Source organism: Cynocephalus volans, chromosome 15 (assembly GCF_027409185.1).
Source record: "Cynocephalus volans isolate mCynVol1 chromosome 15, mCynVol1.pri, whole genome shotgun sequence".
NCBI lineage: Eukaryota > Metazoa > Chordata > Mammalia > Dermoptera > Cynocephalidae > Cynocephalus > Cynocephalus volans.
In genome coordinates this window covers 96,929,949-97,001,350 of record NC_084474.1, presented here as the reverse complement: position 1 = coordinate 97,001,350, position 71,402 = coordinate 96,929,949, and the positions used below count along the sequence as shown (strand labels likewise).

Sequence of the window (71,402 nt, the reverse complement as noted above, 5' to 3'; positions counted from 1 at the left end):
ATGCTGTTTTTGTGATTCACCCACGCTTCTGCCTGTTAGCAGGAATTTGTTTCATTTTATAGCTGGGTGGATAGAACAGGCCAGTTTGTTTCTCGGCTCTTGCACAGATGGACACCTGACATGTTTCTGGGATTTGCCTTTGTAAGAAGAGCAGCCGTGAACTTTCAGGTGCAAGTCTCCTATGTGTATGTGTATGTGTTTCTCTTGGGTAGATGATAGGAATTAAATTTCTGGGTCAGAATAGGTACATGTTTAGTTTTATGAGAAAGTGCATGATTTTTTTTCCACAGTGGTTGTACCATTTTATATTCTCATCCGAAGAGTTGAACAGTTCCAGGTGCTCCTGTCCCTGCCGACATTTGGAGCTGGCCGACTTTTTCTGTTCTGGTGGTTGTGCGTGGTGGGTGTGTGGTGGCAGCTCACTGTGGTTTTGGGTTTCGTTTCCCTGATGACTAGTGATGAGATGCACTTTTTCTTGTGTTCATGGACACCTACGAATCTTCTCTGTAAAGGGATTCTTCAGATGTTTTTCCCAACTCATTGTGCAGTTTGGCATTTTATTACTGAATTGAGAGAATTTTTTGTATATCTCATACCCTAGACCTTTCTCAGGTAAGTGTTTGCAGGAACTTTTTCCAGTCTATGGCTAATCATTTTCTGAACTGTGTCTTTGGATGAGCATAAGTTTTAAGTGCGCCTTGTGTCCTTTCATCATGTTTATGGATTTTAAATAAAAGGTTTTTTCAATTCAAAAAAAGAAAAGTAATAAATGAGCCACAAATTGGGGGAAATATTCACAGCACATATCTGACAAAGAACTGATACCCAGAATATATTTAAAAAACGTCTGCAAACCAACAAATAAAAACACTTTGGTAGGTAAACAAATGGATAAAAGACTCGAATACACACCCCACAATAAAACATGCACAGATGGTCACTAAGCACGTGAAAGGGTGTTCAACATTCCTAGTAATCAAGGAAATGCAAATTAAAACCACAAGGAGGTGCCATTTTGCGTCCATTAGAACAGCTAAAATAAAAACAGGCTGACTACACCCTTGCTTGTGGGAGCATGAGTCAGTACAAGTACGTTATTTTATTCCTGGCTGCTAGTGGGTACAGGGGTCATACCCTGAACCCTGGTGTTGTCAGTACCACGCTCCAACCCACTGAGCTAACCAGCCAGCCCTGGTACAGCTCCTTCAGAGAAATGTTTGGCAGTTTCTTCTAAATGTAGAAATATAGCTGCCCTGTGGCCCAGAACTTCCAGTTCTGAGTATCTTCTACAAGAAATGAAAACAAAGATCTACAGAGACCCTGTGACAAGAATGCGTGGTGTCCTGAGCCGCTGTGACAGAGCACCACAAACTTGGTGATTTAAAACAACAGAAATTTATTCCCTCACAGTTCTGGAGGCCCAAAGTCTGAAACTAAAGTGTCAGCAGGGCCACACTCCCCGCACAGGCTCTAGGGGTCCTTCCTTGCCTCTTCTGGCACCTGGTGGTTGCCAGCAATCCGCGACCGTCCTGGGCTTGTGGCTGCGCCTCTCTGGCCTCTGCCTCCGCCTTCACAAAGCATTCTCTCCTGTGGATCAGAGTCAAAACTTCCCTCTTCTTATAAGGACATCAGTCTTTGCAACAGGGCTCATCCTGCTGTGGTATGACCCCATCTTAACTTGAGTACATCTGCAAGGGCCTTATTTCCAAATATGATCACATTCACTCACAGATTCTGGGGGGCGGCAGGACTTGGACATATCTTTTGGGGGACACACATCACCCCGTAACAAAGAATATTCACAGCAGCCTTATTTGTAATAGCCCCAAACTAGAACACACATGTCCATCGGCAGAAGGCTCCATCAACAGTTGTGCTATATCCACAGGGTGGACTGGGACCGACTAGTGGGATCCCCGACGACATGGCTGGGTCTCTAAAATGTAATTTGAGCAGAAGAAGCCAGACACAGTTTACGTGGCCCAGGAATCCAATGACGTGAAGTACAAGGATAAGCAAAACTGATGGATGTGGCCCAAGTCATAAAGTAGCTGCTTCTGGTGGGGAGTTGACTGAAAAAAGCGATGAAAAGAAGATGTCCCCTGTCTTGTTTGGGGTGATGTTTTCATGGGCATGTCTAATTTTTAAATTTTATTGAGCTGAATACCTAAAATCTGTGCATTTAATTGTATGTAAAACCTTTTAAAATGTAAAAGTAAACAGAAGTCATCGCCTTAAGGAAACCTGGAGCCCTGTATTAGTCCGTTTCTGTTGCTTATAACAAAATGCCTGGAACTCAGTAAGAACACAGAACTTACTGCTTACAGCTCTGGAGGCTGGGAGGTCTGAAGTCCAGGAAACACATCTGGTGAGGGTCTTTTTTGGTGGTGGAAACACATCTGGTGAGGGTCTTTTTTGGTGGTGACGGTGACGCAGGGTGTCACATGGCAGAGTGGCGGAGCAGAGAGAAAGCTAACCTGCTCGTTCCTTTTCCTTTTAAAGCCCCCAGAACCACGCCCTTGACCACCATTATTAGTCCATTCACTGTGGGCTGGTCCTCACATCACCTCTTCAGGCCCCACCTTTCAATCACTGTAGGGATTTCCCAGCCTCAGCAGTCCCAGTGGGGGTTAAGCTTCTAATTCAGGGACTTTGGGGACACAATTCAATCCATGGAAAGCTCTGAGGATTCTTCTGTGGCCACCAAGGTCAGGAAGGGAAAAGTATCACGTCATAGCTTCCTTGTCGAGTAGTTGAAGGTGGAGGCCAGAAGCCACCATGGAGGAGGAAGGTCCTTCAGTTTGGGGACAAGCAGTTGGACAGGATGTTGGTGAAAGAAAAGCAAGCTCTGGACTGGGAAGTTAAGAGATAAAACTGCTTTAAACACTAGCATAAAGTGGACTGCGGCAATTGGATGGAACGATCACTCCCACTCCGAGGGAGTCTGATTTCTTCTGGTCATTGGCCGTCCTGGAGGCGGGGGAGGGGAAGGCTGGGCTGACCAGCTCGGCAAAAGGCCAGCTGTGCTGAAGGAGGGAGGCGGTCAAGGAGGGGTTGCCCCTGGCCCTGGTGATGACCTGGCTCGCTGTTCAGAACCGCAGTCCCCCTAACTGGTAGTCAGCCCCAGGCTGGAGAGTCACCTGGTGTGGGTCCTGCCTCGGGAGGAGCAGTGGGACCGAGGGAGCTGCGCAGTGGGAGGCAGAGGGCACCGTGAGGGTGGGAGTGGACAGGCGGCTCTCGAGCCAGCTCTCACACCCAGAGAATGGTATCCAGAAACACTGCAGAGAGGATTTCCTGCAGGTCCTCGGGAGGAAGGGGGACTCTAGCCTACCTCCACGTGCAGTCAGCGCCAGGGCCTGGACCCTCCAGCAGCATCTGACGCAACTGGGAATATCTGAGACTGCAGCAGCAATCGTTAGCACCCAGGAGCTGCAATTCCCATCACCTCCACCTGCCCAAGCCAGGGGGACGGTCCCCACCCCCGACCCTGAGTCTGTACTCACTGCTCCTCCCACACGACGTCCCGCGTGAGGACACAGACCGCCCGCTTGTTCCCGGATCCCTGCTGCCAGGGTGCGGGCGGCTTGTCCCCCGCAGACACTCAGCATGGCTTTGCCAAGAGGGGAATGAGCGAAGGATGAGCTGGCGAGTCAGAGCCCCACACAGCTGCCCCGAGGGTGAAGGGTCAGGTGTACCCTGTGCTGCGTCAACAGACGGGAGGAACGGCCGGGGACGTCACAGCCGGCAGCTGCCAGTCCTCAGCCGTTCAGCTTGAGCCACCAGTGGTTTTCAACACTTAGATACGTGTCTCACACGAGGCACTTCAAAAAGTTCGTTGAAAAATAGAGTTAAAAGATAATACAAATCCTCACATTGTGTCAGGGCTGGTCCCTGGGCACCCAGTGACGGGCCGGGAGCCCCGCGGTGGACAGAGGTCCCGCCTCACAGACGGAGGACACTTGACTGATCTGATGGGGCTTCGGAAGGTTAAATCACTTGTATAAAGTCACGCAGCAAGTCATGGTGACGTTCAGAGGCCGAGTCCGTGTGACTCTGAGATTCTCTTTCCACGGGAGGCTGCGCAGCATGTGTCCAGGTGAAGAGATGGCGGGACGGTGCCCCAGGACATGCGGGAGAGGCAGGGACAGGGGCTGGGGAGAGCCTGATAGGAATGGGCCTGCATGTGGTGTCTTAGTCCATTTTCTGTCACTGTAGCAGAATTCCTAAAACAGGGTAATGTGTAAAGAAACAGAGTCTATTCCTTAGTTTGGCAGACTGGGAAGTCCACAGTCCAGGGGTCACATCTGGCAGGGTCTTCTTGGTGGGGCCTCTCTGCAGAGTCCCAGGGTGGCACAGGGTGTCACACGGTGAGGGCTGAGCATTCCAGTGTGCTCACTCGCTCTCCTTACAAAGCGCCCAGTCTACTCCTGTGACAACCGTTCATCCATTAGCCCATTAATCCATAAGTGGGTTAATCCATTTGGAAGGGTATAGTCCCCATGGTCCAATAACCTGTTGAGGGCCCTGCTTTTCAAATACAATATTGGGAATTAAGTTCCAACATGAGCTTTAGAGGTGACAAATATTCAAACCATAGCATGTGGCGAAGACTGAAAAGGTGCAACAGTTGCTGGTGGGAGAATAAAATTAGTACGATCACTGGGGTAAAGGGTAGGGGGACAATACGGCAGTACCCAGCACGGCTGAAGCCCAGCGCGTCCCGCAGCCCAGCCGCCCCTGCGAGACCCTCACACTTGCACACGGGACGTGCAGAAGGTGGCCCCTGCCGTGCTGGACAGAAGCCAGAACCTGGAAACAACCTCGAGCCCGTCAGCAGGGAAGAGGGGCCTCGGTCGTGGCGTGTCTGTGCCCTGGAGCGTCCTACCTCAGAGGTGGCCCGTGCCAGCAGCAGGGCTGTGTCCTTGCAGGAAGACACGTGCTTGGCACTCAGGGAGACGTTACAACACAGCAGCCATCAGGACATGATGCTTACGTCCGTAGGAGGGTCTTCCAAAGCTCGTGGACAGAGCCCTAGGGTCTCCTTTTATTACTAGTCTTTTGATTCTGGGTCACTTGACACAGCTCCGTTTTCTGGAGCTCGGCTCCCCGGCTCTGCTCCTGCCCACAGCCCCTCCACGGCCGTTCTGCTCCTCGGCAGGGCAAGTGCCCTTGGCCCTGTCGCGGACACGTGCGGCGCCCATGGAGCCAGCACCGGGCCTGCCCGGACACACGTCGCGACCTTCATCGGGGGCTGGGGACAGCTCGGCTCTGCTGGAGGATGTGCTGTGGGGAAGCCCGCGAGGCCGCGGCAGAGGCTGCACCAGAAACAAACAGAAAAAGAAGAAAGAAAAATGGAAACAAAACCTTCTGAGCGCCTCGCGGTGCCGCCCCGGGGAGGAGACCCGCCTTCTCCTTCGGTCCTGTTTCCCGTGAACGTCCTGCCTGGAAACACCGTGTATCGTGCAGGAGGCGGCGCGCAGGCCACAAGCCCAGCGCTGGGTCGGAGCCGCGGGGCTCGGACGAGTCTTCCCTGCTGTCCCTTCTCTCCCGCGGCCGCCCCTGTCGCCGCGGCCCGGCCTTTCCCGCCGGCTTCCAGGCCCTGGTCTCCTCCGACGGCGGCCCCGGAAGGGCCCGGTGGCGCTTGGGGTCCCGCTCACGAAGCCGCAACGGCAGGAGCCAAAGGAAAACGTCACCCTAAAGGCCCGTTAGCAAAAGTCACTGACGGGTCACACGAGAGGAAGGCACAGCGCATGGGGACCCGGGGCCTCGTCGCCTGCACGGACGCGGGCCTGGGAAGCCCGGAGACAGGCGGCGCCGCGAGGCCGTCCCTCCTTCTAGGATGCTGAGGCGACAAGGCAGAGTCGCCCTTCGTGAGGTCTGGGCGCGGGGCCGACGGGATGTCGCCGTCCGATCAGGAAAGGCCACAGCAGCAGACCCTCCCGTCCCCCGCCTGAGCGCCGAGTCCCCTGCTGGTGTCGGCTCCTGGGGGACGCGCACCGACACCAACGGGCCAGCAGCGCTCAGAGGGGCGAGTGACAGGACCCTGTCCTCAGTAGGAGGACGGGTGGACAGTCCCCGCGCAGCGGTGGCTCAACGGCTAAGGTTTCACTTGAGGCAGAGGAAGGCGACGCGCTGAGAGGCGGGCGCTGGAGAAATGCCAGGAGGGCGCGGGCCGGGGTGGGGACCCGCGGGGCTGACCGCAGCGCGCAGCGACGCACCATTTGAGAAACGGGGCTTGCGGTGTTCCTGGGCCTGGTGCGGGTGGAATGCGTGTCGGTGAGACCCCGCGCCACCCCGCGTCCACGTGCACGACCCTTACGAGCTGGTTCGTCAGGCCTGCGGGGCATAAGGCGGGGCCAGCCCAGCGGTGTCCCCCACGCCACGGAAACGGTGCAGCCAGGACATCCCGTGCAGGGCCAGAGAGCCTGGGAGGCCGAGTGGGCAGCCCAGCCCCCAGGGCAGCGCCCAGCCTCACCGGAACCCCTGTCCCTGCTCCCACCTGCGGCTGCACAGGGTTCCGGGGTGACCAGCTGAAGCAGGAAGACAGGTTCTGAGCTTGGCTCACAGATGGGCCAGCTCAGCACACGCGCGAGCCAAAAATGCGCAGCAGCAGCTGCAGCACAGCCGCAGTCAAGGCGGCCCCGGGAGACGGCGGGAAGGGGCATGTTCCCCGCGGGCACGGCACATACCGCAGCACAGACACCGGACAACCAAGTGGACAAAACCACTCGGCCGTGGACATCAGCCGACCTTCACAACCAGCCACTCCGAACCGGCTGGATGGGCACCTGGCAGAAGAGTCTGTGTGGGCCCAACAGCGCAGCCCTCCCCCGGCCACGGCTCACCCAGAAGCCACCTTGTCAGTGACAGAGTTGACCACATCAGCCCTTTCTATCCTGGGAGGGCCAGCAGTTCATCCTCATGGGGACAGACACCTATTCCAGGTATGATCTGGCCTTTCCTGCAGAGCCTCTGCCAGCGGCACTGTCTGGGCCTTAGGTTGCTTCTTCCACAGGCATGAAATGGGACCCACTGTACCAGGAAGGAGGCGTGAGACCCACTTGCACCTGTGCCTGCCAGGCAGAGGCAGCCACCTCACGGAACGCTGCACTGGCTTTCTACAGAGGATGCACTGAAGCCCCAGCTTGGAGAAAACACTCTGAAGACAGGCACCACCTTTCAGGACACGGCATTAGATCAGAGACTTCTTCACGGTGCTGTGTTCCCAGCAGGAAGAACACACGCTTCTGGGAACCTAAGAGCTGAGGCAGGAGTGCGTGGCCTGAATCATCAAACCCCAGAACCCACCAGGAGGTTTTGTGTCACCTCTCTCCACAGTTGTGGAGCTCGCAGGATGGAGGTCTTGGCCCCCAAGAGGGCACAGCAAGGGTCCCACTGACCAAGCTAGAGCTGCTGCCAGGGCATTGGAATTCTCTCTCTTTCTCTCTCTCCCTTTTCCACAAATGTTAGGCTGACTGATAAGTGCTGCTCTGGGCAGTTGCCCAGTTTGTGTACAATGAGGTGTTACCTAACTCTGAACTTAGTGTGTACCGTAACCAGAAGTCATCATGGCAAGAGCAAACCACAGCTGTCCTGCTGCAGCCAACACAAAACCAGAGAACAGGAGGGGGTAGGGGGGGAAAGGCGGGGCTTGTTTCTTATTATAAAAATAAATAAATAAAAATAAAAATAAAACTCCTCAGCAATCTTAGCAAAGGAAAGAAATATTCCAAACTGTAAGAAAAGACATCAGTATACAAAACTACAAGTGTGTTCAGTGCAGCCCTGTCCCCATCTCCTCCAAGAGCAGAGGTGAAAGGAGCAGTTGAAGCAAACAAGCAATTCCATAAAATCACTTAGAAACCTTACAAATTTGATTAACATCTAAACCTCTATTTTTGCCTTAAAAAAATTTTTTTAATATATCAAAAGACCTGCTTTAGTGACATGCTAGTCCCACTGGAAGAAAACCCAAGGCCCCTGTGTCGGTACCGTGCCCCAGTTGGCCAGCCAGCTCATAGTTCTAAACCCGCGTGTGGACAAATACGTGTGTGTCTTTTAAACCAAAGCCACAAGGCTCAGGTGGCTGCCAGCAGTGTGTGTCCACCCGCCTCTGCAAGAGTGGCAGGGCAGAGAAACCCCGAAGTGGTAACGAGGGAGCAACAGCCCCACACCGCCCACTTCTCAAGCACTGCCCCCTTCTCAAGCACTGCCCCCGTTCAGAAGGGGACCCTCATTTCTAAGCCAGATTGCTTGCCTCAGGTCTGGCTCCTGACGCCCAGGTTGGTTTCCTCCTTTAGAAAAACGCACACATCAGAGCCGGCTCGCGGCTCCCCGGGAGAGCGCGGTGCCTACGACAGCGAGTCAAGGTCAAGATCCCCTTACCCGTCAGCTTCAAAAATAATAATAGTAACATACATATCCGCACACCCACGTAGGCAATCTCTCTGTTTTTACATTTAAATATACACCTACGTCTCTGCTTTGTGTGATGAGTGCAGGACCAAGCAGCAAGACTTCTGCTTGCCTGGCGGCAGGGACGTCCCCCTGTCCGCACTCCGGCTTCATGTCGGGAGGGCGTTCAGCCCCACGCGGGGCCGGCGCTGCAGCAGGGACCGGGCTGCTTCCTTCCCTGCTTCCCAGCCCTCCTCTCCGAATTCCCACTTTTAATAGAAAGTTGGTCATAACCTCTTAAGAAACAGCCTTGTACCAAGAGGGGACGTCCCAGCCTAACCACAGAGTCCGGCCCTCCCTTGCAGCCACCTTCAGCAAAGGGTCGTCCCCTCTTCACGAACGCCTGCGCCGTCCGGTGGCCGCGGGCCTGTCCAGCACACGCGAGTCCACGTCTCCCGCCCCGTCGCCACCCACACACCAGAAAGCGCCAGAGATGGGGAGGAAGGGGGTGGGTGTGAGGAGGTTACGAACGGACTGCGAGCTTGCTGAGGAGGCCGTGGTGGGGGCGTTCTGGGCGGCAGCGGCCGGGTGGGCAGGTGGGCAGGTGGGCAGGTGGGCAGGCGGGCAGGCGGGCAGGTGCGCAGGTGCGCAGGTGGGCAGGCGGGCAGGCGGGCAGGTGCTCAGGTGAGCAGGTGGGCAGGTGCGCAGGTGGGCAGGCGGGCAGGCGGGCAGGTGCTCAGGTGAGCAGGTGGGCAGGTGCGCAGGTGGGCAGGCGGGCAGGTGGGCAGGTGCGCAGGCGGGCAGGTGCGCAGGTGCTCAGGTGAGCAGGTGGGCAGGTGCGCAGGTGCGCAGGTGGGCAGGTGCTCAGGTGAGCAGGTGGGCAGGTGCGCAGGTGCGCAGGCGGGCAGGCGGGCAGGTGCGCAGGTGCTCAGGTGGGCAGGTGGGCAGGTGCGCAGGTGGGCAGGTGCGCAGGTGGGCAGGTGCGCAGGTGCGCAGGTGGGCAGGTGCGCAGGCCATGGCAGCGAGGCCAGGAGGCTGGGCTGCGCTAAGCCGTCCCTCATCTCCCACTCTCGGCCCTCTGGAGTTCTCGTATCCAGGGACCAGCAGACAAAAAGAAGTCACCACACCGGCAGGAGTGATATGACCCTGGCCGTCAGGAGGCGGAGGCAGGAGGGTTCGTGGGGACCGAGCCGGCTCTGGCACCTCCTGCTGCTCCCGTGCCCCATTGCACAACTGAAAACGACACACACAGCAGCCCAGCCAAGAGGGGCGTGACCACAAAGGGCTCAGACCCTGCAGAAATAAAGGTTTGCATCGCACCGCAGGGAACGCCAGCAAGATCTGTGATAGTTTAGGGTGAGGGGTTTTAGAATGAATAATGGAAGGATGAGCACATTCCGGCCCTGACATCAATTCCAGCAACGGAGTCCAGAGTTCGTCCACCAACCTCTTCCTTCTGAGTATCCTTTAAGGAGGAAAGGCCCACGGAAACCATGGCTCTCCGAGCTGGTAAGAGAACTGCACATCAGAAGGGCAGGCCGTGGTGGCCATGAGGATGCACTCACAGACCGCCACCACCTGAGGGCCAGGGACTAAGGTAACGGACTTCGTTAGTTCACCGAGTCTGTGCTGAGGCCATGCCTCTCGCAGGCTGCTCCCCGCCGATGCCTGAGTGCAGCAGGTATCGGGCAGACCCATTCTTGGGAGACATGGGACCTCTGATGCCGGCTTTGGCTTGAGGACTCCTGACGGTTTTGCTGAGACCTCCTTAGACTGACTGGCACGGCAAATGCCTCTACCCAACCTTCTCTCCCTCTTTTCTTTCCCTTGGGTCAAACTTGCATTGCAGTCTTCTGGCTTAACCAGTCCATCTTGATTCCCCGTTCTCCCTCATGCAGGTATCTCCTAGTGACATCCTACCATCCCTTATGCCCCACCCTCTAGGATGGGACCTCTTCCATTTCTGGGAACCCTGCCAATTCTTCACCAAAGCTTTACCACTGCATATTCCCTCCCCACTTTATTCTTAACTGACTCCTCCAGTTAGGGTCTGATCTGCACCTGATGCTGACATCACTCTCCTGACAACACCCAGGGCCCCCTAGAATCTGACCCACACCTATGCCTGGGCTAGGGTGTTGCCAGATTGCCTGGGTCCTGCTTCTAATGGCCTGCTGACTACTTTTATGAAGTACAGGGCGGCTACCACTTCTACCCCTGAGACTCCTTGCTTGCTTTCTACTGGGAGCCATCAACCAGTGTTTGGGTCACAGGTTAGAATAGCAAGGGTGTCAATTCCCAAGTGTGTCTAGAGCTGGTGTGCTAGACCTGCTTCAACTGAACCTCCATAGTCTCAACAGGAAAAGGTTTATAGAAACACATTTACACTCTATTTTAAATTCTCTAAGTGTAAAGGTGAGCTTTTCCTGAGATCTTTCCAACATGTGAGGATTTTGCAGCAAGAGAAAGACTTAGATGTGACCCAGCTGTGAACATTCATTGACGTCTAATCCACATTTCTTTTATTAGTGATGGTCTCTTAAGCATGTAATATGTAACAGTGACATCTACACAATTCCTCTCCAGCATGAACTGTGGCTGTGAGAAAACGTGTGGGCCCCGACTAGAACCATTCCCACGTGAATCATGTATATATAGCTCATTTCCAGAATAAACTTATTGATATTTAATACAGCTTGACACATCAGCAGTATTCACATGCACTACATCAGCAGGGTTTTTTGTCCCGACCCGCAGGATATTCAACGCAGACCCTGGAGGGGGGAGTGGGAATTGGATGGAAACAAGAAACACGAGAAATGGAGACAAGACAGTATTCTGATCAAGTCTCATTTATTAGCCAGAAGGTCACAGCTTATATAGCCAGCAGAAGGGAATCAGCAGATAAGGAAGTATGCAGATGTTTTCTGGGAAAAACCACAGGGCAAATCGTTCTGGGAAATGGAACATTTCTCAGCTATCTAAAGCAAAGCAGCAGTGATCTACGCCTAGGGCTGTGCAAGCAGTAAGAAGGAGAAAAGGGCGGAAAGGTCACAGCATTTATATCTTTAGTGTCAGAGGGCTATTGGCAGGGCTTCATGACCCTGGGCAGGCTATGACTGGGCTCTTTGGCTCCGGACAGTTCCCCCTTTTTTATTTTTTCAAGCCAAGAGAACCTCTCAGGAACTGTGCCTGTCTTAGGTTGGGGTGACCCATCCCGAGCACGGTACCCATCATAGAAATGGGCTGCCATTAATGGCAGCCTTTTGTTTAGGGTGGTGCGGGGGACTTACCCTCTTACCCGTCTTTGGCTATCCAGTTCAGCTCACAGAGGCAGCATTTGTTAAGGTGAATGTGGTGGTATATAGGCACCACTTTGTTCTTGCATCTCAAGGCGTTGATAATGGACCTGTATAGGCCTTGCCTGAATAGCCTCAATTTGTTGTTTAACAAAGGCTGTGACTTTATTAAGTAAAAAGGGCCCCAAAGAAAGCAAAAGAAGCAAACCCACAAGCGGCCCTAAAAAGGGTAAGAGATAAGGCAGGAATCCATTAAGTCCAGTCCAAAGGGGGTTTTCTGCCAGTTGTTTTCTTCTCTTTTCTAAGTCATCTTGTAGTTGTTTGATAGGGTCTCGAACTATCCCGGATTTGTTGGCATAGAAGCAGCATCTTTCCTGTAGGGCTAAACAAACACCTCCTTCTTCTGCAGTTAGTAAATCGAGACCCCCTTCTGTTTTGTAAGACTACTTCTGTCAGGGAATCTAATTGGTCTTGGAGGTCCTGTATAGTTTGGGAAAGGGCTTGCACATCCGAAATCAGCTGGGTAGACAATTTTGTATATTGAGATAGAGAATGGGTGTGTTAAGGGACGCTCCAACACCTACTGACCTTAACATATGCATTCTGCTTCTGTACAAATCGCTTGCTAAAATAAAGGGGAATAAACAGAGTAGCATGGCCAATGCCATTTTAGGTGGCTCTGCCATTTTAGCCTGGAAAGTCCCTATGGGGAATCCAGGGTGGGGAGGGGCTACAGGGCTACCCACAAAATTAGCTTATGTATCACTGGCTTGCTTGCATTGGCTAGATTGTGTCAGGTGCAAAAAATTCCCGCCTAGCTAAAAATAAAAGCTGCAAGAGGTTTCAACTCCGGGCTGCGCACTTCGATTGGCCTGCGTATCCCTGGCTGCCAGAAATAAACTCTTTTCCTTTTCCTATCACCAGGTTCTCGTGGGCAGATTTCTTTTACCCATCAGACATTGGCCATAACATTTGGGGGCTCGTCCAGGATCCCTGTCCTTTTGGCCGTGGGACTTTTTGGATCTCTAGGGAGGAATTCCTGAAAAGACGTTCTTCAGCCACAGAGAGACAAACCCACGGCAGGCGCCATTGAATTGGGTGAGTCGACTCCTTGGTTGGGAAAAAGGCTCGGCTGGACGCAGCCGTAGACGCCTCTTTCCCTGGATCAAACAAGACGTCATTCTGATCCGTTGGGACCTTTTTTAGGTCGTTGGGACTTTCATTTTGATTTTAAAATCTTTTATTATATACGTATCGTTTGTTAGTTTCGGTCTGTGTTTAAGTCCTTTTGTTCGTCTAGTTTCGTTTTGTGTTGTCTGCTATAAGTGTAGCTTGGCCATTTCAGCTCCACAGGACATCATGGGACAAGGATCCTCCAGACCAACTCTCTTCCAATGTTTTCTTATGAACTTTAACACCTTCCGAGAGAAGGCTGCAGACTTTGGGGCATCCGTGGACCCCGAAGTCTTGCGAGTCCTTTGTGAGACTGATTTGCCGGCCTTCAGTGTCGCTGGCCATCAGAGGGCTCTCTTAGCCTCCCCTTAGCTCAGGCTGTCAGACGGGTCATCTTCAGAAAACCCGGACACCCTGATCAGATACCTTATATTCTCATTTGGACTGAAATTCTGTCTTACCCTCCTCCTTGGTTAAAAAGATGTTTTCCAGGTTTAAAGAAAAATGCTCGCCGCAGAGAGACGGCCGCCATTCTCCTGACGAAGCCGTGCCCTGATTCTGCCCCTAAGCAAGTTTCATCAACCGCTCCAGAGGAGCCGGACCTGACCTGCCGCCCTCCACCTTATGCAGAGGACACCACCCAAGTGTCTAACCCACTTCTCTCTCCCCCACACCCGCTCTGGGGCCTCTTATCATCTCCAGAGTCCCGCCCCACCAGTGTCCCCTCCTTCCTCTGCTTCCCCTTCTTCACCTTCCTCCACTGCTTCCTCTCCTGGACTTTTCCCCTTGCGTGAGGCCGCAGGGGCAAACGGCCTTTTTATGGTATATGTTCCCTTTTCCACCAGTGATCTTTACAACTGGGAAAACCAGAACCCTTCCTTTTCCGCCGATCCGCACGGTCTCGTGTCTCTGCTTGAGTCTGTCTTTCATACTCCCCAGCCCACCTGGTATGATCGCCAACAATTGTTACAGACTCTGTTCACTTCTGAGGAACGTGAACGAATCCGCCGAGAGGCCCAACGGGCTGTCCTGGGCCCCAATGGTCTCCCCACGGATGACCCTGGGCGATTGGCTGCTGTTTTCCCACCCGCCGCCCCGATTGGAACCCAAATAGTAATAGAGATAAGGAGGCTCTCGATTGGTTTTGCCAGGTCCTGTTACGAGGGGTTCGAGCTGCAGCCGGAAAACCCACAAACCTATCGAAGGTTAGTGAAGTAACACAACAGCCCGCCCAATCTCCAGGTGCATTCTTAGAGCGCCTCCTAGAGGCGAACCGGATCTATACACCCATAGACCCGGAAGCACCTGAAAATCGAAGGGCAGTTAATTTGGCCTTTATAGCTCAGTCTGCACCTGATATAAAACGGAAGTTGCAGAGATTAGAGGGATTTGAGGGCAAGGTTCTTTCAGAGTTGGTAGAAATAGCCCAAAAGGTTTTCGCAAATCGTGACCCACCTGAAGATAAGCAGCTTAAAAGACTAACTAAGGTTCTGCTGGCCACACAAGGCCAACCCAAGAAACCTCAGGCCCCTAAAGGAGCAGTCGACACGGGGGCTACACACTCTGTACTGAAAACCAGAATTGCCTAGCAATAAGCCCCCCATTGCCATTCAGGGGGCCACAGGAAAAACTAAAATTTTGTTCATGGACAGAAGGGGGACTCACCGACTGAGGCAAGAACACAGTCACTCATTCGTTCATTTTAATGCCTGGCTGCCCAGTGCCTTTATTGGGCAGAGATTTACTCCACTAAGCTTGGAGCAACCTGCCACCCTTTTGGTGACACTGCCTTTGTCCAAAGAATATAAGCTCTTGCCAGAAAAATTGCAGGAGGATAAAACCTCCAACCACCAAGAATTGCTAGATTATTACATGAAACTTGTGCCCCAGGTCTGGGCTGAGTCTAATCCCCCTGGGCTAGCAAGGCACCAACCTCCAATAGTGGTCCAGCTCATGGCAACCGCCACCCCCATCAGAGTGAAACAATACTCTCTTCCGTTAAAGGCACGACAAGGGATAGAACCTCACGTCAATAAATTAAAAGAAGAAGGGATACTAGTGCCTTGCAAGTCTAGCTGGAATACTCCCCTGTTACCAGTCCAAAAGCCAGGGACAAATGACTACAGGCCTGTCCAGGACCTCCGGGAAGTCAATAAGAGGGTGGAAACTATCCATGCAACTGTACCAAATCCCTATACGTTGTTGAGCCTGGTTAATCCCCTCCATCAGGTTTATACAGTGTTGGATTTAAAGGATGCCTTCTTCAGTCTGCCCCTAGCCAAAATCAGCCAGCCTCTGTTCGCCTTCAAATGGGAAGCCCCAGATGGAAGCTACTGTGGTCAACTAACATGGACTAGACTGCCCCAAGGGTTTAAAAACTCACCTACACTGTTTGATGAAGCGCTGAGCCGAGACCTCCAAGATTTCAAGGTAAAGTGGGGATCAAATATAACACTGTTACAGTATGTCGATGACTTTCTATTGGCTGCACCCACCCTGGAGATTTGTAAACAAACCACAGGGGATTTATTAAAGACCTTACAATACCTAGGATACCGGGTATCTGCTAAAAAGGCCCAACTTTGCTCCCTGATGGCGACATACTTGGTATATATCTTAAGTGCAGGGAAAGGAAATTGTCCCCTGACCACATAACAGCCATCCTATTTTTAGTATATGTGCTGCCAAAGCGAGCACCATAACAGCCATCCTAAATATACCAGAGCCAAAGACTAAAAGGCAAATTCAAGAAATTCTAGAAGCCACAGGATACTGTCGCTTATGGATTCTCAACTTTGCTGAAATGGCCCAGCCCCTCTATGAGGCTACTAAGGGACCAGGGGATCAAATTACTTGGACTGAGAGACTCCCATTGGCATTCAACAACATAAAGGCCACTCTTACGCAGGCCCCAGCCCTGGCACTGCCCAATCTAGAAAAGCCTTTTACCTTATTTGTGGCCAAAAACAAGGGCATTGCAAAGGGGGTGCTCACCCAAGATCTAGGGCCATGGAAACAACCGGGGGCTTACTTGTCACGCAAGCTGGACCCAGTGGCCACAGGCTGGCCCACATGCTTACAAGCTACAGCTGCAATTTCACTCCTAAGAAACTAATAAGTTAACCTTGGGCCAGCCCCTAAATATTGTTACCTCTCATGGGGTAGAGACTGTACTAAAAACCCCACCAGGAAAATGGATTTCAGACGCAAGGTTAACTCATTACCAGACCCAACTGCTTGGACCCAAACATATTACATTCTCCAACCCGGTTGCCCTAAATCCAGCCACCTTACTCCCTGACAGTGACCCTGACCGCTGCGAAGTTGCACACGATTGCCTTGAAATCTTAGCCGCCTTCCAGGGCACCCAACCAGGGTTGCAAGACACTCCTCTCAAGGAGGAGGAGCTAACTCTTCACAGATGGCAGCAGCTACATGGTTGATGGAGTCAGGTATGCAGGTGCCATGGTGGCTACTCCTGAACGAGTACTATGGACAGAAGCTCTCAGGTCCCAGGCCTCAGCCCAGCGGGCAGAACTTATCATTCTCACAAAGGCCCTTCAGCTTAGCGAAGGTAAGACTGTAAATATCTACACTGACAGTAGTATGCCTTTGCTACTGTACTTGTACTTGGGGCCCTCTACAAAGAAAAAGGGTTACTCACTTCAGAAAGAAAGATAATTAAAAATGTTCCTGAAATTCTTGCACTATTAGAAGCTATTTGGCTTCCAACCAAGGTTGCAGTTATTCATTGCAAGGCATACCAAAAGGGAACAACTGTAGAAACTCAAGGAAATAAATAACTTCACTGATAAGACTGCTGAAACAGTGGCACTCCAACCAACTGGGACGTCAATCATAGCATCTTTGCTACCACAACCTCATTTGCCACTAAAACCTGAGTACTCTCCAGAAGATGAGAAAAAGGCTGAAACATCGGGATACCAAAAAAACATAACCACTGGGTGGTATAAATCAAAGGACAAAGCCATATGGCTACCAGAAAAAAATGGGTCAACGCTTGGCTCATGAAATTCAACAAGCCACCCATTTAGGGAAAACAAAGCTATTGGAATTAATCAGACAATCATTTAATTTTAATAATGCATCAAAATTGTTGAGTCATTAACTAACCGATGCCTTGCATGTACTCAAGTAAACTCTAAACAGGTCACTCATCGATGGTCTGGAGTTCAACAAACAGGTAATACTCCAGGAGAACATTGGGAAGTTGATTTCACTGAAGTTACGCCTGGAAGGTATGGATACAAATACCTGCTTGTATTAGTAGATACATATTCTGGATGGGTCGAGGCATTTCCTACCAAGTCTGAAACAGCCTCTATAGTAGTAAAAAAATTAATCAATGAAATTTTACCCCGGTTTGGGCTACGCACAACCCTCGGGTCAGATAATGGACCTGCCTTTATGGCACAAATATCCCAACAGTTGGCCAAATGCTTGGGAATAAAATGGAAGTTACATTGCGCCTACCGCCCTCAAAGTGCAGGACAGGTTGAGCGCATGAACAGAACTTTAAAAGAAACCTTGACCAAGCTTCATTTAGAAACTGGCGAAAACCGGATAGACCTCCTTCCCTTTGCACTATTAAGGGTACGAAATTCCCCATATAAACAGGGATATACATCTTATGAAATTCTTTTCAGTCGCCCCCCACCCCTATTACCCAGGGTGCCAATGGAGGCTGACCCCCAAAAGCTGCCTGCCCCTATTTTGGGGGAACTTCAAGCCCTACAACAGATTTGCTCACAAATCAGAAACAAACTAAATGCTAACGCTTCCCTTCCAAAGCAGGAGTCACCTGGACCCATCCCTCAACCCGGGGACTTGGTGTTCATAAAGAAGCTAACTGCCTCGTCCCTCCAGGCCCGCTGGACTGGACCATACCTGGTGAGCCTCAGCATGCCCACAGCTGTAAAGGCTGCCGGAAAGGACGCTTGGATACACTGGACTCACGTCAAACCGGCACCGAACTCAAACCCCAGCACCGACTGCTGGAGCGTCCAGACCACCGACCGCCCAACTAAGATAAGACTAGAGAGACTTTAACATGCTTTTTAAAATTCATCTCCTAAGACAGCAATGATCTGCTATAGCTACAACAACAGGGGGGAATGTTAAGGACGCCCCAACCCCTACTGACCTTAACATATGCATTCTGCTTCTGTACAAATCGCTTGCTAAAATAAAGGGGAATAAACAGAGTAGCATGGCCAACGCCATTTTAGGTGGCTCTGCCATTTTAGCCTGGAAAGTCCCTATGGGGAATCCAGGGTGGGGAGGGGCTACAGGGCTACCCACAAAATTAGCTTATGTACCGCTGGCTTGCTTGCATTGGCTAGATTGTGTCAGGTGCAAAAAATTCCTGCCTAGCTAAAAATAAAAGCTGCGAGAGGTTTCAACTCGGGGCTGCGCACTTCGATTGGCCTGCGTAGCCCTGGCTGCCAGAAATAAACTCTTTTCCTTTTCCTATCACTCAGTTCTCATGGGCAAATTTCTTTTACCCATCGGACATTGGCCATAACAGGTGAGACCGGCAGTTCCAGTAGCAACTGCTGCAGAAATTCTCAAATCAGCAAGTAAAGGAATAAGCTGTACAGCCCTTTTAGATCTTCCAGCTATATGCTCAAAAGTAGGGACAGGGACAGGTTCGCTCCCAGATATAACATCTTCATCAGGCAGAAGGAGAGCCAAAACACATAACCCTGTCCAGTTAGTGGGTAATTGGGTATAAGCTTTATTGCTGCCACAGACAAAAACTGAACTGTTATGGGAACACAAGGAAGTAGAAATGCTGATAAATGACTGACAATTTGCAAATGTAGCAAACCCAACGTCGACCTCAAAACTACTATTAACTGAAGGGGAGATGAAACAGGTAGCATTATAAAACTGTAAAGGTTGTACCTGCAAAGGGAAAGTTAATGAACACTGATGACAATCAGAATAATTAAAAGACAAAGCGGGAAAAGCAACAGGGACAGGCTGTCCTACTATCAGACAGAGCCAACAATTTTGAGCAAGATCAGGATTGGCGGCATTAAGCAACTTATGAGTTGCATAAAGAAGGTTGGAGGTCTGAGGATCAAGCCCTAAATCACCCCTGTTCTTGGGGAGGGCCAGGGGGTGATAGGTGAGCTGAGGAAACAAAATGTCATGCATTTCTTGAAGTTTTGTTTCCACTTTTAGAATTCTAGTTTGGTCTTGAGGGCCTCCTCCATCAGATATGTGAACGAGGGGAGTGGTGGACCAACAAACACGTTGACCTACTGAACCTGTACAAGGGGCTTGGGCATACTTATCCGAGGCAAGCCCAACAGCAAAAGGGGGACCTGCAAGATCCCCTCCAAAAGTCCCCGCATAATTTTTAATCAGGGTGGCTGTGAAGTATGTTTGGTTTCCAGAAGTGCACCATTGGTATGAAGAATAACACGTGCTATGCATAGATTCAGGAAACGTTCTGCAAGGACATGGCTTAAGGCTCCCACCACTGCTGGCTATGAACTTAGGTTTTTCAACACAACTATAAGCGGGAGATGATGAGGACAAATAAGCTGAATGGGTGTCGCAATCTACAACAGTATGTATGATGTAGGAGGACTAGAAACGGTCCCACCCTTGCAATCACATGTTTTCCGTACTGTTTGTTCACCAATTGGCGAGCGAGTCCAGGATCTCCAAGGCCGGACTGGACCTTGGGCAGTTGACCGGACAAACCAACAATCAGGAAGAAAATGCTGGTTGCCATGACCCCTGTGGAAAAGAAAAGAAAAAGCATTCTCAGGGATCTACCAAATCCCTGGCTGAGAGGTTATGATCATCTTGTTTAACCAGCCATTCTGGAAGCCATCTGGCCAAGTTATGAGTGCAAGAAAAAACACAGACTGAACCTCTACCCCAGATCAAAACTGGATCTGGGCCATTCCAGGAGTTATCTAGAGGGTCCTTCCATTTGACCATGGCAAATTGTGATTGGGACTCGGAATGCCAAAAACGGTCAGCTGCTGATTTGCGGTTGACATCAAGATTTTAAAAATTAAGGATGAAAAAGGCATGACTTAGTAAATTCCTGGGGGAGCCTCTTGTGGGGTACCATTCCCCCTTTTTTATTTTTTCAAGGCAAGTTTTTAGAGATAAGTGGGCTCTTTCGACAATTCCTTGGCCTTGAGGGTTATAGGGAATGCCTGTAATATGTTGAATTTGTAATCTAGCACAAAAATCTTGGAAAGCCTTGGAGGTATAGCCAGGGCCATTGTCCGTTTTAATCTGTTTTGGGATTCCCAGGATTGAAAAACAATGTAGCAAATGAGCAATAACATGTTTGGTTGCTTCTCCTGTCTGTAAAGTGGCGAGCAAAACCCACTGTAGGTGTCTATGGACACGTGAACATATTTTAGATTACCAAATTCTGATAAATGAGTGACATCCATTTGCCAAAGCATATTTGGGACAAGTCCTTGAGGATTCACTCCCAAATGGGGAACAGGCAAGAGTGTAACACAGGAAGGACACTGTTTAACTATCTGTCTAGCTTATTCTCTAGTGATTTGAAACATTAACCTAAGTGTGTGAGCATTGATACGATGAAGGGAGTGAGTAGTTTGTGCCTGTGTGACAGGATCAGCGGTAATGGTGGCCACTGTTTTAGTGGCCGCGTCAGCCAATTTGTTTCCCATGGCGAGAGGGCCTGGGAGGTTGGAATGTGCTCCAACGTGACCTATAAAAAAGGGCAAACGTCTTTGTTGAATCAGTTTTTGGCATCGCAAGAAAAGCTCAGTGGCAGTGGAGGTATGTTCGATTTGGGGAACTGTTTCTAAAAGGGGGATAGAATTGGCTAAATAGGCACTATCAGTATAAAGATTGAGGGCCTGATTTGGGAAGGTTAAAAAAACCTGAATAACAGCTTGTAACTCCACAAGTTGGGCAGAAGTGTAACAAGTAGTAAAGCGGACTGTGTGGTTATTAATGGTATAAGCTGCAGTCCCTGTGGATGAACCATCAGCAAAAACCAAAAGGGCAATAGTTACCGGCGAGTTACGAGTAACTCGGGGAAAAACAAAAGTGTGTAAGTTACAAAACTGAATAAGTTTATTGGACGGATAATGATTGTCTATTGTGCCTTCATAAGAGGCACCAGCCACTACCCAAGTATCAGAATTTTGTAAAAGCCAGTGGACCTGTTGTTGGGTGTAGGGCTGGATTAATTTGTGTGGTTCAAGCCCAAAGTACTTTCTACTGTTTTCTCGACCTAATATAATTAAATCTGCAACAGCATCAAAGTAAGGAAGCAAGGGTTTTTTTTGGTGATGAGGGTAAATGAACCCACATAATAGGGTTGTTCTGCCAAAATAGCGCAGTAGGGACAAGAGCCGTATTGAATATAATAAACGTTAAGGGTTGAGTATAATCCAAGTAAGAGACGGATTGAGCTGCAACAGCATTTTCTACCTTTTGTAATGTAGTCAGTGCTTCTGGAGAGAGAGATCTGGAAGATTTAGGGTCAGGATTTCCTTTTACAATATCAAATAAGGGCTCTAGGTCTCCAGTAGTAAGTTTTAAATATGGACGGAGCCAATTTATATTTCCTAAAAGTTTTTGAAAATCATTAAGGGTTTGTAATTGATCTGTGCGGATGGAAGCCTTCTGGTTAGTCATTTTGTGTCCCGTCATATGAAAACCCAAAAAGGTGTAGGGATCATGAAACTGTATCTTTTCTGGAGCTATTTGTAAACCTGCTAAAGCTAACTGCTTTTCAAGCTGGATAAAACATTGTAAAACCCTGTCTTTTGAATCGCCAGCAAGTAAAATGTCATCCATATAGTGTATGATGTACATATCTTTCCACAGATCTCTGATTGGTTGGATGACTGCAGCCACCCATTTTTGGCATAAGGTAGGACTACTGGCCATTCCCTGGGGCAGGACCCGCCATTGATATCGTTTCATGGGTTCCTTAAAATTTATGGAGGGGAGACTAAAAGCAAAACGTTTTTGGTCACTAGCATGTAGGGGAATTGTGAAAAAGCAATCTTTAAGATCTATAACAATTTTAAAATAACCTAAGGGGATTGCGACTGGAGACGGTAAGCCAGGCTATAAGGTGCCCATAACCACCATTGTGGCATTAACAGCTCTTAGGTCCTGAAGCAGTCTCCATTTTCCAGATTTTTTTCTAATAACAAATATAGGAGTATTCCAGGGGGAGCTACTCTCAACAATGTGTCCTGCCAGTAACTGTTCCTGTACTAACTGTTGGGCGACACATAATTTTTCCAAGGTTAATGGCCACTGATCAACCCAAATGGGCTCGCTTGACTTCCAAGTTATAGGGTCAGCATGCCTTTGGGGTACAGGCTTGTCAATGACCAAAATCAAAAATTTCCAAGGCCCTGTTTATTAAGTTGGCCAGTTGCCTGAATGGGTTGTAAAATACCTGTTCCTGTTTTCCTAAACCTTTGCCTGGACTATATCCTTGAGCCAGCGTCTGTGCTATAACTATTTCATTAGGGCTGCACATTATTATTTTCATTTGTGAGAGCAGATCCCTGCCCCAAAGATTGACAGGCAAGTAAGGGATGACATACGGTTGAATAAGACCTGAATTATTTTCCTTATCTGCCCATGTAAGAAATTTAGAACTCTGTTTAGGATTGCGGCTTTGTCCAATTCCCTTTAGATTGGTTAAGGCATCACAAAGGGGCCAAGTGGCGGGCCAGTCCTCTTGTCTAAAGATAGTAACATCAGCCCCAGTATCTATTAGGTCAGTGAATTGTTTACCATCCAACCATAAGGTAAGAGAGGGTTTTTGATGGGAAATCTGTTGGACCCAGTAAACATCTGAGGATCCAAAATTGCCTGCACCTCTCACAGTATTATGGGCTTTATTATTTGTTTAACTAGAGGAAGTAGGATAAGCTGGGCTACTCTTTCTCCTTGTGGAATTGTGACAATGTCAGTAGTTGCTTTGGCCAGAAGCTTAATTTCTCCAGTAAAATCATTATCAATTACTCCGGGAAAAATGTGTAGCCCTTTGAATATTGAACAGCCACGACCAAGGACAAGTCCAAAAGTACCAGGGGGCAATGGACCAAAGACCCCTGTATTTAAAATGTGAGGTCCCATTTCAGAAGTTAATACTGTGCAGGAGGTGGAACAGAGGTCCAGTCCTGCGCTCCCTGGGGTTGCTCTAGTGAGGTTTGAAACGGATTGTTGTTGGCTGGGACAAACTTGATAGCCCCACTTTGGTTCAGGGCCTGGGGCTGGCCCCTTTTCCCGTTTCCCTGAGGGGGCGGTAAGGGATTTCCCTGAGCATCAGTTTTGGATCTAACTTCATTTGCTCAATGTTTTCCTCTTTTACATCGTGGGCAAAGTCCAGGAGGCTTGGTGACTACGGCTTTTGTCTGGTATTCCTGACAGTTTTTAGCAAAATGACCAGGCTTGCCACATTTAAAGCAACCTTCATTATTTTGGCCTTTATTAGCTAAAAAATCCTTTACTGTTTGTCCACTGAGGGCTGCGGCCATGGCTAGACCTTGTTGATAAGAGGAGCCAATGTCTGAGCAAAGACAAATATATCCTTGGAGGTCAGGTTTATTTTTGCGGGGCCTAATGGCCACCTGGCATGCAGGATTAGCATTTTCAAAAGCCAATTGTTTTATATAATCAAGATTGGCATCTGCATTGCCTAACAACCTATCTGCTGTTGTCATTAGCCGGTTAACAAAATCCGAAAAAGGCTCTTCAGGCCCTTGTTTTACTCCTGTAAGCGAAGCGCTTGAATCCCCCTTAGCTGGGAGCCTTCTCCAAGCCTTTAAAGTGGCTGTTTGAATTTGGGAAAATAGACCTGGGTCATAGTTTTTTTGTTCCTCAATACTAGAATAGTCACCAGAGCCAGTCAACATATCAAGACCCCAATCTTTATCAGCCTGAAGGTTTTTTCTAGCAATGTCTTTGCAGTTTTCAAAAAATTTGGATTTCCAGAGTAAGTGATCACCCCCCAAGAGTGTGGCTCTGACAACGGTGTTCCAATCTATAGGAGTGAGCCAGCTTTCAGCCACAGATTCTAATATAGCAAGGGTATAAGGTGCTGTGGGCCCATATTGGGAAATGACACCTTTTAGCTCTTTGATAACATTAAATCCCAGCCTGTCATGTTTGCGGGTAATTCGTCCCACGTTATCCACAGATTCGGATACTGGGAAGGCCTCAAGTTGGTCAAAAAGACTTTGATCTACATGGATGGGAGCTTTCTCTGTGGGGGGGCTAACTTGTTGCTTAATGGAGGGCAATAGCCAGTCGCTTTAGTTTGACATGTTGTATTCTTACGTTTTGTTTGTAATTCTTGTAGTTTGGTTGTTAAGACCTGGAGCTTATCCTCTTAGAGAATTTGTTTTTCTAATTGTTGAACTTTTGACTCCAAGTTTTTTAAAGGATCTGATAACGTCACCACCGTGGGAGCAGAGGTCAAATTGTAAGGGGGAGGGCACAACAAGGGCTGAGCCAAAAATGCATCATCTGACGCCTGGCATTCAGCGGCCTCTGTGTCCAGATCGCCCCAATCCACCTCGGAGGGATCAGAATTAAGAGGTTTCTCTTTATTTTGAAGTTTCAATACCGGATATTTGTTGGGTGTTTTGGGTTTAACAGCAGGTGTCGCGGCCTGTTCCGAATCGTCCTCCAGAGGTATGAGATCTATGTTTTCCTCAGGAGGTGGAGAGGAGGCTCGGATGTCTGTTTTGGAACCTGCCTTTTATATTTGTTCAGTCTGGACCATAGTTTCAGAAACTTCGGGGAATTTATCTTTATCTTGGATCATATCTTTAATTAAATTCCAAAAAGAAAAGGCAGTACACGGACTTTTTCTGGCCCAAAAGTTTCAAAATAATCTTGCAAGGCATCACCTACTCTAACCCATTTTTTATAATTAATAGTTCCTTCTTCCGGAAACCAGGGACAAAGGTCCTTCACAAAATCAAAGAATTTAAGCAAATCACTTGACTTAACCTTTACTCCTCGCATCTTTAAAGCTTTTTGTAACTGTCTTATGTAGACGTCAGGACAACTTAATTCTTGTCCCATTATCGGGCGCGCTTACTCACCTTACCCTGACGCGGCAGGTTCCCGCGGCGGACGAAGGTTTTACTCTTTCGTTTTCAGTGGCCGACCCTCCAATGCGCCGTCTTCCTCATGGTATCCCCCATATCCAGTGCCCCATGTTTGGGCGCCAGAAATGTCCCGACCCGCAGGATATTCAATGCAGACCCTGGAGGGGGGAGTGGGAATTGGATGGAAACAAGAGACACGAGAAATGGAGACAAGACAGTATTCTGATCAAGTCTCGTTTATTAGCCAGAAGGTCACAGCTTATGTAGACAGCAGGAGGGAATCAGCAGATAAGGAAGTATGCAGATGTTTTCTGGGAAAAATCACAGGGCAAATCGTTCCAGGAAATGGAACATTTCTCAGCTATCTAGAGCAATGCAGTGGTGATCTACGCCTAGGGCTGTGCAAGCAGTAAGAAGGAGAAAAGGGCGGAAAGGTCACAGCATTTATATCTTTAGTGTCAGAGGGCTATTGGCAGGGCTTCATGACCCTGGGCAGGCTATGACCGGGCTCTTTGGCCCCGGACAGTTTTTGTTTGTTTTTTATCAATCAGGGTGATCTCTTTGACATAGAATAAGGTATGAACTCTGACCAAAGGCTTTCTACTCATCACATTCATACAGTTGCAATCCCACTTGAGAGGTGTGATGCTGAATGAGGACTGAGCTCTGGCTGAAAGCTTCCCTGCATTCACCGCATGTGTAGGGTCTTTCTCCAGAGCGAACTTTCTCACATTGAGTAAGCAGTAAGCTGACTGAAAGCTTTTCCACATTCACACACTCGTGGGGTTTCTCTCCAGTGTGAATTCTCTGGTGCAGCATAAATTGGGAGTTCTGGTTAAAGGTTTTCCCACACACATCACATACATAAGGCCTCTCCCCTATGTGATTTCTCTGATGCTGAGTTGTGAGCTCACCCAAAAGCTCTGCCACATTAGTTACATCTGATAGTTTGGATGTGTTGTCCCCGCAAAACTCATGTGGAAATCTGACCCCCAAAGTGGCAGTGTTGGGAGTTGTCTGACTCATGAGGGTGGATCCCTCATGAATGGATGAATAGTCTCCCTGGGGAAGGCAGGCTTAAGTGAGATCTCACTCTGGTAGTTCCTGTGAGTGTTGGTTGTTTAAAAGCCCTGACACCTCCCTTGTTTCTATCTTGCTTCCTCTCGCCATGTGATCTGCTTGTATCCGCCGGCTGCCTGTCACTTTCCACCATGAGTAGAAACAGCCTGAGGCCTGTGCCAAATGCAGCTGTCCCAGAATCTTAAGCCAAATAAACCTCTCTTCTTTATAAATTACCCAGGCTCAGGTATTCTGTTATAGCAACACAAAAACGGACTAATACAACATCCATAGTGTTTTTCTCCTGCATGAGTTCTTTGACGCTGAGTAAGTTGAGCTTTGACAGAAGCTTTTCCCACACTCACTGCATTTAAAGGGTTTATCTCCATTGTGAGTTCTCTGATGCAGAATAAGACCTGAGCTGCAACTGAGAGCCTTCATACACTTGTTACACTTGCAGGGTTTCTCTCCAGTGTGAATTAACTGATGCTGAGTAAGGTGTGAGCTTCAAATGAAGGCTTTCCCACACTTGTTACACATTCGTAGGACTTCAGTGTGAATGATCTGATGCTGATCAAGGCTGGGACCGTGAGTGAAAGTTTTTCCACATTCATTTTATTCATGTGGTTTTTCTCTAGTATGAATTCTTTGATGCAGAGTAAGTTGTGATTTCTGACTGAAGCTTTTTACATATTTATTACAGCCGTAAGGTTTTCCTCCTCTATGAATTCTATAATGCTGAACCATACATGCCTTTTGACTAAAGGGTTTCCCACATTCTTCACTTACATGGCTTCTCTCTAGTGTGAGTTCTCTGTTGTCAATTAGGCTGTGAGTTAAGAATGAAGGTTTTCCCACATTCATTACACCCATAAGATTTCTGTCACTATGAATTACCTGATGTTGAATGAAGTGTGAGCTACACCTGAAGGCTTTTTGAACTTTCATAATATTTATAAATTATTTGTTTATCGTTTTTCTCCAGTGCAATTTTTAAATTAATTATTTATTTATTTATTTGGTTTTTATTTTTATTATTGGAGGGGGGGGTTGTTTGTTTTCCAGTATGAATTTTTTGATGTCCTCGAAGATTTGAGCTTTCAGTAAAATTTTTCCCACATTTATGTCATCTGTGGGGCTCTTTTCCAGTATGAATTTGATGCTGTAGTCATATCTGAATTGTATTTGAAGCTTTTGCCATGTTTATCACATCTGCGGGCTTTGTGTTCTGTAGAACGTTTGTGACATGTAAGGAGATTTGAACTGTGAGTGAAGTTTTCTCCACATTCATTAAATTCCTGGTCACTCTTCCACATTAGCACTTCCTCACAGGATATGATCATTTCACTAAAACCTTTCTCCCACGTTAGGGATTTCCTCAAAGCGTCTTCCTGATGGTTGTCTGACACAGCGTCCCTTTCCTCAGATCTTGGCAGGACATCCTGAAGGAGTGTTTCTAATGCCCATCGTGTGCCTATGTCAGAAATCTCTCCTCTAAAGAATTGTTCATTCTCAATCCCACTAAGGAATCTGGAAGAGAAAAAAAGGAACAAAAGCTGCAAACAGGACCGCCTGCTGTGCGGGTGCTGGTCAAGGACCGTCACCTGGTAGTGTTCAAGCGGCAGAAACGACTCCCACCTGCAGAGGGGAGCTGGGCAGAAGTGGTGGGCGAGCTGCAGGAGGATGTGCCACAGGAGGGGCGGGGCGGGGCTGGACGTGAGGGGCTGGGCGTGGCGAGGAGAAGGGGCGGGGGCGGGGGAGGGGCGGGGCGGGGAAGGGGCGGGGCGGGGCTGGACGTGAGGGGCGGGGCGGGGAGGAGAGGGGAAGGGACGGGGCGGGCGCGGTTCCCCGAGATCCGTGGCTGGAAGCGGCCGGAGCCACACTGGGGCGTTGGCAGCAGAGGAGGAGGCGCAGCGGGCGTGCGGGGCAGGGCCAGCTCCCGCAGGGTGGGAAGGTGACTCTTGTGACACTGTAAAGGGCGAGCATCGGCTTACTTACCAGATCCTGGATTGTAAAATTAAAAGGCACAGTTAGAGGTCAATTAAAAAAAATATATGATTTTGTATCCTACTTTTCACATTCTATTTTCCAAATTTCCCCAATTATTAAAAAACAAACAAAACAAAACAAGAAACCCGGGACGGTTAATCCTGTCTTTATAACTATTTTTTTTCGCGGCTGGCGGGTGCAGCCCATCCGCTCCCGGGAGCCCTGGTCCGCCGACCATAGATAATGCGGTCCTCCCGGGATCCTAGAGTAGCCCAGGAAGTGCGTGGGCGGAGCCGCGCAGCGTAGGGCGGGGCTTCATGTCCGTTTCCGTCCCTCGTAGGTCTCCGAGGGGGAGACCCTCCCGGCCTCCTGGGAGCGGGCTGGGGCTCCCTCGCGTGCGCTGCTCGGCCCGACCTGCACGGGCACATTCCCCGCGGGTCAGGCGGCCGGCGGCCCCGTCCGCTGCGCCGGTAGGCCGGGGGCGGCGGGGCCAGGCGAGCGGGGCGAGTGGCAGACGCCGCGGCCACTGCCAGGTCTCGGGACGATGCTAGGGCCGCGGGGAGGGAGAACGCGGGGTACAGGGACCGCCCTTCCGGGGCGTGGCTGAGCGGAGGCTTCTCCCGGAGGGGCCCGGTGCTGGGGCCCGGGAGCCAGGACGTCTTGCGGGGCCGGGCGGAGGCCGCTGGGAGGAGGGGAGGCCTAGCTGAGAGGCTGGGGAGGACGCCTCAGCCCTGTCGGGTGGGGCGCGGCTGGGGCCGCACACCCTTCCACTCGCACGTCGCTCTTGGCCCCAGGTTGGCCCAGGAACCGCGAAGAGCCCCGTGCCCCAATTCCAGGGCCCCCGGCAGGTCTGGACTGCTGCAGCTGCCAGCTTTAGCCCCTCCGCCGGGCCCCACCTGGGCTTGGCTCCGGTGGGTCTAGCATTTGGGAAGTAACTCTGGGCAGTAGGGCACACGCTGACTTGGGCTGCACGATGACCTGCCTGCCGCTCACAACTTATATAAGCAACTTTTCTCGTGGCCCCAGGAATCTCGGACCAAGAATCTTTTTCTGCCTCCCTTCCACACCCCTTGCTGAATGGGCTGAGTCTAGGTTCCCCCCACCTCGTGGGTAAGTCGGGGGAGGCCTCAGGCCAGGGCAGCCTCCTATCTTCTCCCAGATCCCACAGTGTCCGGTGCACCCAGGATGGCAGCCAAACTCCGGTTTCCAGGACCGCAGGTGAGCGCACCTTCCTCCCTGCGCTTCCCCTCCCCCAGTCAGAAGCTGCTCCCCTCTGGAGCTGAGAGCCCAGCAGCTGATAAAGCCAAGGAGTCCTAGCCCCTCAAGAAAGGGTTCTGGGATGCGGACCCATGCCGTTCCCCAGGGAGAGGAGGTATGAGCTCAGCTGGGTTTTTATGGCTGAAGCCATAAAAACATTAGCTGGCACATTAGCTGCCCCATCAGAGGCCAGCTAATGTTGGGTTCATACTGACTGCAGTAGGTCTCTGGACCACAGGGCTCGACCAGGCCTGGGCTCCTGTAGCTCAGGCCTCCGCCCAGTGGACGTGGGTCAGGGCAGCAGCGTGTGTTGTTGCAGGAGGAGATGCCGCTGACCTTCCAAGATGTGGCCGTGTATTTCTCTCAGGCGGAGGGACAGCAGCTTGGTCCCCAGCAGCGGGCGCTGTACAGGGATGTGATGCTGGAGAACTACGGGAACGTGGCCTCGCTGGGTAAGGTTCTCTGTGCTTGACCTCCTGGTTCACAGTGGGGGGTTGCTAAGGCGCTTAGGGACTACTTTGGCTCTTTGGCTCCAAAGAGGGTCCTGCCCCTTGTCCCCAGGTACCAGCCTGATCTCTGCAGAAAGAACATTCCCGTGGGAGAGTCTGCCTTGATCCCCATTTCTAGGGACTTCACTCTTGGTTGCCAGTGGCCTCAATGGTGTCCCTCCAGGAGCAGGAGAGCTAATGAGTGAATTCTTCAGCATTCACACTGTCACCCCCTGGCCTTCCCAACCAGTACATGTGTACACACACACACCTGCACACAGGGCACTTCTCTCCTGGCCTGGAAAACCCAGCAGGCAGTTTCCTGCCCTAGCTCTGTGGCCACAGCAGCTCATTCAGTGTCCTCACCTCAACAGGATTCCCTATCCCTAAGCCGGAGCTGATCTCCCAGCTGGAGCAAGGACAGGAGCTGTGGGTTCTGGATCTTCTGGGAACTGAGGATCCAGAGGTCTTGAGAAGCTGCCGTACAGGTGAGAGTGGGTGGGAGGCTAACCCAGGAATGTCCTCCCAATCTTGCCTTCAGAGGCCTCGAGTGAAGGGCTGGCCGAGTGATGGTGCTCGTATCCACAGCCTCCCCAGGGGCAGTCTGAGACACAGCACCCTGTTCCCCTGCAAGCATTTGCTCATGCTGTAAAAGGCTTTGTATCTCTGGTCTGTTTGCTTTACTTTTTTTTTTTTTTTTTTAAAGATGATCAGTAAGGGGATCTTAACCCTTGGCTTGGTGTTGTCAGCACCACGCTCTCCCAAGTGAGCGAACCGGCCATCCCTGTATAGGATCCGAACCCGCGGCCTTGGTGTTATCAGCACTGCACTCTGTTGAGTGCACGGGCTGGCCCTATGTTTGCTTTACTTTAAAAAATGCACAGTTCTTCTGATTATGTAGAATTCTTGTTTTAGTGACTACCTTTTCAATGCCTTCATTCCTCCTTTATATAATACACTTCTTGCCCTTCCTTTTGACAGTAGCTGTTGGTTTCCTGCCATGTCCTTTTTCTTATTCACCCCTTCTCTCTTCCACCCCCCGATTTTAGTCAATAGTATTTTTTTTCTAATGTTCACCTTTGTACTGTTCAATATACTTCTACTACTTGAGTGGTCAGCCCTGAGTAATACTTTTGACTCCCAGCTATGAGACAGTCAACAGGCTTGTTCTACTTCCTACTTTTTCTCCTCATTTCGTCCCATTTTTTGTTAATGTTGTTTCCACACTGTCAGAACATTTAACACTTTATCACTCACATCCACACTTTTGTTATTGTCTTTTATCTACAGTTAAGTACAGTTGACCTTTGAACAATGTGAGGGTTAGGGGCATCAATACCACCTGCTCAGTCAAAAATTTGCATATAACCTCTTTTTTTTTCAGATCTTTTGGTATTTATTGAGCTTTGTGGGATTAGTGGAGGCAGGGCACCTACAGCCAAAGCAGAGTAGAAGGAATGGGGCACAGCAGGGGGGAGGGGGGATGCCCTGGCTGAGAAGAAGGATGATTGTGGGTCGTAGGCTTAGGGGATGACACTCTCTGTCCTTCAGCCTAACAATTCTGCTGGTGTACTGTGTGAGGCTTTGGGAGATGTTTGTGAATAAGATCTGTGGCCTTTGATCTCTTCAGAGTTTCCCCTAAGGGGCGTCTGTGGGGGCGGAGGTCGGTGAGCTGTCATGGGGTGATTGTCAGGGTCACCCAGTATGTTCTCAGGGTGCAGGACCCACAGAGGTCAGCTCCCAAGCCTCAGGGCTGAGTGTGAAGCAGCTTGGGAGGGACTCTGGCTTCGGAAGAGTGGTGGGGGGCCACAGGGAAGCAGGGTTCCCACCCCAGGCTCACCTGGCAGCCTAGAGGGGCAGGTGGTCTCCTCTTATAACTTAAACTCCCCCAAAACTTAACTACTAATAGCCTACTGGCAGCCTATTGTTAAGTGGGGTACTTATCTGTTTGGTTAGGTATGTGACATACCCAACCCCCAAATTTCCAGTATATTGATTGAAAAATATCTGCATGTAAGTGGACCCACACAGTTCAAACCCATGTTGTTCAAGGGTCTGTTGGATATTACTTGTTTATCACTGATCCTTTTACCAAAAATTCCCCATTATCTCTTGTTTGGCCAGAGCTTGTCTTCTAGTAGTTTATTCAGAATGACTCTTGTGAATAATACCCCAGATTTCTGTACATTCAAAATAGATTATATGATACATTTAGTTACCAACAGTAGAATCTCAGATCATTGATTTGAGATGTTTCTTCTTATAGATTTTTAAAGTTCTAAGATTTTCTCAAGTCACAGTTTTATTTTTTTATTTTTATTTTTATTTTTATTTTTTTTTGTCTTTTCTCGTGACCGGCACTCGGCCAGTGAGTGCACCGGCCATTCCTATATAGGATCCGAACCCGCGGCGGGAGTGTTGACATGCTCCCAGCGCCGCACTCTCCCGAGTGCGCCACGGGCTCAGCGCTCAAGTCACAGTTTTAGACACATCTCACACATTATTAATATGTTGTATTTGCATTATCATTTCATTGAAAATATCTAATTTTTTGTGTGATTTTTTTCTTTGAGCCATTGATTATTTGGACATGTATTAATTTCCAAGTAGTTACTGTTTTCCTAGTTACCTCTTGATATCAATTTGTCATTTAATTCCATTGAAGTCAGAATATACTCTGTGTGACTTCACTCTTTTCATATTGATTGGCTTTTGTTTTACAACCCCAAATATGGTCTCTTAATAAACATGCCATGTGCACTTAAAAAGAATGGGTATTCTGCCATTATGCTGTTGTGTAAGTATCAAGTTTAGATAGTTTCATGGTGTTGTTGTTCGGATTTTCTATGTCTTTGCTGACTTTTTGTCTAGTTATCCTTTAAGTTGCTGAGAGAGGGATGATAAAATATCCAAATTTGATTGTGGAATTGTCTTTTGCTCCCTTTAATTTTTTCAGTGTTTGCTTCATGTATTTTGAAGCTGTGATATTGGGCTCATTTGCATTTAAGATTATCATCATCAGAGTAGGAGTGTATTGATCCATTTCTGTTGCTTATAACAAAATTCATGGAACTGGGTAATTTATGAAGAAAACAAAATTTATTGCTTACAGTTTCTGAGGCTGGGAAGTCCAAAATCCATCTGGTGGTGGCAACAGTGACCCAGGGGTCTCACATTGCAAGATGGTGGAAGCAGAGAGAGCAGACAGGGAGAAAGACAGACTCTCCTCTTCTTTTAAAGCCCTCAGAACCACGCCCCTGACCACCATTATTAATCCATTCACTACTGCACGGTCCTACAATCCAATCACCTCGTCAAGGCTCCACCTTTCAATTACCATAATAGGATTTCCCACCCTCTTAACAGTCACAGTGGGGCTAGGTTTCTAATACACAAAACTTGGGGGACACAATTCAAGCTTCAGTGAGTTTTGGGAGGACATAATTCAATCCACTACAAGGAGGATCCGTCTTTATCTCTGGTAGTACGTTTGGCTTTGAAATATATTCTATCTGATGCTAAAATAACTCCAACTTTCTTATACTTACTGTTAACCTGGTATAACTTTTTTCTTCTATTTAGTTTCAACCTGTGTCTTTATACTTAAAGTGAATCTCTTGTAGATAGCATGCAATTGGGTTTTCTTTTTTCATTCATCCTAATGATCCTTGCCTTTTAATTGTAGTGTTTAGTCTGTTAACACAATGTAATTATTGATATGGCTCAGAAAGGCACTTGTGGATGATGTTTTATACTTATCTGTTTTTTATTCCTCTGTTCCCCTTTCTTGCCTTTATTTGTGTTATTAGAATTTGTCAGAACTGCATGTTAATTTTCCAGAGGATTTTGTTTGTTTGTTTTGTTGGTTTTTTGGTAGCTGGCAGGTACAGGGACCTGAACTAATTGCTTTTTTAAGTAACCTTTTCATATTATTTTTTACAGTGATTTTCCTTGAGTATATACATTCTTAAGTTTTCACAGTTTACTTACAATTCATTTATGTATCTTCTCACATAAAATCCGGAAATCTTGCAAACATCTCTCCCATCTTTTATGATACAAGGGGTCTTCTAGAAGTTCATGGAAGGATTTGTATTATGTTTCAATTCAATTTTTCCATGAACTTTATGAAATATTCTTGTACATCTATGTATATCTTTAAACTCTAAAAGACAGTGTTATAATTTTAGTTTTAAACAATTATTTGGTTTATTAAAAACTGAAAGAGGCTAAAGAAAAAACAGTCTTTTGGCTGTTCCAGCATGTGAGGAGCTTAGAAGTTGCCACTATGTCCTGAAGACAAGTAAAAAGCTGAGCATACTGGAAAATCAACACATGTTCTTAGACCCATCGGAGAAGTAAGGACACAGGGCAAACCACTGCCCCCACAATTGGAGAGGTAGATGGGTGGGTAAAAGAATCACAACTTAGGAGCAGGCACCTCTCTGGGAGCCAGGCTAGGCAGGAAAACCTGAAGCATAATTGAGGGTCAATGTGGACAACTCTGAGGAATAACAGCTCCAGGGGGACTTAGTCATTGGGCCACTCTTGTGAGTTTTACGTCCAGGAGCCCTACCAGGTCCTCACAGTGAGTCTCAGAGAAAAATTCCCACATGCTTCTGGCAGGAGGAGGGGGAGAGGAACCGTTATGAAATACACCAGAGCATTCAGTTCTTGTTAAGAATGTCAGCTGTCAGGTGAAACTAGAAACCATAGCCTAACCTGCTGGGGGAAGGGAAATACACAACCCAGCTCCCCTCTAGCCATCTTAACCCACCTAATGGGGTGGGGAGCTCTGAAGTTCACAGCTCAGAGGCACAGGCTCACCAAGGGACTAAGACCTATTCATCATCACATAGAACACTTCCCCTCCTCCCACACCTGAACACAACATCACTAAAGGCCTTCTTACTGCAGTTCCTTTTACATAGTACATCATGTCCACTTTTCAACCAAAAATTACAAGGCATACTAGGAGACAAAAAGTGCAGTTTGAAGAGACTGAACAAGCATCAAAACCGGTCAGATATGGTGGGGAGGTTGGGATTATCATACCAGGAATTTTTTTAAACTATGATTAATATGCTAAGGGCTTTGGTGGGAACAGTAGACAGCAAGGGAGAACAGATGGATAATCCAAGCAGAGAGATTAAATTTTAAGAAAGAATCAAAAAGAAATGATAGACATCAAAAAGTACTAACAGAAATGAAGAATGCCTTCCATGGGCTCATTAGCAGATTGGACAAGGCTTCATAGATAGTGTTATTTGAAAGTGGATGTGGGGCCGGCCCGTGGCTCACTCGGGAGAGTGTGGTGCTGATAACACCAAGGCCATGGGTTCGGATCCTATATAGGGATGGCCGGTTAGCTCACTGGGTGAGCACGGTGCTGACAACACCAAGTCAAGGGTTAAGATCCCCTTACCGGTCATCTTTAAAAAAAAAATGTGAAAGTGGATGTGGATTAGTTGTAAATGTAGATTGCAGACCACTAAAACAAGTATTTTTAAAAGTATAATTGATATGCTAAGAAAGACAAAGTGGAGTCATATAAAATGATCAATTAAAACCACAAAAGGCAGAAAAAGTGTGACAGACAAAAACAGAAGAAAAACAAGGGCAATAAATGAAAGCTAGCAAATATGTTAGATATTAATTCAGTAAGATCACTAATCCCTTTAAATGTCGATGATCTAAAATACCAATTAAAAGACAGATTGATTGTCAGAATAGATCAAAAAGCAAGATGCAGCTATATGTTTTCTACAAGAAACCCACTTTAAATATAATAACACTTATAGATTAAAAGCAAAGGGATAGGGGCTGGCCAGTTAGCTCAGCTGGTTAGAGCACAGTGTTACAACACTAAGGTCAAGGGTTTGGATCCCCATACTGGCCAGCTGCTAAAAAAAAGGATGGAGAAATGCTAACAGTTATCAAAAGAAAGTGGGAATATATATATTACTTTCAGATACAACAGACTTCAGAGCAAGGAAAATTATCAGGGATAAAGAGCATTATATAATGGTAAAAAGGTCAGTATTCCCAGAAGACCTGACAATCCTAAATGTATATGTGCCTAATAATGGTGTTAAAATGCATGAGACAAAATCTGGTAGGACTGCAAGGGGTAAATGATTCCACTATTCACGTTGGAGACTCCAACCCCTTTCTTTCAAAAATGGACAGATCCAGCAGGCAGAAAATCAGTAAGGACAGAGCTGAACTGAACAGTACCATTAGCCAACTGGACGTAATTGACATCTGTAGACCACTTCATCCAACGACAGCAGAATACACATTCTTATCAAGCCCACATGGAACATTGACCAAGAAAGATCATGTTCTGGGCCATAAACATAGAGTGTTTACTTGCAGACCACAGTGAGTTAAACTGGAAATCATTAACAGAAAGATAGCTGGAACAAACAAAAACTAAATTTAAAAAATACTAGGGCCGGCCCGTGGCTCACTTGGGAGAGTGCGGTGCTGATAACACCAAGGCCACAGGTTCAGATCCCTATACAGGGATGGCTGGTTTGCTCACTTGGGAGAGCGTGGTGCTGACAACACCAAGTCAAGGGTTAAGATCCCCTTACCGGTCATCTTTAAAAATAAATAAATAAATTTTTAAAATACAGTTTTATCCATCAAGTTTTAAAAATTCTAATTAAAAAATGAAAGAGGTGACATCACTATAGAGATGTCCCACAGACATTTAAAGGACAGTAAAGGAATATTATGAGCAACTCTGCCCACAAATTTGGTAACATTAAAAAAAATTTTTTAAAGAAAGATAGCTGGAAATATCAAGAGAAATTTTAAAATGCTTTTAATTAAATGAAAGTGAAAATACAACTTATTTAAATTTGTGGGATACAGTGAAAGCAGTGCTTAGAAACTTAAAACACTGAATGCACGTACTAGAAAAGAAGACAGGTCTCAGATTAATCTACTTCCACTTTAGGAAACTACGGAAAGAAGAGCAAATTAAATCTGAAGTAAGCAGAGAAAAAGAAATAATAAAAATTAGTGTGGAAGTTAGTGAAATTGAAAACAAGAAATCCACAGAGAAAATTAGCAAAATCAAAAATTGGCTCTTTAAAGGACAGCCAGTGGCTCACTCAGGAGAGTGCAGTGCTGATAACACCAAGGCCACGGGTTCGGATCCTATATTGGGATGGCCAGTTGGCTCACTGGCTGAGCGTGGTGCTGACAACACCAAACCAAGGGTTGAGACCCCCTTACCGGTCATCTTTAAAAGAAAAAAAAAATTGGCTCTTTAAAAAAATCAATAAAATTGATAATTCTCTAGACAGACTAAGAAAAAGAGAGGATACAAATTACTAGTATCAGAAATGAAAGAGGTGACATCACTATAGAGGTATCCCACGGACATTTAAAGATAATAAGGAATATAATGAATATCTCTGTGCCCACAAATTTGACACCTTAGATGAAATGGGTCAAATCCTTGAAAGACACAATCTCCCAAAACCCACACAAGAAGAAATAAACCTATCTGAATAGACCTATATCCACAAGAGGTCTTCAAAAAGTTCATGGAAAGATTCATATTATCTTTTGATTTCATTTTTCCATGAAATTTTTGAAGTACCCTCATATTAGATAAATTGAGTTAATGATTAATAGCCTTCTAAAACAGAATCAACATAGCTCAGATGGGTTCACTTGTGAATTCAAACAGTTAAGGAAAAAATTACACGAATTCAGGGAATACTTTTTATTCATTCTATGAAGCCAGCATTACCCTAACACCCAAACCAAAGACATTACAAGAAAAGAAAACTACAGACAAATATCTCATGAATATAGATGCAAAAATTCTAAACAAAATATTAGCAAGTTGAACCCAACAATGTATAAAAAGAATTATACACCATGACCAAGTGGGATTTGTCCCAGGCTGGTTCACCATTAGAAAATCAATTAATGTAATCCATCACATCAACAGGCAAAAGAAGAAAAATCACATGGTCATGTCAATAGATGCAGAAAAACCATTGGACAAAATCTAGCACCATTTGTGATAGAAACTGAATAAACTAGGAATAAAGGGCAACTTCCTCAACTTGATAAAGAACATGTACAAAAATACTACAGCTAGCATCATACTTAGTGGCAAGAAACTTGAAGCTTTCCCTCTAAGATCAGGAATGAGGCAAGGACGTTCCCTCTCACCACTGCTTTTCAACACTGTACTGGAAATCCTAGCTAATGCAATACGGCAAGAATAGGAAATGAAAAGTATACATATTGGGAAGAAAGAAATAAAACTGTCTTTGTTTACAGATGACATGATTGTCTATGTGGAAAATATGAATGAATTAGCAAAAGGACTCCTGGAACTAATAAGTGATGATAGCAGCGTTGCTGGGTATAGATTAAGGTACAAAACTCGATGACTTTTCTTTATACCAGCAGTGAACAGATGCAATTTGAAATTAAAAACACATTGCCATTTACATTAGCATCCCTTAAATGAAATATATAGGTATAAATCTAACAAAATATCTACAAAATCTATATGAGGAAAAATAACAAACTCTGGCAGAAAGATATCAAAGAACTAAATAAATGAAGAGATATTCCATGTTCATCGATAGGATGACTCAATATTGTCAAGATGTCAGTTCTTTCTAACTTGATTTATAGATTCAACATGATCCCAATCAAAGTCTCAGCAGGGCCTGGCTGGTTAGCTCAGTTGGATAGAGTGCCACCTTGTGACACCAAGGTCAAGGGTTCTGATTCCCTCACTGGCCAGCTGTCAAAAAAAAAAAAAAAAAAAAAAACCACAAACAACCCTTAAAAAACCCTCTCAGCAGATTATTTTGTGGATGTCAGCAAACTGATTTTGATGTTCATATGGGGAGGTGAAAATCCAGAATAGCAACTCCGTATTGAAGAACAGCTGGAGGACAGCCACTTCCTGATTTCGAGACTGACTCTAACGCTGCAGTAATCAAGGCAGCGTGGTATTGGTGAAAAACAGGCAAATAGACCAGTGGAGCAGAATAGAGAGCCCAGAAATAGACTCATAAATACAGTCAACCGATCTTTGACAAGGGAGCAAAGGTACTTCAATGGAGAAATGTGAGGTTTTTCAACAGATGGTGCTGGAATAACTAGACACCCACATGCAAAAAAAAATGAATCTGGATACCCTTTAGAAAAATTAACCTGAAATGTGTCTTATTCTGCTCAGACTTAGTCTGATGCCATAATGAGGTAAACTGGGCGCTTAAACAGCAGAAATTTATTTTCTCACAGTCTGGAGGCTGGAAGTCTGAGATAAAGGTGCCAGCATCGTCGGTTTCTGGTGAGGCGTCTCTTCCTGTCTTACACATGGCTGCCTTCTCACTGTGTCCTCACATGGCCGAGAGGGAAAGAGTGAATGAGCCATCCAATGTCTCTTATAAGGGCGCTAATCCCTTCATGAGGACCCCTCATGACCGCATCTGACCCTACTTGCCCCCCAAACGCTTCATCTCTAAATACCATGACATGGAGGCTTAGGGATTTAAATATGAATTGGGGGAACACAATTCAGTCCTTAGCAAAATGGATCATAGACTTAAATATAAAACAATCTATAAAACCCTTGAATAATAACGTAGGACAAAATCTAGGGTTTGACCTTGGGTTTGATGATAAGTTTTTAGAAGACACCAAAGGCACAATCCATGAAAGAAATGACCAACAAGCTGTACTTCTTTAAAATTAAATTTTTCTCTGCCAAAGACAATGTCAAGGGTATAAGACAGTTCATAGACTGGAAGAAAATATTTGTGAAACATACATCTGATAAATGTCTGTCATCCAAATGTACAGAAAAACTCTTAAAACTCAGCAGTAAGAAAATGAACCCAATTTTAAAAAGGGCAAAAGACCTGAACAGACACCAAAGAAAATATACAGATAGCAAGTAAGCATGTGAAAAGATGTTTGATGTCGTATGTCATTAAGGAATTGCAAATTAAAACAACCATGAGATATCACTACACACCTTTTAGAGTGGTCAAAATCCACAAGACTGACAACACCCAGTACTGACAAAGTTGTGGAGCAATAGGAAGTCTCATTCACTGCTGGTGGAAATGCAAAATGGTACAGTCCCAGTTGGGCAGTGTCTTACAAAACTAAACATGTGATCCAGGTATCATGGTCCTTGCTATTTACCCAAATGACTTGAAATTCTAAGTCCACACAGATGTTTATAGCCGCTTTTTTCATAATTGCCAAAACTTGAAAGCAACCAAGATGCTCTTAGTAGATGAATGGACAGGTAAAACTGGTTCAGCCAGACAGTGGGAGAGCGGTTGAGCATCCCTAATCCGAAAATCCAGAATCTGAAGGAAATGGTCATTGGAGCGTTTTGGATTTTGGATTTTGGGGTTAGGAATGCTCAACTGGTACATATTCTGCAAATGTTACAAAATCCAGAAAAAAATCTGAAATTCAAAATACTTCTGGTCACAGGCATTTCAGATAAGGGATATTCAACCTGTATTTTTCAAAGGCTAAAAAATGAGCTATCAAGCCATGAAAAGTCATGGAGGAACCTTAAATGCATATCACTAAGTGAAAGAAGTCAATCTGAAAAGGCTACATGCTGGATGATTCCAACTTTATGATGCTCTGAAAAAGGCAAAACTATGGAGACAGTGAAATATCGGGGGTTGCCAGGAGGTGGGGGAGGGGATTGTTGCTTTGTGTTGCTTCGCCCCCCACGGACTTGTCACCTCACTTCCCCTGGGTGACAGAGATGCAAAGGATTATTCAAAGCCCATCTCTTCCGAGCAGTGAGAGGCCCCAAAGTGGTTAATCTCCTGCTGGAACCCTCAAGCAAGAGGGATCCCTTCCATGGGAGATTAACACCGAATTGGGGTTCTCTTCCTGCATTTATTTTCCAGGCCAAGAAGTTACAGGAAGAGACATAGATGGGTTATAGTTTAACAGTATAGGCTGGTAACTTTCAGTGAAACAAGCCAGATGACATTCCAGTAGGCAATTAAGTGGTCCTATCAACAACAAGGTTTTTTTTGTTTGTTTGTTTTTTTCTGACTGGTAAGAGGATTGCAACCCTCGGCAAGGTGTGGTCAGCACCATGCTCAGCCCGTGAGCACACCAGCCATCCTTATATAGGATCCAAACCCACAGCCTCGGGGCTACCAGCGCCGCACTCTCCGGAGTGAGCCACGGGGTTGGCCCAACAACAGTTTGATCTTAGCAAACATTCCTTCCTACAGCAATCTCTCAGTATCTTTACACAACAATCAGTAACTAGTCTGTCTTTGAGCCAGCAACCTGCTGTGCCACAATCCTTATCTTGCAACAGAGACTTACAGCCTGAGGGAAATTTCCAGGCCTCTGCAAGGTCAATATTTGAAACTGCAAGGCTTTGGAAAACCAGGCCCTGTGAAGTACATATGCTTTTTAGTAAATTCCACAGGGGATGAACAGGCAGAGCACAGATTTTTATTTTAGGTAATAATGACGTGTCATCGTGGCACATGCACTACATTCTGCTGCAGGAAGTAAACAATGGAGGGGAGGGTACATGGGAGCTCTGTATTTTCTGCTCAGTATTTCTGTGAACCTAAAACTTCTCTAAAAAATAAAGTTTGTTAACTTTTAAAAAAGTCTTTGCATTTCCCCAATATTTTAATCTCTTTGAACATGTCTGTAGGAGCTCTTCATTCCTTTCTGACGGTCTGAGTTTGCACCTGGTATCGTTCCGCTTTGGACTACAGAACTTTAGCAGTTCTTTTGGTGCAGGTCTGCTGCACAAATTCTCTTAGTTTTATTTTATATCAAAATACCTTTATTTTGCTTTTTCCTCCTCATTCAGCACTGTAAAGATGTTTCACTCTTTTCTGGCCTTTGTGGTTTTTGGTGAGGAGTCAGCCTGTAACTGGGCCTTTGTTTCTCTGTATGGTTGTCTTTCTCCTGCTTCAAGATGTGCTCTTTAGTTTGATTTTTAGCAGTTTGACTATGTTGTGCCTCTTCTTGGTGTTTGCTGCGCCTCTTCTTGGTGTTTGCTCAGCATCCTGCTGATTTTTGTCTTTCATCAAATTTGGGAAATTTGAGGCCATTATTTCTTCAATTTTCTTTCTGCAGCATTCTCTCTCCAGTCTACTTCTGAGATTGAATTTTAAGTGGAATTCCACTTATAATTGATATGCTCATTGCAAGTGACCATTTGAATAGTCTTAACAGTTTTCTAAGACCCTGCTTATTATTTTATTATTCTTTTTTTTTTTTTTCTTTTTGGCGGCTGGCCAGCATGGAAGTCCAAAGCCTCAGCCTTGGAGCTAACCAGCCAGCACCTGCTCATTACTTTAGCACCTTCTTATCTGTGCTCTTCACTTTAGGTCACTTCCACCCATCTAGATCCAAGTTCACTCACTCTGCTTTGTCATGTTCGTTCAGCTGTTCAGTCATCAGTGAATTTTTTATTTCATAAATTGTGTTTTTCAGTTCTAGAACATCTGCTTTGTTCTTTTTTGTTGTTTCTCTTTCTCTACTGAGACTTCCCACTTCCCTGAGATTTTCATGTTTTGTTTTATTTCACTGAGGATAATTATAACTGCTTTAAAATCCTCATCTGTTAGTTACAGCATCTGATTCATTTCAGGGTCAGACAATTGATTTTCTTTTCTCACGAAGATGTATCACATTTTCTTGGTTCTTTGTATGTTTGCTAATTTTGGAGTGGGAAATCTGGGTTCTATATCTGTATATATGTGTATCTGTGTATGCAAGGATGTGTGTATGTGTATATATGTAAATGTATGTGTGTGTATTGTGTGTTTATGTGAGTGTGTGTGTTTATATGTGAACGTATGTGTATGTCTGTATGTGTGTATGTGTATATGTGTGTTGCACGTGTGTGTATTGTGTGCATGTATGTGTGTATGTGAGTGTATATAAGTGAATTGTGTGTATGTGTATGTGAGTATGTGTGTATAAGTGTGTTGTATGTGTATATATATGTGAGTATATGTGTATATACGTGAATGTACATTTGTGTATATGTGTGTATGAGTCTGTGAGTCTGTGAATATGTGAGTGCATGTGAATACATATTGTGTTTGTGTGTGTGTGTGTGTGCATGTGAGCATGCTGTATATGTGAGTGTGTGTGTGCACGAGCATGTGTGCACCTCTGTGCAGTTGGTCACACACATGTATTTGTACAAGTTGTGCTTTGCCGGCATTATCCACCATCTCTGAGCCCCAGGCACCTCCTGAGATGTGTGTTGGCCTCTCACCAGGGTCTGCCATCGTCCGTGTTGGTCCTGCTCATGGCTGTTCTTTCCCAGGTTGGGACCAGCTCCTTAAGGATGGGAATATTTTCGAGATACTGTCAAGATCCATTAGGTCCTGTACGTGGCTCTGGTTTTCTTGGGGCACCATCACAGCTTCTGGGAGAGTCTTCGCCTTTGGCAGCACTTCCACAGAATTCAGAGTTCCCAGGTCTCACTGCCTCCTGTTTTCACTGAAAATGTAGTTTTCTTAAAAACTTCATTTTGTTTTTATTCTTCTGTTTTTGTTATTTTTATGGTTTCCTGAAGACATGAGAAGATTCAGAACTAAATTTTGTTCTTACTGGGACCAGATATTAAATGCAAATTTATGATTTTTACATTTCCTTCTAAGTTTTGCTGGGGAGAGGGATCTATATGCCTTTCCCCACAATCACCCTTTTTCCTAGGGGTTTTCCTTTTTTTTCTCCCCACCCTCTTATGGAGAATATCCCCTCAGAGATCAAAAGAGACATAGATAGAAAATAAAGATTTTATTACGCACAGGTCCTAGGAGTACATGGTGTGTCCAAAGGCCACAGTCAGTGTGAGGAAAAGGAGGGATAGACAGTGAGGACCTGGGGCACCTGCCTTTCTTGGGGTTCAGGGAATGGGCAGGGCACAGACAGGGAGGAGAGGGGATTGGACTTTTTAAAGCAAAACCCCCTTTAAAGAAAAGGGGGTTCCTGCTGTAATGGCTTAGTCCAGGTTCTGCATTTAGTAAAGCAGCGGGGTGGGGTGGGAGTGGGCTTGAGTAGTGGTGTTGGGACCCACTGGGGAACTAAGCCGAGTGGTTGGGGAGCTCAGGTTAGGCACTTGGCCAAGAGGTCTTACGCTGGCATCAGGAACTCATGCAGAAGACCAGATGGATTGTCGAGGCAGCGCAGAAGTTTAGGTCTCACTGTACCCTTTTAGCTGCTTGAATTTGCAAATGTTCTAACACGTTTTCTCTAAATGACTTTCATCTATTTTTATTGACATGTTGTCTGTTACCCAGTATTTTAACATAATGAATGTCTTTGTGATTTTCTCGACGTGGTCTTAAGTAACATTCTATCAACATTCTTCTCACATACAAGGAAATTATTACTACTGCTAGTATTAAGTTACCTGATGTGATTTGCTTTTGAGGTCTGATAGGCCCTAACATTCAGTCTGACGCAGTGGCCAACTTTTTCTTTGTACCATGACCTGTCACTCATGCACGGGTTCTGTATTATCTCGAATTTATATCCAGTGCTTTTCCCCCATGGTCTTGCTATGGAAAATTTCAAGCATACATCAAATTTGGAAGAATTGTGTAGTGAACACCTGTATATCCACCACCCGGATTTTGCCGTTAACATTGCACTGTTCCAATTATCATGTATTCCCTCCCTTCAGCCTCCGTCAGACCCGTAATCCACTTACTTTGTTGGTGCTTTTCAAAATAAATTGCAGATGTCAGGACACTTCCTTTAAATACTTGTGTGTCATTAATTGGAGATCAGCACTTCTTTGCAGTTTTTCTTTTGAGGTGGAATTTACGTAAATGAAATGCACATACCTTAACTAAATCTGCTGAGTTTTAACAAATAGACACACTCGTGTAAACCAAAGCTCAGTCAAAACATAGAACATTATTGTCACCCAGAACTTCCCTCGGTGCGTTTATTGAGGGCTCACTCACCTTTACTGAGTGGAGAAGAATTAAGAGCTGTATTGTTTCCAGAGCCATGGCTCCGAGTAACCACTGCTCTGTGGGGAGTTTGACTAGACCGTGGATGGGCTGTTCTGAGCTTGTAGTGGGCCGAGGCCGCTGTGTGCTTAGGGCCACACTTGGAAAAAGAAGCCACATGTGGCCTTCAGCTCTGTGGTCCAGTTACCACGTGGGTTGTGGCACTGAAGTGCACTGACTTCATGGCTCTAACCCAGTGCTCTGAGAGAAGACCCGTGACCTGGAGTCCAGTCTTGCTGACGCCGTGCACAGCAGCAGAGGGACGGGGGCACATCCTGGAGCCCTGGTGAGGTCAGTCCCGGCTGCACCTGCTGCTGCGGCGCTCCGCGGGTGCGGTGGCTGCTCGCTGATGGTTCCTCTGGTGGAGGTCACCTCCCAGGGCACTGGCGCCCGAGTCACTTGGCTGCATCTCCAGTGAGGTCTGGTCAGTTGGGTGAGGAAAGACGATTTTGTTTTTGCTGTTTTGTGGCCTTCGAAGCAGCGGCGATGAGCACGGACACCCCGCTTGAGACGTCGTTATCCCAAACCCGGTTCCGAGTGTGGGCTGGGGGTGGGCTGTGCGGTCGCGGGGCTCGCCTGGGGTCTGGGCAGGAGCCCCGCACCACGATGTCCGCGCCGCCATGATGTCCCCACTGCCATGTCCCCGCCACCATGTCCACACCGCGATGTCCCCGCCGCGTCGCGCTGTTCCGTCGCAAGAGAAGCCGTCCGCCCTCGCGTCTGTTTTCTGAGCTCTGTGGGCATTTTCGGCCGATTCAGGCGGAAGAGTGGACGGAGAGGCCTCCGGGTCTGCGCGGAGCTGCACCACGAGCGGCGGCACCTGCGGGCTCGCCTGGCACCTGCGGGCTCGCCGGCACCTCCGGGCTCGCCTGGCACCTCCGGGCTCGCCTGGCACCTCCGGGCTCGCCTGGCACCTCCGGGTTCGCCTGGCACCTCCGGGTTCGCCGGCACCTGCGGGCTCGCCTGGCACCTCCGGGCTCGCCGGCACCTCCGGGCTCGCCTGGCACCTGCGGGCTCGCCTGGCACCTCCGGGTTCGCCGGCACCTCCGGGCTCGCCTGGCACCTCCGGGCTCGCCTGGCACCTCCGGGCTCGCCGGCACCTCCGGGCTCGCCTGGCACCTCCGGGTTCGCCGGCACCTCCGGGCTCGCCTGGCACCTCCGGGCTCGCCTGGCACCTCCGGGTTCGCCGGCACCTCCGGGCTCGCCTGGCACCTCCGGGCTCGCCTGGCACCTGCGGGCTCGCCTGGCACCTCCGGCCTCGCCGGCACCTCCGGCCTCGCCGGCACCTGCGGGCTCGCCTGGCACCTGCGGGCTCGCCTGGCACCTGCGGGCTCGCCTGGCACCTGCGGGCTTGCCGGCTGTGTGCGTAGACGGGGCACCCAAGCGCGTTCATCTGAGCACAGTCGTCCCAAAGACAGGGTGCAGGATGTTGTCGGCAGCCTGATAGGGATCTAGTTTTAAGCGCGCGTTTACACTAACAGGAGACATCAGAGAGGAACCTGGTTGTTACGGGAATTTTATATAATTGCTAAAAGGAGACTATATAAGGGAAAATAATATGCAAAAATTGTAGTTTTTCCCAATTTCTCTTTTTACTTTTATAACAGGGAACTTTAGGACTGAACTCTAATTTTTCAGTTTTTTATATGAAATAGACTTAAGGTCCTCAAGTAATTTAAGACAGAAAAAGTAACCACATTACTAATAAAATATAATGCAAAATTAGCATTAAGAATCATTAGAGAAACACCAACTTTTTAAAAATGATATGATGGCTGGCAGGGAAAGCGTGGCATTGATGGCGCCAAGCTGCAGGGTTTGACCCCCGCCCAAGCCAGCTGTCAGAAATAAGAATAAATAAATGAATCTTTAAATTATGAGGGGATCCAGTCAAGATGGCAGAATAGACAGTCCCCAGTGTCACTCTCTCCCACAAATCAACCAATTTACAACTATAAAAAAGCAACGACAGCCAAGCTGGGGCTGCTGGAGCTCAGGGGAAGAGGAGGAGAGACCTATGGCGTGCATGAAGGCAGGAAAAGCCACGATGAGAGAAAGAAAAAACTGCTCGGAGCGTTTTGAGCTGCTGTCCCTGCTGGTCACTGCTGCCCCAAGGATAGCTGCTGAGTTCTGCTTGATTTTGAACTTTATGTAAATGGAATTGTACAGCACATACTCTTTCATGTCTGGCTCTTTTGCTCAAATTTACGTTTGTGAGATCCATCCGTGCTGCTGCCTGTAGCTGTCGTTCACTCACGGTCTATTCATCCGTTCTGTTGATGGGCATTTGGGTAGTTTTCTGTTTGGGCTTAAATGTATCTCTTTTGGCTGTTTGTTTTTGCTTTTGTTTCTTTTTCAGTGGCTGGCCAATGCGGGCCTTTGTGTTATAACATTGCACACTACCCAGCTGAGCTAACTGACCAGCCCAAATGATACCTCTTTTAATTGAAATTTGCTAGCTGTTTATTTCTAACTACTTTTTGTACATATACATGCAGTTAATACTTTGATTCTATATTCAGGAAACTTGATAAACTCTTACGAATTCTAATTACATATAGATCATTTTTTATTTTCTGTGAATCATGATTTTGTTTCTTCCTTTCTCATCTTTAAATCTTGTATTCCTTTTTGTTGTCTTACTGCTCTGGCTGAGACCCCAAGTCCAGTGTGAAACAGAACCCGTGATGACGGGCATGTCCAGCCTCCACTGGAGCCGTCCACATCCTCCACCATGTGCCACGTTGGCAGTGTTTTGTGGATACCAAACCCATATTATGTTAAGGAAGTTTCTTTCTGGTCTTGGTTCTTTTAGAGTTTTTTTTTTTTTTTTAAGCAGGAATGGGTGTTCAATTTTATCAGAAGTTTTTTCTGCGTCTGTAGAGATGGTCATACAACTTTCCCCCTTTTCTGTAAGTGTGGTGACTTGTATTGGCTGATTTTTTCTAATGCTATACCAACCTTGTATTCCTGGTATAAACCCAACTTGCTCTTGATGTGTTATCTTCATAATATATATTACTGGATTTGGTTTGTTAAGGTTTTATTTAGGATTTTTACATTCAAAATTGTGAGTGAGATTGGCCTGAAATGTTCCTTTCTCATAGTGTTGTTATCAAGTTTTGGTATCGAAGTTGAATTAACTTCACAAAAGGAGTTGGGGCATGTATCATCTCTTTCTGTTTTCTGGATGTATCTGATCAAGAATAAAAGAGAGAAGGAACAAGTAACCAAAATGAAAAAAGAGCCATCAACACAGATATTACAGACCGTGATAAAAAGATATTTTGAACATATTTATGCAAAATTGTGAACATTGAGATAAGGCACATAAATGTCCTAGAAAAATACACTTTATTGAAATTAACACAAGAAAATGTTAATACGCAATCCTTTAAGCATTAAAGTTTTAAGTGTCAAGGAAACCGACTCAGTAATTAAAAACCTTTCCACTGAGAAAATGCCAAGCCCAGATGGCTTCACCAGCTTGTACTAAACACTTAAGGAAGAAGTAACACCTATCTTACATACGTATTTTCAATAAAAATTGGTTTATGCTGTACATATAATTTTAGAACCTGATTTTCACTTTATAATATACCATAGACTTTTCATTTAATTTTATATTCTCCTGTTATGTAATTATAACGGCAGAATGGTGTTCCATTGTATGAGTGGTCTGTAATTGGTTGAAACAGTCCCCTCTTTTTTGGACATTTGGGTTCTTTCTTGCTTCCCCACAATTATGAGGAGCTCTTCAGTGATTCATCCTGGTCATTTCCTTGTGCGTATGACCATCCACTTAGGATAAATTCCTAGAAGAGTAATTTGGGGGACAAAGGCAGTTTGGGTACATATTGCCAACTTTCCCTTTAGGAAAACTTATTTATTTATGGTCCCACCAACAGTATATGACAGTGATTATTTCTTTAATTCTCACGAATGCCGGGTACTATTATTTTTTAACTATTTAGTACAAAGTCCAAACTTGTAGACCTTTTGGGAGTGCCTTCCACGTCTGTCCCCTGCTGCACGGCCCTGCTCTCTCCCCTCTTCTTTCTCTAGCCACCGAGACACTCTTGCTCCTGAACTTGGTGATTTTGTCACATGTCACCTCCAGGCCTTCTGTCGGCCATGGCTGACTTACTTCCTCTTCAGGTTTCAGCTTGAATGTCATGTCCTACTGGAATCGTCTCTGACCACATAGACTAGGTTGAAGTCTGTGACGTATTTCCACATAGTTACAGATAGTTCCCATGTCTCATGGTTTATCATTCTTTTATAAGATTTACTTGCTTAATTAGTTACCTGTCTCTCTGAATAGGGCATAAGCTTCGTGAGATCAGAGCCTGTATTTGTCATCCTGTTGTATTCCTCACCTAGGCTATGCCTGGCCTTCTAAATACTTGTTGAGTGGATTAATTTGCCAGTCTGATAGGTGAAAAATCATAATTTGTTTTAATTTCCTTTTTTTTATATAACTGTCGTTTCTGGGTTTTGGCAGCTGGCTGGTATGGGGATCCTAACCCTTGACCTTGATGTTATCAGCACCACACTCTAACCAAGTGAGCTAACCGGCCAGCCCAATATTTTTGAAAACTACTGAAGTTGAATATTTTTATTGTCTTGATTGGCCATCTTTACTTCTGGATTCTGCCTGTCACATATTTTTCTATTGGAGCATCTACCTTTTGCATAATTTATACTTTTGCATGATTTTTAGGAGCTTTTAACACTTTATGAATGATATCCCTGATGGATGGTTTTCTCTAGTAATTCATTTATGTTTTTATGTAACAGAGTCTGAGAGTGAGACTGAGAAGGAAGTATCCATTATAAACCAGAAATGTTCTGAAGAAGTGAAAACCTCAGAATTTATGTCAAGAAGCTTCTTAAGGGGTACTCCACAGGCACCTGCGTTTCAGGAAGCTTGGGGCCAGGAGGACAAACTAGAAGGGCACCCAGGAAAATCTGTTGGGCAGAGTTTGAAGAAACCCAGTCTTCACAAGAGAGTTTTCAGAGAAGCTGTCATGTGTAGAGAAAGATCTCCAGGAGAAAGAACCCAAGAGTGTGGTGCATTTGATAAAAATTTGAGTCTGAACCAAAATGTTGTTAGACTTCAGAGAAATAAGACAGGAGAGAGAGTCTTTAAATGTGACATATGCAGCAAAAGCTTCAAATATAATTCAGACCTAAGTCGACATCAGAGAAGTCACACTGGGGAAAAGCCTTATGCATGTCATCAGTGTGGGCGAGCCTTTCGTCACAGCTCAAGCCTCATGTTGCACCATCGAGTTCACACTGGAAATAAGCCATTTAAATGTGATGAATGTGGGAAAACTTTTGGGCTCAATACCCACCTCCTTCTCCATCGGAGAATCCACACTGGCGAAAAGCCCTTTGGGTGCAGCGTATGTGGGAAGGCCTTCAGTCGAAGCTCTACTCTTATTCAACATCGTGTAATTCACACAGGGGAGAAACCTTACAAATGTAACGAATGCGGGAGAGCCTTCAGCCAGAGCCCGCAGTTAACTCAGCACCAGCGGATCCACACTGGAGAGAGGCCGCACGGGTGCGGTCAGTGCGGGAAGGCCTTCAGCCGGAGCTCGAGCCTCATCCAGCACCAGCGGATCCACACTGGAGAGAAGCCCCACCAGTGCAAGCAGTGCGGGAAGGCCTTCAGCCAGAGCTCGAGCCTGTTTCTCCACCACAGAGTCCACACTGGAGAGAAGCCCTATGTGTGCGGTGAATGTGGCAGAGCTTTTGGGTTTAACTCTCACCTCACTGAACACGTGAGGATCCACACTGGAGAGAAGCCCTACATGTGTAAGGAGTGCGGCAGAGCCTTCAGTCGGAGCTCCACTCTCGTTCAGCACCGAAGAGTTCACACCGGGGAGAAGCCCTATCAGTGCAGGGAATGTGGGAAAGCCTTCAGCCAGAGCTCGCAGCTCACCCTCCACCAGCGCGTGCACACTGGAGAGAAGCCCTACGAGTGTGGCGACTGTGGGAAGGCCTTCAGCAGGAGGTCGACTCTCACTCAGCACCAGAGAATTCACACGGGAGAGCGTCGCGAATGCAGGAAACGTCCAGCCTTTGTTCATGGCTCCAGCCTTACACCGCACAGACAGATTCCCACTGGAGCCTTCAGCCGTGGTGCAAACCTTGTTGTGCATTGGACAATTCACACTGGTGAGAAATCCTTTGGATGTAATGAATGTGGGAAAACTTTCAGTCCCACCTCACAACCCACTGAAGAGCAGAAAGTCCATGCTGGGGAGAAACCCTATAAACGTCAAGGATGTGGAAAAGCCTTCAGCGGGGGTTCAACACTCATTCAACGTCAAGTAATTCATACTAGTAAGAACCCGTATCGTGGCTGCGTGTGTGACAGCGACTTCAGCTGGAGCACACGGCTCACGCCGCAGCAGCGAGCTCCTGTTGGGGAGAAGCCCCCTTTACGTGATGGATCTGAAAGATACTTTATCCATATCAAAAAGATTTTCCAAGAAAGACATTTTTAATGTGATAATTGTGGGAAACAATTTAGCGGTTCTTTTTTTTGGATGTTGGATAAGATGGCATAATGAAAGTTAAATCAGAAGGTCTAAGTATTACTGGCAAAGCAAAATAAACAGTTCAGGCAACTATTAAAGTCATTAAATTTGAAAGCAAACATGAGAGAATTCACTGTGAAAAATAGGGTTGTCTCGGTCGAGGTTGCTCTTGTGCTCAGGCGGGGAACTGGGTGGCACCATACTCAGGTGCTCACGGTGAATGACCTGAGAGCCGAGAAGTGAGCCCATCTAGTTCTGGGTCTCCCCTATGTGAGCATTTCTAGTCTTATCTCATCTTTGCTATCTAAGCTCAGGCTTGTAGCTGAGAATATCTAGTTCTAGTCCTACACTCCTGCCTCCGGGTGTGGTGCAGAGAGCCTTGGCCCATCTCCCCCACCGTCCCACAGAACAGCTGCAGGCGGGAGCCCCTTCCTCACTTGGAGCCCAGTTTTTGCATTTGTAAAATGAAAGTTGGTTGTTTGCTTTTAATTCTAAGGAGCGCTACAGTTCAGCCGAGAAGGGGACCTCGGGGTCCAGTAAAGCAGGGGACTGCCAAGTAGCTCCATGTTTGAAAATTGTAATTACTGATAAGATTTTTTTAAGTCAAGTTTATTGAGGTATAATTTATATATGAGAATTCACTTTTTTCATTGTGTAGTTCTCTGGGTTTTAACAGAAACATACAGTTGTGTGGCCACCACTGTAAACAAGGTGTGGGACTTTCCATGGCCACCCGAAAGCCCTTTGTGCCCTTGTGGTCAGCCCCTCCTCAGCCCCAGCCCTGGGAGCCACGGTCTGTCTTCTGTCCCCGCAGCTTCCCACTGTTAGAGCCACACTGCGTGCAGCCTTTCCAGCCTGGCTGCTGCTGCTGCTTTTTTTTTTCAGTAGGAAGAAAAGGCATAACAAGTATTATTATTTAACGTGCTGGGAGAAGGCAAGGCACGAGGGAGTCACCAGAGTCTGTCCCCTTCTCTGAGCACAGTGCGTTGGAAGTTCATCCGTGCTGTCGTGTGTCAGCAGTCTCATCGCTGAGCAGTGTCCCGTCGTGTGCATGTCGCAGCTTATCCATTCGCTCACGGAGGGGCATTTGGGTGTTTCCAGTTTATGGCGACTGTGAATAAAGCTGCTATGAACATTTCACTACAGCTGTTTTGTGAACTTAACTTTTCGGTCCTGTTGGGTAGACAGCTAGGGCTCAGACCACTGGGTCACACAGTAAGCATATATTTAACTTTTTAAGAATCTGCCAAACTGTTTTTCCAAAATGGTTATGCCAGTTATGTTCTCACCACAATGTGTGAGAATTTAGTTGCTTTGAATCCTCACCAGATCTTGGTATTGTCAGTTTTCTAAATTACAGCCATATTGGTGGAGATGTAATGACATCTCTGTGTTTTAATTTGCATTTACCTTTTCTTTTCTTTTCTTTTTTTTTTTGGCAGCTGGCCAGTAAGGGGATCCGAACCCTTGACCTTGGTGTTATCAGCACCTTGCTCTAACCACCTGAGCTATCCAGCCAGCCCCACATTCCCTATTAACTGTAATTTGATCAATAAGCTTCTATTTAAAAGAGTTTCACTGGGAAGTTTGAAAAATACTGGAGTATTTAATCTCCGACGGCCTGGCCACCTCTGAAATCATGATTTTGCAATTCTGAAACTCCAACAGGAAGAATCTTTTTTCTAATCCACTCGTCATTCCCTCCAGGCCCAACTGAAGTATCACCCCCTTCAAGGAGCCTTCCTCAGTTAATTTCTTCCTCTGTCCTTACAGGGTTTACTTAGGAATTCTGGGGTCACTTATGTGTTTAACATTCATTCTGTGATTTGCTGCACTTATCCCCCTCCCGTCCCCACGTCCTGTCTCCCCTGCTATATTATTAAAGTTTTTAAGCACAGAACCTTTTCTGAGTGTGGGCTCAGCCAGCTCCACCGTGGTCCGTGTGGAAGGCTCTGCAGACACGTGGAAGAGGGGGTGGGGAGCACAGGCTGGGCCGAGGGTCCCTTCTGCCTGTGCCACCTGCTCACTCCCACCCCAGGTAAAGCATCTAATCTTTCTGGGTCTCTTTTTCCTCATCCCTAGAATGGGGATGAAAACTGTTGCCCCACGTAAAGTGTATCCTTCGGAAGAGGAGAGCGCTCCTTGTATCCTGCAGCTCGGCCTTCGTGGCCCCACCACGGCAACTCACGTTTTATTTTACTCTTTCTACCTGGCTCCAGCATTATACTGGGAGCTCTCTGCTGTCAGAGATATTGTCTTAGGCACCTTTTTATCTCCAGCACATGACACAGGATAGGTGCTTAAGATGCGTTTGGGAAGGAAGAAAGGAGAGAAGGGAGGGAAGAAAGGGAAACAGTGTCACGAAAGCACTTTGTATAAATGTGAAACACTCTACAGTAGACCCCTTATCCGTGGGAGGTACATTCCGAGACCCCCAGTGGATCCCAAAACTGGGTGGTACCAAACTATATACTGTTTTTTCCTATACGTACCTACCTGTGATGAAGTTTAATTTGTAAATTATGCACAGTTAGATATTATCAACAGTAATTATTATTAGTTATTAAATAGGACAATTATAACAATATACTGTAATAAAAGTTATGTGAATGTGATCTCTCTCAATATATACTTATTTTGTCTTAACTGAAACCATGGAGAGTGTAACCTCAGATAAGGGGATGCTACTGTATTAAAAACATCTAGAACCATATCTTTTTAAACTTAGAACAATAATCCCCCCCCCCCCACCAAGATAATCAGCAAGTGCAGGGAGAGATCGAACATAGAAGGGAAATTACAGACAAAGCCACCCTTGCAAGCCATATACTCAACCTACTTCTAATGGCTCAGGAAAAAAACAAAAGAGAAGTGATAAAGTAAGTGTGGCAAAAGTTGAGTTGGTGAATCTGAGTTAAGGTTACTTGGGAGTTCTCTGCATTACTGCAGCCTTTCTATAAGTTTGAAATTATTTCAAAGTAAGTTTAGGGAAATATTGACCAAAGGATACATTTCAAACACGAGTAAGTTCAGGAGATCTATAGTGCAACATGGTGACTGCAGTTAGTAACAATGTGTATTCCTGAAAATTCCTAAGAGTAGATTTTAAGTGTTCTCACTATAAGAAAATGATAGGAAGGTAAAACATGTTTATTAGCTTGATTTAGCCATTCCACAATTTGTACATATTTCAAAACTATGTTGTACACTATATAGACTATATATATATGTATGTATATACAGAAGACAAACAATTGTCTATAGACAATTCTTATTTGGCAATTTAAAATATAAAAAAATTTTAATTAAAAATTTTAAAAATAGGCAAAACAACTAATATCCTCTCTAAATCTGTGTGACCCAAAGGCAAGAAAAGTCGACATGCATAAGGTAACTATAGAAAAACTACAGTCCCTGCTTCTCCCACATTTATTAAACAACTATGAAGTCCAAGGAGGAAAAGGCTGCCCTTTTCCATTTATCCTGAATTTCTTTTTGGCCATTACCCTCCCATAAATTTCCAATGCCTTCTCTACTGTCTTTCTTCATCTATTACCCAGAGCTTGAAAAATCAGTCTATTACTAAGTCTAATCTTCATTCCATTAATTTATAAATCTTGGGCAAATAATTCATTGTCCTTTAATAATTATAAATCAAGTATTAAAATGTTAAATGTTCTACCTAAGCTTGACCAAAAAAATTACAGTAAAGAGAAAAAAAAGTGAAATTTTAAAAAAGAAAACAATACGCAAAAACAAAAGCAAATTATTTGAAAAAAGATACCAAAAACACAAGCAACAAAATAGAAATACTAAACCATATCAGAATTTAAGAACTTTGGTGCTGCAAAGAATACTATCAAGAAACGGAAAAGACAACCCACAGCAGCGTGAAAATGTTTTCAAACCATCTATCTGCTAAGAGATTTGTATCCAGAATATAGAAGTAACTTACAACTCAATAATGAAGGGCTGGTTGGTCAGCTCAGTTGATTATAGTGCAGTGTTGAAACACCAAGGTCAAGGGTTCAGATCCCTGCACTGGCCCGCCGCAATAATATGACAAATAACTAAGAATGGGCAAATGATTTGAATAGATATTTCTGCAAAGAAGATACACAAATGGCCAATGACCACATGAAATGATGCTCAATATCACTAGTCATCAAAGAAATGCAAATCAGAAGCACGAGACACCAGGTCACGTCAAACAAAAAACAACAACAAAAAAACCCCAGACAATACCAAGTGTCAGCAATAATTTGGAGAAATTCTAGCCCTTGTGTATTATATTGACAGATGCGTACAGAATGGGAATGTAAAATGGAGCAGCTGCTTTGGAAAAGTTTGGCACTTCCTAAAAAGTTAAACCTGGAGAAACAAGATTCTCAAATTCAGACTAAGGTTTTCTTTTGGTACTTGTTTTGCCCATTCCGGGCAGGCGCTTCACCATCTCCATGCACCTGGCTCCTTGTCAGCACCTGCCTCTCTTGGTCAGAGGCTGCCCTGAGGTTTCCAGACCCAGTATTTACATCTCCCAGGGGCAGCTCTCAGCAGTGACCACAGCTGCAGATGCATGTGCCCCAGCTCCCTGCATCCTGAAAGCACAACGAGGCGCTGTTGCAGTGAGTTACTGTGAACTCACAGGGAGAGGCGGGAAACACTGAGGCTTAAAACAGGAAAACAGAGCTTGTTGATTGATATGCCCGCACTGTCTCGGCGGACTCCAGTCCAAAGGCTGAGCCCCGAACGCAACGGGGCTGTTATTTATATCACAACATTTCTGGGTTTTTGTTAACAGAGCAAGAGAACTGATCTCATGAGCTTATGTGGTTACGACTTTGTCTCAGGGTGGAAAATTACAGAAAGAAGCAGAAGCAGGGTGGTAAGACTGTCACAGCAGTCTGTGCTAACCACTGTGTAAAACAAGGCCAGGGTGCAGCTGCAGCTGAGTCTGTATGACATCCGGGCAGGGGCCCCGGCTACAGCCTGGCCTGGCACAGCACGGGTGCCCAGCGGCCACAGCCGGGCGAGACAGCGGAGTGAGTACGAGTGCCTCAGCGCGGCACGGCCCCCGCACCCCTCTGCCGGGCGAGCACGGTCACTCTCCAGGCCGATGCGTGGTGCTGGCCCTGGTGTGGCCTCCGTTTCTTCCCGGGCCCGCTACTAGCCCTACTGGCTCTGAACCACTTTTCCTCGAATCCTCATTTCAGGGTCTGCGTCTGGGACCAAACGGACGCCTGGCGGTGCCTTCGCAGGCGTGTCATGAGCCGCGCGCACCCGTCGCTGCAGCCCGAGAGCGCCGCGGAGCCGGCTTCCCACCTCTTCCCCGGGGGAGGCCGGGCGCCCGCACCGAAAGGCGGTGCTTCCCGAAGCCAGGGCCAAGGGCCCCACGACGCCGGGGACACGCCTCTGGAAGCGTCTACCCATGAGGGATGGCTTGAGGCGGAGCCGTTGCTCCCCGAGCCTGGCGGGGGCCCAGAGCTTCGCGGTCACGGGCGCAGCGCAGGGACCGGGGGTCGGCCCGGATCAGCGGCGGCAGGCGCGGGACCTCGGAGGGGCGGAGAGGCGGCCTCCCGCCTCCACCGAGCTCTGAGGCACCCGGGCGCGGCCATTCCCAGGACCCAGGCGGGCCGGCGACCCAGGCCCCCGCGCTGCGCGGGACGGAGACACTGGACAGGTGGCGGGGGCGGCCCCAAGGCCCCGGGAGCCCCGGCCCGCCCACGCTTCCCGCCGGTCACCGCGCCGCCGGAAGTGGGTACGCCGCCGGAAGTGGGAGGGCCGCATCTGCGTCCGCACCGCCCCCTCCCCCCACCCGCGGCCGCTCTAGGACTCCCGGAAGACCGCCGACTCGGTGTTTCCTCCGCGCCCGTGGGAGCCTAGGGTCGCCTGGGAGGCCGCGCTGTCGTCGCCCTTCTCAGCCCTGATTCAAGGCTCGTGGGGAGGCCCTTCCTCGCCCGCGGCGTGTGACCTGCGACTCGGCCCGCGGGGGCTTCCGGGACGAGCCGTGAGGACCGAGGGGCGTGCGGGGCGCGCCTGCGGGGGCGGGGCCCGGGCGCGGCCCCGTCGGGCGGACGGACCGGGGAGCGAGGCGGCCGGGACCCGGCGTCGCCGAGGACTGCAGGGTCCACCGAGCGGGGGACCAAGGCGTGAGGGCGGGAAGAATCTCGGGAGGGCTTCCAGGCGCCCTGGTCACAGATAAAACACCCACAGCAGAGCCCGGGGCACGTGTCAGAGCCCGGCCTCTCACCAGTTTAGGGAAAGTTACCCCCTAAGCGTTCAGACTCCACGCCCTTGGAGCGTTAACCCGGTGACACCACGTGGTCATAACAGGCGCTGCCCTTCACCTGGCACCTGCCGCGTGCCGGGTTGCGCCAAGAGTCCTGCATGCACCAGGCAGGTGTTAACATCACCATTTCGCAGTTAAGAAGACTGAGGTTGGAGGGTTAGACAAGGTGTCTACGGCCACATCAGTGCACCCGGAACCCACGCTCTTGCTCTCCCAGACTCTCACACCGGGAGTGGTGGGCCGGCTGTGGGGACAGAATAGGAGGCGGGCGCTCAATGCATTACTGAACAATTCGGAGTCACGCTAAACTTCCACTAACCTTTCAGAATGAGCAGAAACCGACATCCAGCTTAGACGCTAAGCCTCAGAGGAAAGAAAATGGAAACAAAAAGAGCCAGCAACGTGCAGATTTCCAGGTACTGTCCAGGGGCAAGGCAGCAGCCTGAGCCTCTGCACATGTGATCTGATACAGTTGTGCCAGTGGTGGCTGTCGGCGCCTGGAGCCACAGAAGTGTGAGTTCTGTGACCACTCCCCATATTCTGATTTCCTGATCCTCCAGCTTCCCTTGAGACGTGTGTACAGAGGGTGCGATCCTAGCAGCGACACTGGTACTGCTGACGACTAACAGGCACATGTTAAGAATCCAGCTCCCGTGGGGCTCACATATGTGCCCTGGCTTACTGGTGTTCTTTGTCCAATTCCTGGGTTGTAGGAGGCCATCTCAGCATGAGGGCAAAGTCAGGTGTCAGAGTCTGCAGACTGAGGACCAGATGCTGAGCAAGCAAGTTTGCCACTGGGTAACTTTCTGCCAGCTTCTCCGGGACCTTCTCTGTGGCCCACACCCTGGCCAGAGCATTTGGCCACGATCTGGGTGAAGGAAATGAAACCATGAGGTTTGGGTAATCAAGAAAGTGATTTACAATCTCTGAAGATCAGAGAAGCCTGTGTATTCCACCTGGATGATAAGTGAGGGGAGCTGCCCACAGCACTGAGCACACTGCCTGGGCAGGCACGGGTGAGGAGCTGCAGGACGCCTCACACTCGAAGCCTTGAAGAAGAACTCAAAACACTCCTGCTTAGAGAGACGTAACCGCTCCCACAGCCTCCTGGGCTGAGCACATGCTCTGCAGCAGAGGCAACAAAGCCAAGCTCTGCGGGACCCAGGCTCTGCCCGGGTCCCCCATCATACTCCAACCTCATTTGGGAGAAAGCGCTCTTCCTACTTTCATCTGTGTTCCTTTCTGCCATATCCTACCAGTTCTTCAAGGCCCGGTTCCAATCCTTCCTCACCCGGGCCTTCCTAACCCCTCGTCCCCAGTCGACTCCAGCCCCTCCCTCTACCACAAATCCTAGGGCACTTACAACCTTCGGCAGGTGTTGTCTGGAGTCTGGGGCTGTGCACAACAGGCCAGGTGGGAGCGAGTGAACCAGGTGTCCATCAGTGACCCATGGAAGCACAGGGTTTTGTGACACCTGCTGTGTCTCCGTATTATGAATGTAAGGTCCGTTTTCCCTGTGAGGAGCACAGAATTGTGACAAGACTCAGAGCCACCCCCTCCCTTCTTTAACATGTGTGAGGGAGCAGCTTGCTCCTTCTACCCAGGACAGGGCGTGTGGAGCCTGGGGTGCAGTTTGACCCAGCCGCCTATGCGTATCCCTGGACTCTGAGGCCTTTGAAGACAGGGTGCTTGGCTCAGTTTGTGCCCTGCCTGGTGGGGAAAGAGGCTGGACAGCACGTTTCACGGCTGCGTTCCTCTCCAAGGTTTCCGCCTTTCCCCTCGGGTCATGCATAGAAAACAACCAGCTATTCAGTTAGATCTGTGGTTTGAATTTCACAAAATCAATAGTTCTTATCCTCATTGGCTTTATAATCTTCATTTTCTATTTCTACTTTAATGACCATATTGTGTGTATCATTATTTTAATTCAAATTACTTTGGGGAGGGATGAGCTAGAAATAAGCTATCTTTAACAGATCCTTGCATTTAGAATGAAGCTTTTGCTGCAGCCCTCACCTCACTGGATCACCCTCTGATCCTACGAGCAGGTGGGGCTGACACCCATCCCGCATGCTTTCAGATTTGAGAAAGTTAGTACAGAGGTGCAGGAACTGGTTCATCTGCTATTTGAACTCATGAAGACCTTGAGTCACAGCTCATCACCGTGCAGGGAAAACTTGCAGCTTCAGAGACCTGACACTAACTCTAGCAGCTTTGCCTTTTTCTGTGCATCCACCTTGGGGACTTGTTTCTCTGTCTGCTTCTCTCTGGGTCTGGTCTCTGCCTCTGGCTTCTGCATATTTGGGATCAGGCCACATATATCACTGGCTTCCCCTTATTCCCCAGGAATAAGGCTGTCCTTGTCTGCATCCTACAACCCCAGTCTAAAGCAGCAGATTGCCTACAGAGCACAGCCATCCATGGGCAAGAATCTGCTGGGGCAGTCTGTTCAGAGGGAGCAGCAGCTGGCAATGGTGGGCTCCCAGGATTCGCCTTTTGCCCACAATACACCAAAGCCTTTCTTATACCCATTACAGCCCTGTGAGCTACCTCACTGTCAATGAGGTGTGAGCTCCAACTAAATGCTTTCTCACCAGTCATTCCATCCATAGGGTCCTCTCCACTAGGAACTTTCAGATGCTGGACAGTGAGCTACAGTGAAAAGACTTTCACCTTTGTTGCATTCTTGGATGCTGTTTCCTCCTGTATCAATGGAAGGGTTCCTCTGCAGTAGGATTTGTGAGATCATGACCAAGATGCCAGCGCACACTGAAAACCTGCCCACATTCGCTTAATTATACGTGCTTGCCATGGTGTGAACAACCTGATGTCTAACAAGGGTTGAGCTCTGGCTGAAGCATCTCCCACATTCTCTACACTCATGTGGCTTCTCTCCAGAGTGTGGTCTGTGGTGGTGGGTCAGGTGTGATGTCTGAATAAAGCCTCTCCCACACACAGTACACACAAACGGGTTCTCCCCAGTGTGTATTCTGTGATGATCCATCAGGCATGATGTTTGACCAAAGCCTTTTCCACACTCCTTGCACATGTAGGACTTCTCTCCAGAATGCATTCTTTGATGGTGAATTAAGTGTGATGGCTGGCTGAAGCTTTTCCCACATTCTTTGCATTCTAAAGGTTTCCTGTATGAATTCTCTGATGTTTAACAAAATTTGCTTTCTGATTAAAGGCACACTCATTACATTTATAGGGCTCCTCTCCCGTATGTATCAACCGGTGTTTCATGAGATTTGAATTTCCACTAAAGGCTTTGCCACGTTCTTTACACCTATAAGGTTTCTCTCCAGTGTGAATTCGCTGATGTTTAACAAGCTTAGACATCTCCCTAAATCCCTTGCCACATTCGTTACACATGTAGGGTTTCTCACCACAGTGAACTTTCTGATGTTGTATAAGGATTGAGTGATGTTTAAATTTTTTCCCACATTCAATACATCCATGGGGCTTCTCTCTAGCATGGATTTTCTGATGCCAAATTAGGTGTGAGTTCTTGCTGAAAGATTTCCCACACATGTGACATCCATGGGGCTCTGACCCCCTGGGACCTGTCTTATGTCTGCTCAGGCCTGGCTCACACAGATAGCCTTGGCCTCCCGTCCTCCACCCACTGGCTCTCTCTCCTGGCCTATCTGTCAGAGATGCAACAGGCTTTGCACCCAGAGACAAACTTCTCTCCAGTCTGTTACATGCCTGGTCTTTCTCTGCTGTATTGGTTTTGAGGGGGTAGCTGGCCTCTTGACTGGAACTGCTCTTTTGGGAAAAGAACTTCCTCCTGGACTTTACTGTGATTTTTTTTCCATGAGTGTCCTGCTCCTGTCTCAGTTCCACAAGCTTGCTGAAACTCAGACTCCTGTGGATTGCCTCTTAGGAAAATTCCCTGAGTTACTCCTTGTAATTCTTTGGAAGATTTTTCCTTTACAGTTGACTGTTTGTGCTTTGTCTTGACCTGAGGATCTGAAACAAACAAACAAAAAACACAGAAATTAAAAGTTTCCCTGTGAAAGGAGAAAAGTAGTTACTCTTATTGCTGAGGCAAAGCAAATTTCTGTGCAGCTTGTATGTCTTGGCCTGAGTGGAGCCTCATCTTCCCTTCTGTTAATGACTTCATTTTATTTTCTCTTGTATCACGGTTAGTTGTGCATGTGCACCTCTCTCTGGCAGTGATTCTCAGGGCAGATGCTTTCCCTCACCAGTCTTCCTCACACTATCTCGATGGCATAGTGCACAAAGCAGGTACGGACAAAGAAGAGATGTAGAGACTGATTCCAACAATGTTTTCCAGGCATCTCCTATGTGCCAGGCACTGCTCTGGGTGCCAGGAATTTGATGACAAATGAAGTCCCTGCCCCCTGGAGTTGACATTCTAATGGGGAGACCAGCAATATGACAGGACAGCGTGGGGATAGAGAATTCCTCCCCAAACTAGTTTGTTCTTCCTAAACCAAAATGCGAACTCCATGAAGACAAGGACTTGGTTTTCCTTACTCTTAACCCCAGAACCTAGAAGAATGCCTGCATGCAGGTGGCACTCAAAACTTGAATAAAGGAGTGAAAGGACAGGAGGGGATGCGACTGCTGGTGGCATGTTCCAAATGGAGACATAACATGGGGTTCCATTTACACTCTGAAACTTAAGTGCTGACCAGTTCACCAGGTGGGAGTCCCCCACCTTGTCACTCACCTGCACAGGAGCGCCCTTCCAGGACCATGACCCATGGCATCTCCCCCTGCTCCAGCTGGGAGATGACCCTGGGTCTGGACATTAGAAAACCTGTTCGTGGAGAAGATAATGGTCAGTGCTGGATAATGTTGACCCTCGCCACAGAGGCTGAGAGAGGAAAGAAGCTCCAGAGGAGGTTCAGAGAGGAAAGGGAATGGGGATGACGCCGCCGGGCACTCCCTGATGGGACAAGAGCACCCAGCATAGACTGGGGAGGTGGACGGAGCTCAGGGCACCAGTCACCTGGGGTGGGGAGCAGGGGCCCAGGCCGCAGCAGCTGGCGCTCACCCAGAGCCTTCAGCGTGCGCTAGCTCTCCAGCGTCACGTCCCGGTAGGGCGCTCTCTGACGGGGCCCAGGTGCCGCCCCTCCTCCCGAGGGAAGTACACAGCCACCTCCTCAAAAGTCACCATGTCCTGGAATCACAGGTGCCCGCTGCCCAGAGGCTTCACCCCTGCCTGAGCGGTAGACACAGCTCTCAGCTTGCAGGAGGCTCTGCCTGCATCTCCCAGGCTTCCAGGCAGATACTTGGGAACAGGGCTTGGGGTGGCGAGTGGGCATGGGAAAGGGTGACTATGGAAATACAGAACCCTCAGAACTGGACGCTCTCCCTCGGGGCCTGTACCCCCCAGCAAGGTGGGCCTGACCAGGGGAAGAAGATTCAGATCTCAGAGCCCAGAGGGTCTGCTGGTGAGGGGCCCCAGGCTGAGGGGAGGGGGCCCCGGCAGCGACTGCTCCCCGAAAGCCAGCTCACCTGGGGCTCAGCCACCATCGCTGGGCTCCTCCTAGGAGGGCAGACGTAGGGATGGGGGTCAGAGGAAAGTCACAGGAGCACGTGACAGCCCCCTGCCCAACAGGGTCACCCTGTCTGTGGGTCAGCGTTTGAGGAGCCGCTGACCCTCCCTATATCTCCTTCAGCGTGAGGCGCCCCCTCACACCAGACGCCCCACCTCAGCCTGGCGCCGCAGTGGGCTGCCGGGGAGGCCCGAATTCGGGGTCAAGGCTGAGCTGCGCCCTGCCTTGCTTGGATCCTTGAGGGCGAGAGGTCGCCCCTGCCGCCCCCTCCCCACGCCCGGCTCCACCCGCTCCCGGGGGTCTCGCCCCCGCCTGGGCTGCGCACCAGCGGGAAGCCACCTGGGCCTCTCCCCAGGGCCCCCACTCAAGTGACCCCCACTCTGCTCTCTAAGGCGCCTCCTCCCAGAGCCGTGAGGGGCCTCGAGCGCGGCTACCGGGTACCAGCGGCCGTCCACAGCCCGCGACCCCTCCCCAGAGGCCTCCCCTCTTGGCGCGGGGTTCCGGGGACCTGTTGAGGCCGGGTGGGGACCCGACGCCGCGCTGCACGCTCCTGCCACGGTGCCCGGCTGCCATCGGACACCCGAGGTCGGCTCCCAGGCCGCGGGCCCTCCACGGCATCTGCGCCATCACCACCGACGTGCGGACAGGCAGTGGCTCTGGGCTCCCCACGCTCCCGCTCCAAGGCCCCCGGCTTGGGCAGGGCTGTGCTGTGCTGAGACGAATGACAGGTGACGGTGACATTTGTGCTTTGAAAGTTTCAAAGTCAGAGATGCCTTCACCGTGGAAGAAGAAAGCGCCTTCACAGCGGGCACGGCTGGCTGTTGGTCGCCTCGCCCGGGAGCGCTGGACTCTGCGGGCGCAGATTACATGCAGAGTGCGGGGCAGACACACGGCTACACTTGTGGTCACAAGTCAGTGTCACAGAGAAAAAAGGCAGGGGCTGTTCCAGACGACAAGAGCCTCAAGACAAAATCAAACGCGACGTGCAACCCCGGGTTTAAAAGCAGCTGTAAGATACTCTAGGGACAAGTGGAGATAGGAGTTATGTGACCGCGGAGTGTCTGTCCGTCCGTCTTCTCAGGTGTGCGATGGTTTGCGGTCACGTGAGGAAACGTCCTCACTTCTAGGAAAATGGCCGAGGTACTTTAGGGCGGCGTCATGGCAACTACAAATCACTTTCAAATCTCCAGAAACAAAAAGTAAGTACTGTCACCTCTGTATCCGCGGCCCCGCACCCGGAGATTCGAGCACCTGTGGACCAAGGACGTTCGGGGAAGGCGATTTACAGTGTTAGGCGCCACGCGGCCTCTGCAGCCGTCCCGGCGGGGGGCGTGTGCGGGGTCCGCGCGGGTACGACGCACTGTGCGAGGGGCGTGAGCGCTTCGGATCGCGGTGTCCGAGGGACGCCCAGGAGCCAGCCCCCACGGTGCGGAGGGGCGACCCCATGCGCAGAGACACGGCCCGTGGACGTCACGCCAGCGCCGGCGGGGCCGAGCTGAAGGCCGCGTGGCACCCGCCGCGCCGCTCCTGCACCTTCCTGGAGGTCTGGACGCCGCCCAGGTTAAAGACCGGGAGAAACAGGAAAGATCGCCCGCGACGGGAGCGGCCAGGGCGCGGGGACAGGGACGGGCACAGCAGCGCGGTGCCGCCGCCTCTGCGGACCTCGACCCGGCGGAGCCTCGGTCACCGCCGCCCCACGGCCCACCTGCTCGGAGCCGGTGCGGCGACGGCAGGGCAGCTCCCAGGGCTCTGCGGACAGGGCTCGGGATGTCAGGAGGTGAACGTGCGGAAGGCAGGGCCGGGACGAGGCCGCCCGTGGGCGTCTCGCCCTCGCTGGAGCCCCGCGGCGCGACGTCCACACCCTCCGAGGCCACGCCCCGCACGTCCGTAAGCCCCAGCCAGTCCACGCCCGCGTCCGCTGTCACCCCGCCAGGTGGCCACGCCCACACCCGCTAGTCCCCGCTGTGACCACGCCCACACCCGCTGTGACCACGCCCACACCCGTTGTAACCCCGTCGGTGGTCACGCCCACACCCGTTCTGGCCACGCCCACGTCCGCTGTCATCCCGCCGTGGCCACGCCCACACCGTTGTGGCCCTGCCGCGATCCCGACCGCCCGCATCATTTATAACCCCCGCCCCCTCGCAGGAGCACACCGTGACCCCGCCCGTCCCGCGTCGCCGGAGAGAACCAATCCCTGACCGCCCGCGCCGGCGCCCGCAGAGAGGGCCGGTGCCAGGGGCAGCCAGTCCGCCCTACCCGCGGGGCACGGACCGGTCCCGGGGGCACAGGCCGGAAGTGAGGCCCGCCCGGCCGCTCTAGGACGCGGGGAGGACCGCGGTCAGTGGCGCCGCCTGCCGCACGGAGAGAGGCGAGGCCGGACGCCAGCCCTTCCCGTCCTTCAAGGTCCGAGCCCGACCGAGGACGTCGCTAGGGCCGGAGACTGCGACAGGAGCGGTGGGACCCCGCGACGGTGGGGAGCTCGGTGCCTTCGCGATAAACGGAGCGGGTTCGGACGGGCCTGCCCCGAGGACGCGGCCCGGGCTCGTCCCAGGCCAGCCTCCTGACGCCCGCCGTGTCGTGGGTGGCGCCGCCGCCGTGGTGGGTGGGCCTCGAGAAGCGGGGCGCAAAGGTGGGTTCAGCCGACACAGAGTTGCCGCCCGAAGACGGCGCGGCCCGGACCGCTGAAAGGGTCGGTGGCGTTTCCAAGACAAGGACGTAGCGGGAAGCGCCAAGGCCGAGTCCTGGATCCTCGCTTTCCGGGTCCAGGATCCCTCCCCGGCAGAGGAAGCCCGGAGAGCGGGCGGAGTCTTCGGAAGTGGCGTGGAGATGGATGGCGCTGGGAGAAAAGAGTCGGAACCTTGTGGACAAAGAGGATCGACCTGGAACCCAGGCTGTGGGGCCGCCAGCGAGCCCCCGAGAGCCTGGTGCTGGCAACTCCCAGGCCGAGGGTTCGGATCGCCGTGCCGGCCCGCGGCCAGCAAATAGACACTCAAGTAAGTCCGGGTCCTTCCGTCAAATTAGTACGTGTGGGACAAGGAAAATAAATAGAGCAAAATACTCCAGTTCCACTTCACCTGATGCGAGAGGGACAGGTAAACTGAGGAAGCAAGTGGAACTTCTAAAGACGGCCGGACACGTTTGGAAGGAGTCGAAAACGATACACGTCAACACTTGGGGCCTGGTCCCATGGGAAGGACGTTCCAGCCTCCCAGAAGACGGCGCAGGAGCAGACGGCAGACCTGAGCATGTGCGCTTCTAAGCCTGGTCGCCCAGGGTCCACCTGGCGCGAGTGGTTTAATCTCTATACGCCCCCGTTTACTCATCTGCAAGTTAAGGATGTTAGTAATGTTAATGGCATAACATTTAGTACTCATCAATTATCCCAACCCTCCTTTAAATCCCCCAGCGTGTGCAGTTAGATTAGGGCCACATGACTGTGTTCTGGCCAATGAAATGTAAGGAAGAGTGGAGTGCACCACTTCGGGTGGCAAATACCTTCTCTGCCACTCTTTAGCCTTCTCCGGCCCTGTTGCAGCAGCCTCGGACGACTGGTGTTCCAGAGGGTGGCACAGCTGTCAGATGGACACAGCTGTGAGTGTAGAGCCCCTCAAAAAGGCTACCCAACCTGTATTGGATTTTGCAGAAATAAGAAAAAATTGTTGTGGTGTAAAGGCAATTATGTGTGTGTGGGGGGGTATTTATTACTACAGCCTGGCCTAATCTAATTCAATTGCCATATTTTGTCAAATAATATGCACGTTTTTCCAACATTTTAATATCTCTGAAATTGTGATGCGTGTTACAACTTCTTGTGATCACTATTGGTCAAGACTGAAGACACATTCTTCCAAAGAGAAATTGCATTTGCTTATGCTGGGTACCTGGAGACACTACCCACCTGAGACAACTTTAAATTAAATTCTCTATTTTTAAAACAGCTTTATTTATGTATAATTTTCATACCATAAAACACATCTATTGTAAGTATATAGTTCCATAATTATTAGTAGTAAGTTGAAACAATTATGCAGCCATAACACAACCCAATTTTAGAACATACCCACCACCCTAAAATGCTCCCTTGTGCCTGTCTGCAGTCAATCCTGCTCCCACCCTATCCCTAGGCAACCACTGACCTGCTTTTTGTCTCCAAAAACTTGCTTTTAATAGAAATGTCACGTGAGTGGGATCATGCAGCAGAAGTCTGGCTGCTTTCACCTAGCTAATGGTTTGAGCTTGATTCATGTTGTTGCGTGTATCAGCAGTTCATTCCTTTTTCTTGCTGAGTAGTATTCCATTGCATGGATATACCACACTGTATCCTTTCATCAGTAGGTGAATATTTATAGTATCTCTAGTTTGGGGCTCTTATGAATAATGCTGCTATGAACATTTATATACTGTACAAATCTTTCATGGGCATATTTTTATTTCTTTTGTGTAGATTCCTAGGATTAAAATTTCTGGGTCATATAGTACGTATATGATTAGTAATTTAAGAAATAGACAAATTGTTTTCCAAAGTGGTTGTACATTTTATGTTCATGTCCATCCATATTTAGCACGTGTCAAATTACAATGGTTCCATCTTCATGTTTTCACCCGAACTTGGTATTGTCGGCCTTTTTGATTATAGCCATTCTAGTATTTTATTCTTTCTGATGCTGTTGTGAATGGAATTTTCTTAATTCATATTTGGTTTCTTTGTTGCTAGTAATTAGAAATGAAATTGATTTTTCCATATTGGTCTTAAGTCATTTCCTTTCCTGAAAAACTTATTTTGGTATTTCTTGTGGGATAGGTCTGCTAGCAGCAAATTCTCTTAGTTTTCGTTTATCTGGGGATGTATTTATTTTCCTTTGTTTTTGAAAAATAGTTTGACTGTATAGAGTTCTTGGTAATTTTTTTTCCTGCACCTTTAATGTGTCATTCCACTGCCTCCCACCCTCCATTGTTTCAAGTAGAAATCAGTTGTCTTATCATCTTGTTGTTCTGCTGCATGTAGCAAGTCTTTTTTCTCTTGCTGCCTTCTAGATTTTCTCTTTGTCTTTCAACAGTTTAAGTATATGTTTAGGTCTGAATCACTCTGTGATGTTCCTCCTTAAGGTTCATTGAGCTTCTTGGATCTATAGATTGTTTTGTTCTGTTTTTAAAGTCAAATTTGTTTAAAACCACAATGAGATATTCACTTCACACTTGTTAGAATGGCAAACAAAAAACAACAGAAATAATTAGTCTTGGAGAGGTGTGGAGAAGTTGAACTCACATGAACTCACTGAAGGTGGGTATGTAAAACGGTACAGCCACTGTGGAAAACAGTCTGGCGGTTTCTCAAAAAGTTAAACAGAATTATTATGTGATCCAGCAGGTTCACTTCAAGCTTTATACACAAAACAATTGAAAGCAGAACTCAAACAAATATTTGAACACCAATGTACATAGCAGCATTATTCACAATAGCCAAAAAGTGAAAACAACCCAAATGTCCATCAACTAAGGCATGGATACAAAATGTAGTATATGCATACACTGGAATATTATTCAGCCTTAAAAAGGAAGGACGTCCTGATACATGCTAAACGTGGATGAACCTTGATAATATTATGCTAAGTGAAATAAGCCAGTCACAAAAGGATAAACTGATTCCACTTCTATAGGTACCTAGAATAATCGAATTGATAGAGACAGAAAGTAGAATGACGGTCGCCAGGGGCTGGGGGAGGAGGAAATGAAGAGTGAGCACTTAATGGGTGTAGAATTTTAGTTTAGGATGATGAAAATCTGGAGATGGATGTGGAGATGATGGCATAACATGCGAATGTACTTAATGCCACTGAACTGTACACTAAAATGACAGTTTTATGTCAGACTACAGTAAAAGTTAAGCAAGCAAAAACAAAGTTGGGGAATCTCCCATCTTATTCAGCCTCAGTTCGGGCATCTATTAAGACTGATTCTCTAGGGCCGGCCGGTTAGCTCGGTTGGTCAGAGCGTGGTGCTGATAACCCAAGGTCCAGGGTTCAATCTCTGTACCAGCCACCAAAAAAAAAAAGAAAAGATTGATTCTCCAGCTGAGGGGAATGTAGGACAAGAGACGAGAGAAACCTCCTTCACAGCCTTAAAGAGCTCTGGAGCAAAAGGCAGCAGGAGCCCCTGTGGCCCAAGGCTTAGAGAGGTCGGGATTCTGCTGCGCATGGGAAAATTCAGAGAAGAGCATGAAATTGGGGCAGTGATGACAACGAAGTCATGGACTTTACTTGGAGAGCTGCCTGATAAAAAGTCAGGGTATCCCAATGGCAAGGCTGAGTCCCTAGAAGCAGCGCTGGAGTTTAGGAATACTGTGATCTTGAGGATGTCTGAGGAACCCACTCGGCTACTAGCAGTGGTCAGCCTAGGACAAGCATTCTCAATAGGAGCCCTGATGTCCCCGGGGGATGAAACTTAGATCTCTCAATGGCGCATGTCCCTCCAAAGGACATAAAAGCAGATATACAGTATGTCTGTGGCACTAACATTTCATGGGTGAGGGTGATTAGGGGAAAAATGTCTAACAGGGCTTCTAGGAGGGCTGTAATGAAAGCAAGGTTGAAAAACACTGATGTCATGTTTCCTTTGAAACATGAATGGAAACTGAGAATCACCAGCCATTTGAAGAAAGTGACAACAAAAAGAGAAACACAAAGATGAATAAGTAGAGTAGCTGGTGCTGGAGGAAAGGGCTAGGTTAGGGTACATGGAATTTTTTAAAACTCTGATTTATATGAAAGGTTTAAAGAGAAATTATTTTCATGAACTAAGACTAAATTATCATGACAAAAGAGCAACTCAGACAATGAGTCTTTAGCAAAACTGACCCCACAAAAGAAGCAAATTTCATAGAAAGACTGAATATCAAAATATTGAAGCTAAAAACTGAATCTGTGATTAGAAAGACTTGAGCGGCAACATCGACCTTCCCTGGGGCTCCCGCCTGCTGGCCTGCTCTGCAGACTCCGGCCTTGCCAACGCCCACAGTCGCGAGATCCGATCCCTTAGTCTCCCTCGCTCTCGGGGTGTGTGTGTGTGTTTAGTGGATTGAATTATGTCCCCCCAAACTCACTGAAGCTTGAATTGTGTCCCCCAAGTTTTATGTATTAGAAACCTGGTCCCCACTGTGACTGTTAAGAGGGTGGGAGATCCTATTATGGTAATTGAAAGGTGGAGCCTTGAAGAGGTGATTGGATTGTGGGACCGTGCAGGAGTGAATGGGTTAAAAACGGTGGTCAGGGTGTGGTTCTGAGGACTTTAAAAGGAGAGGAGAGTCTGTCTCTCTCTATCTGCTCCGCCATTTCACAATGTGATTCCCTGCGTCACTGAAGTCACCACCGAGACCCTCACCAGATGTGTTCCCTGCACTTTGGACTTTCCAGCCTCTGAAACTGTAGGCAATGAATTTCATTTTCGTATAAATCACCGAGTTCCAGGTATTTTGTTATAAGCAATGGAAGCGGGCTAATACAGGTGGATTTAACAAAAACGGATGGATGATAGATGGTAAAATCCCAATGGAAGATAAACGTGAAAAGGTGCTCCGCCTCTCTAGTCTGGGCAGATTACAATTAAAGTGTGAATGATGACTTCTCAGCCATGACATTGGCAAAAATGTAAGAAGCGACAGTGCTTGGTGCTGGCAGGTTGTGCGCTGCGGTCATGATCCCTGTCCACCCGTGACATCTGCAGGCCCCTCCGCATGGGAGAAGGCTTCCCTGCTGTGGTGATGTTGGGCTTGGCCTGGGGCATGGTGTGGCCAGTGAGTTGTGAGCAGAGGTGACACTGCCACCTCCCAGCAGGAGCTTTCAGTGCTGCGTGAGCCCCACGTTGCTGTTGCTACTCTGCCATGAGGACAGCCCGTCCCCCCAGGAGCTATTCTTCAGCCTGGACACATGACGTGAGTAAGAAATAAGCCTCCGAGGCCCAAAGCCACTGAGGTTTGGGGTTGTTTGTTATTGCTGTTCAACTCGGCAACTAATGCGGCAGGGAAAGCGCACTGACTGCACCGCTGGTGCCCAGGTGTATCTCCACGGGGCAGTCGAGGAGAGCCTGTGAGACTTGCAGACGCACGCGTCCTCGGGCTGAGCCATTGCACTCCGGGACATCCACAGGCACCAGGCCCCGGTGTGTGTGCAGAGTGTGCGGTGTGCACCATGGCATC

At 48.2% G+C, this 71,402-nt stretch overlaps 1 protein-coding gene across 2 annotated transcripts; it reads left to right on the top strand.

Annotated features, from left to right (window-relative positions):
* Positions 1-28,389: 28,389 nt before the first annotated feature.
* Positions 28,390-52,528, top strand: ZNF251 (zinc finger protein 251). 2 transcript variants are annotated; one of them, XM_063079967.1, is made up of 5 exons: positions 28,390-28,572; positions 29,199-29,257; positions 29,616-29,748; positions 30,159-30,272; positions 49,632-52,528. In XM_063079967.1, the coding sequence occupies exons 2-5, from the start codon at positions 29,225-29,227 to the stop codon at positions 51,350-51,352; spliced, it is 2,001 nt and encodes a 666-aa protein (XP_062936037.1). In that variant the 5' UTR covers positions 28,390-28,572; positions 29,199-29,224; the 3' UTR covers positions 51,353-52,528. The 2 variants fall into 2 exon arrangements, with proteins under 2 accessions (XP_062936037.1, XP_062936036.1); XM_063079966.1 differs by having other exon boundaries at positions 29,066-29,257.
* The last annotated feature ends 18,874 nt before the right edge of the window (positions 52,529-71,402 follow it).

What these genes read in the sequence shown, in the direction of transcription:
- ZNF251 (XM_063079967.1), top strand. Translation starts at nt 29,225, where the DNA reads ATGGCAGCCAAACTCCGGTTTCCAGGACCGCAG. An exon ending in TCCGGTTTCCAGGACCGCAG is followed by an intron (nt 29,258 to 29,615) that starts GTGAGCGCACCT and finishes GTGTTGTTGCAG; the next exon opens with GAGGAGATGCCGCTGACCTT. An exon ending in CTTGAGAAGCTGCCGTACAG is followed by an intron (nt 30,273 to 49,631) that starts GTGAGAGTGGGT and finishes TTTATGTAACAG; the next exon opens with AGTCTGAGAGTGAGACTGAG.